Here is a 72,089-nt window from a genome sequence, read left to right as displayed (position 1 = left end):
TCCATATGTGAATCTTATGATCAATCCTTGTGAATCTTTAGATCTACCATAGTATTTTATTCTTGAGCCAACCTATCCACACAACTTACTAAACACCTCCAGATTGTAGAACCAGTTTCCCAAACTTATCAGACTCTGCCTTGGTTTTGGTTCTGCTGTCTCACCAGCCCCTCCAAAGTTCCTTCATGCCCCAGTGACCTCTGGCCACATCCGTTTTCTGTGAGTTCTTTGCAATTTTGCATGACTATCTAATTAGTATTATATACAAAATTACAATATGCATGATTGAATATATGTAATAGTATCCATCTTACTAATAGTGTTACTGCATAACACCTAAAGGTTCAGGGGTCACACTGTGTGGCATGTCTAGCACAATTCATTTGCCCCTATTCACCTTGACAGCTTCATTTCTCATACTCTCACTTAAGCCTTTGTTGCAGCCATGTAGAACCTCCTTTTCAATGCACTAAGGCCTTCTTTGTTTTATTCGGGAACAAGTTCTTCTGTCTGCTTGGATCTCTTGTGCCCCAAAATCCAATCCCACTTGTGTTCCCAGGGTCAGTGCATTTCTCTCACCCTGCAGTTTTTGACTTGTAACAGCTGCTTCTGAAGAAGATTCAAGGTGGTAAGTTGAAAATTATGCTTTATTCCAAAACATGAAAAGTGAAATTCAAGATGTGATGTAGGAGATGCATCTATCACAAAGGGAAGGGGGAAATCCTTCTGGTCCAGGGGCACACAGGGAAAGAGAGAGATCTAACGGAAACATGTAGAAAAACAGACATGTGGTGGCTCTCCTCTATGATGAAATCCACAATGAGAATAGCCTTTCAGATGTGGGATATATTAATCAGGTCCTTAGCAAGAAGATGTACACTCAAAGAAAGGCTTTGAGCAAAGAAAATTTGATAGAAGGACTATTAACAAAGAGGCATGGGCAGAGTTCAAGGAATCAGAATGAGATGGTGAGGCATCAAGAGCTATCAAAGGGAGTGTAGGACATGGAGGAGAAACTGGATTATTGGGGTTCCGCAACAGTGAGAGTTTGCACTATACACAAGAGGGTCATTCAACAGCTGCTGTGGTCATTGATAGAGGACACGGCCGCTGTGGAACTCTGGCCCATAGGGAGAGTATGGAGTGGAGACCTCACTTCTCTTTCGCCCTACCTTGTGATCTCCAACCAGGGCTACTTCCCTATTGAACAAATTCAAACCTGGAAGCCGCAAGGCAAATGAGACTGTGACATCCACTAACAAGGACAGTCCACCACGATAAAAGAACAGGGACAAATGAAGAATCGGTAACCTAGAATGAGTCCCAAACATAGGAAATTATGGTTTGTGTGCCCAGACATAACTGGAGTGAAACTTCACATTTAGTTTGGCACGATGCCAACGAGGCACACGGATCCTTGTCTAAGGGTCTGCTTGTGGCGATTGTGGCCGGAAACAGGGGTGGGGCTGTCTCCCTATCCTAGCTTTGCTTGCTCCAAGGCCCCTGTTGTTATCTACTGCTTGATGCTGGCTCTTATCAGATACTCAGCCAAGAATCTGTTCAAGCAGCATTTATTTTTTCCTGGTCTGATCCCCAAATGATTGAATACCATTTAATTCTGGTAGAAAAACTTGAAGGTCTTTTTTTTTTTTTTTAATGGCTTTTCATCCAGTACATCAATTCAGTAGCAAAACACTATTGGAATGCATTTCTGGTATTTTTATAAAATGAATCAGAGACTAAAAGAATACTCCCTCACAGAATTGGTAAGTGCCAATGAGTTAGAAACCTTAATTCTTCTAAACTGCACTAACTAGGTTCAAATTCTCATCTTGCCTCTTACTATGCCTCTTACTGGAAAACTACTTGAATCCTTTGTACTTCATTTTTCACATCTGGGAGATTGGGCAAAATAAAATAGCTATTAGGATTAAATATTATAATACGTCTAAAGTACCTACAAAGCTCCTGGCATATATTAATGATTAAGGAATTAATAAATATTATTATTACATGTCTTAGCAAGAAATGCCTTCTTTTAGTCAACAAACTTTTAGTGATCACTCAGTTGATGGAAAGAACTGTTAAAACCTGGTTTCTGTACTTACCACTAAGATTGAGCATGAAACTCATACTAGGCAATATAAGCTAGTACGTGATAAGACAAGGAGTTATAGAGATTTGGGTTATATTAACCACCATTACTGGGGTTGTCACAAATTCATACTGGCCAGACATTGGCTGGGGTGTAAACCAGGCAAGAGAGGGGAAAGAAGGATTTGTAAACAGTGTGACCCAGGAATTCACTACTAAGGATTTACCCCAAAGATACAAATGTAGTGATCCCAAGGGACACCTGCACCCCAATGTTTATAGCAGTAATGTGCATAATAGCCAAACTTTGGAAAGAGTCTAGATGTCCATTAATAGACGAATGGAAAAAGAAGATGTGGTATATATATATATATACAATGGAATATTACTCAGCCGCCAAAAAGTGAAATATTACCGTTTGCAATAACATGGATGGAACTAGAGGGTATTATACTACTTGAAATAGTCAGAGAAAGACAATTATCACATGATCTCACTCATATGTGGAATTTAAGAAACCAAACAGGGGATCATAGGGGAGGAAAGGGAAAAATAAACAAGGTACAATCAGAGAGGGAGACAAACCATGAAGACTCTTAATCATAGGAAACAAACTGAAGGTCGCTGGAGGGGAGGGGGATCAGGAGATGGGGTAACTGAGTAATGGACATTCAGGAGGGCACGTGATGTGATGAGCACTGGGTGTTACATAAGATGAACCACTGACCTCTACCTCTGAAACTAATAATACACTATATGTTAATTAATTGAATTTGAATTAAAACATTTTTTAAAAAGAAAAAAATGGTATCTCCAGAATTTGTGGTTAATATGGCAATTGTTCCTTATTTAAGATTGATTAATCATGCTTTCAAATTTTTGTTTAAGGTTTTATTTGCCTTTTTTTGAGTTTTTTAAGGAAATAACTCTGGTTTTATGGATTTTTGCACTAGGACAGCTGCTAAAAGACACAGGTACAGTCTTACTGGCACTATGGATTGCTAGCTTTGGGACACTGGATCATCCTCTCCAGACACTGACTCTTCATCTATGAAACGAAGCTAGCATACACCCATTTTACTGCCCTCACAGAACATCTTGAGGACCAAATATACTAAATGGATGTGCCAGTAGGAGTTTTTTAAATGTACAACTTTGTTTGAATGTAACAAACAGAATTGTTACCCCACAGTGTATCTTCAGATAACATAGTATAGTGGCTAAGGACACAGGGTTTGGATTTCAGATATGCGTGGGTTTGAATCCTGGCTTTACCACTTACTAGTTTTGCAAACTTGGTTAATTAACCTTTCTGAGCCTTATTTGTTTCATTTGTGCAATGGATCTTATTGAGAATTGGTTGAGATTATTGGTATAAAATGCTTAGCACATTGTTTAGCTTGATAAGTTCTTTTTTAAAAAGCTATTTCTTGTGCTGCAATTTGAGAAGGAATGTATTAGAGTAATTGAATGAAGAACCAACCTTGCATTTTTATAACAGAATCGTAGCAGGGGTACCTGGCTGGCTCAGTCGGTAGAGCATGCAACTCCTTTATCTTGGGGCTTTAAGTTCAAGCCCCTTGTTGAGTATAGAGATTACTTTAAAAAAAGATAAAATTTTTCAAAAAAAAAAAAAAAAGAGAGAGAGATAGAGAGAGACAGAGACAGAGTCATAGCAAAAGGAGGAAACCACCCATGTTTGTACTTGTCTTCCTGACTCAGCAAGATTACTTGAGGAAGTTTTGAAATGTTAGACTTCAGACAAGCATTATAGAAAGACAAAATACTGCCCTAGATTGTACCTGTGACATATGCAGAAAGCAGATAAGGCTTATCGCTTATATTTTAAAAGGGGGGATTTATTAAACTAGATAAGAATCTAGAATTTATTATAGATTCTGTTTCTTATCCAACCACTTTTATGTTTTTAATAATTCACACCTCTAAAGTTACATGGGCCATGTAAAGCTCTTTTATCACCTACTTAGTCTTTCGTTTCAGTAGACACATAAAAGATAGCCAGGACTTGCAGACACCCAGAAACAATAGCAGGAAGCCAGAGAATTTGCCTAAAAATTGAAGGTGAGTCAAATAGGAAAAGCCTTCGTAACCAAGAGCAACCAGACAGCGTCTAATGTGACTTTGCCACATGAAAGACTTTGTATAACAAAAAAACCACCAGTATCCCAAGCTGTAGAGTTTTGCCAAAAACACACATGAAAAAACATTTCCTGTCTGTCACTGAACTACCAAGTTGCTATAACATTATGTCTCTAGGTGTGACTTTCAGTATAGATAAACAATTTTGCTTTCTTTTCAAAGATAATATTACCAACAGTATACTCCAGACTCAAAGTCTGGTTATTTTCTTATTTAATATTTATTGAAACTTTATATCATTTTTCATAATTGACCTCTATTTTTTATACATGCATATGGATATGTGTATGTGTATACAGGTATGTGTAGGCACACACATAAAAATACACATATATTAAGTGGAAATTTGGGGATCCCTGGGTGGCACAGCGGTTTAGCGCCTGCCTTTGGCCCGGGGCGCGATCCTGGAGACCCGGGATTGAATCCCACGTCGGGCTCCCAGTGCATGGAGCCTGCTTCTCCCTCTGCCTATGTCTCTGCCCCTCTCTCTCTCTCTGTGTGACTATCATAAATAAATAAAAATTAAAAAAAAAAGAAAAATATTAAGTGGAAATTTGGAGGGCAAATAAATCCCAGACCTTAGGGCTAGAAGAAAAGTTAATGATGACTTAGTCCGTCCATGTCTTTTAATTGGGGCAAATACTGATTTCAAGAGAGAACAATGATTTGCTGACAGTTTAACAGTTAGCAGTAAGGCTTGGACCACCAGATATTTATCTATTTCTTTTCATCTTTCCACTACATAATGCTGCCTTTCAAAATAAAAACAAAGCAAACCATCAAATACCTACAAATAGACAGAGACAAATGTCTGAATGTACAAGGAGCTTTTGAGTATTATGGATGTTGGAATCACTAATGTTAGGGAGATCACATATTCTAGTTTGCCAAGAATAATTCAAGTTTGCACCCTTATCCTTTAGTAATAATGAATAGCACCCCATCCACTCCCACAAATGTGTGATTTGGAAGATAATTTATATGATCTCCTTAATTAAAACACAAGTTTCATGTTGAATGTAAAGATTCACATTTTACTTGAAAAAAACCTGAAGATACATTCTAAAGAAATATACAAAAACCATCACAAGAGCTTGGGATTTAAAAAGGGGGTCAGGGGATACAATGTACTTGAAAATGATCACAATCATATGCAAAGGCCATAGCAGGGCTAACTCTTGCCAGGAAGACCCAAGCACATAAGTGTGGCTTTACAAGATGTCCTTAATGAGAACTTTAGTTCCTCTTTTCAATTCTGTTTATCTTTAAAACAAAATGAAAATACATGAAAGAGTAGTAAAGCCATGCTGTGACTTGAAGAAACCACAGCTGGGAGTTGAGACCCAAATACATGTCTTTAAGGCAAAGTATGACTTGGGGCTAGTTGCTCTATATCTCTGGGTATTATCATTTTAATCATCTGCAACATAAAGGGATTTAATGACACTATCTCTGGTTCTTTCCAGCTCCAATTTCAGGCCCCCATAGATTTGTATATTAATTTCCATAATTTTATCCTTTCCCAGGAAAATGTATCATCCACCACTCCCCCCACCACCAGTTTGCCCCAAGTTCTCTATGATACAAGTGTTTCCCAGAACTTTCAGGAGATAAGAGAATTTCTCCTTCTGGAATTTACCTTAGGCATCAATACAAGCTAAAGACATAAGGTTAATACAATGAAGAGTCCATCTCTCCATTCCAGTGTCCAGGCTGGTTCAATTGTTACTTGTTTGTCTCCCCCCCCCTTTTTTTTTTTTCTATTAGCTTCATGGCAAACCAAGACTCTATAGGTGTGGATGGATAAATGTGGCATGGCCAATTGGCTCAATTCTGTTTTTTTCCCTTAGTTGGTTCAGACTGCGGCCCAGCAACTTGTGTTGACAATAGAGAAAGCTGGAAACGACAGGATTAGATATGCTATAACCCTATTTGATGGCATGAATAGACCCAGCTTCATTTTTCCAGCCTCAATTGCTGAGTTTTAATGAGAAGTCCAAAGGTCAATTACTTTTTGACCGACTGTATGAAAAGAAAACTGATAGCTAGGGAAAGTTGATTGTATTATTCGCTCTGCGCACATACGGCAAATTGGTTTTTCTATTTATGGAGAATGTTTTTAATTAGTGCTCGAATTGTGCATTAAAATTGGGCATCTATAAATAGTTCACAGATGTGATATTTTATACCTTAAAATTCAAAACTTTTTCTTCCCCTCATTTGATGAATTCTAACCCATAGCTCTCTGTTTACATGTTTGCTATTTTGGTTCTGTGTAATTCTAGAAATAACTAGTTTCAGACAGTTATGGTTTAGTGAACGCAGGGAATTGCTTTAGCTAAAATTATTGTTGCTTGTTTCTAAAACTCCTACAGAATAAATCTACGGTCTTCGGAAAAGCAGAAGTTATTTCCAATGACACATACTATTTGCTGAAAATTTACGGTAGGTTGACTCATGCATCTTTGCATTGTACTTAGATTAAAATACTATAGCTTTGGTTGAGGGGTAGATGTGTCAGTGGCCTCACTGTGGCTTAACAGTTTGTTTTGATAGGACAGAGAAAGTTTACCTAATTATAGGAGACTCATTATTGGTTCTGAAGGAGGAAAAAAGTCACCTCAACATTGATTTCTTCTGGAAATGAATCATACAGTTGTATAACTTTTAGCACCACCGTCTGTCTCCATCTATAAACTTTTTTTTCTCTTTTACTTAATGTGAAGTTTGTCATTTCAAATAATGTCTGATGTCTGGCCCCAGGCTATTTGTAGATTTATCCTACCCAACATGTGTCACTCATCTCTGTTTAGAATCTGCAACCTTCATCCTAGCAACCTCTTTTTATTTTATCCTTTTCATTGGTGACTCTGTACAGATGATAATGGGCCCTCTCAGTAAAAGTATGATTAATGGTGGGTATCATAAGTCCATAGATGTACAGTAAATTGGAATTCCTGACATGAATTTATCATCCAGATAAATATTGGCTGCATCTTATTTTAGCAGTTGCTTTGCTCATACTTTATAATGGATAACCCATCCCCTTAGTGGCACCTTTTAAAGAAACAATAGAAAGTTCAAACAATTCACCCTACACATCCCTTCTCTAAATTGAAGGTGGAGATGTCAGACTTCTTCCAAATATGAAAAAGAAAGACTTGATTTTCAAACAGTTGTAATTTTTATCCTAGTCTTTCATGATTTTTATGTGATGTCTGCTTTGTTTACTTGCTTACAATTACACAAATAAAAAATGGCATGTTTTTGCCTATTTAGGAATCAAGTTTCTCTTCATTTCAGCCTGATCCTGAGCCATATACTATCTTCCTATGGCCTCATGTGCTAGTCAGTGGCCCCAAAACACATGGAACCATAGAATTTTCTACTTAACTTTTAGCTTTTAGTATGAAGTAACTGGCATGAACTTGTACATCAAGAACTCAGCTAAGAATGTGACAAGATGTTGGCAACAGTATTCCTTTGGGAAACCCCTACATGATGATTTAACTCTCCTAAGTAATCAAGCACTCCTACTTTGGACTTTATTCAAAAATGTATTTTTTTTGGCATATATGTTATTCCAAAAAACAACAGATGTTAATGGGTACCATCTCAAAAAAGATAGTACAGCATTTTCACAAAATAGCAACTACCTTCAAATAAAAGAGTCTATGGACCAGTGTACAAGGTAAACATTTTGGGTACATCTGAGCCTTGGTGAAAATGGTTTACCACTTTGGCTCTCTTGTCACATGGGTAATGGATCAGGCAGCCAGAAAATCATGGACTCATTTCAACTGTGGAAGTTCAGGGCGCAACTCCAAGCCAAAAGCGTGGCCATGGCCAGCCATCTCAAGCCTCTGTGTGTACTCAGTAACCAATAGATGTTACAACATACGCTGTGTCAAATCCAGCCATTAGCCATCTAGATCAAGTTAGGGAAGTCTTTTTTGCATTTGGTGCACCAGGAAGGTAGTTTCAACTGAGTTACAGGGATCAGGAAGTATAAAGGTGGAGAAACTAAAGAACACAATGCAATGTGGACTTTTACTTTCTGAAAAAAGACAAAAACCTATCCATGTTTGTCTTCTTATAGAACTAATCTATATGTATCAATAGATGCAGGCTTTCCAACACCTTCCCCCTTAGTTGGAATGCTGAAGAATTTCCTCTCTGAGAAATGTGGGGAAAAAAAGCACATGTGAACTCTATTAAGCATAAATTCCATTGGCTGATGGTTTGTATTCATTTTTGTATTAAAGATCTCCAGGTTGTTGGGTTTTTTAAAAAGATTTTATTTATTTATTCATGAGAGTCACAGAGAGAGAGGCAGAAACATAGGCAGAAAGAGAAGCAGGCTCCCTGTGGGGAGCCTGATGCAGGATTCAATCCCAGGACCCCGGGATCATAACCTGAGCCAAAGGCAGATTCTCAACTACTGATCCACCCTGGTGCCCCTAAAGCTCTCCAGTTTTCTACATTTTTTCTATAGGAATGTGATTGCCTACCATAAAGTAAAACTAAAAACTAATAGGATAAATCAAATGGCTTTGGTGCGCCTGGGTAGCTCAGCGGTTGAGCATCTGCCTTCAGCTCAGGGCGTGATCCCAGGGTCCCAGAATCGAGTCCCGCATCGGGCTGCCTGCGTGGAGCCTGCCTCTCCCTCTGCCTGTGTCTCTGCCTCTCTCTCTCTCCCTCTGTCTCTCATGAATAAATAAACAAAATCTTTTAAAAAAGTAAAATATATTAAAAATGGCTTTGAGTGTCCAATGTCAAGGGTATCATGCCAATTACAATAAAAAAGCAATTAATAAAAAGCACAGCTCTCAGCAATGATACAAATAAATGGGAAGTTTGAATTGCCTTCTTTTATTAAAAAAAAAAAGGGAGAGAAATGTCAGGCAAAAAGTTTATCTCATTGGTGTTAGAAAAAGATTATTTTTGAGGTAAATTCTAGAGTTTGAACAAATCTAATGTTATCTACATACAAAATATTCATCTACTATAAGTAAGGACCATCATTCCACATGACAGCCCCCAATCCTCAACGCTCAATTATCAAAGAGAGAAAGCATTTTTTAGCATACTTGTTTACCAAGGCACAAGAATAGCATAAGAATATTTTTGAAGTTTGGGCTTTTTTTTTTTAAATGAGATTGGTTTTTAACAAAAGGGGATTTTTAAGTTCAAAGACTAAATCTTATTCATTGTATTATCTCCGCTGACTAGGTGGCAGAATAGGTACTCATAAATTCCTGGTGAATCAAAGGAATCTTCTTTTAACATCAATTGCAGAAGCTGTATAATTGGCTCTGAAGAAGAAACATAAAGTCATCTCAGCACTGATTGAATCTGGAAGAGAGCCATGCTATAACTTCTAGCACTCCTGGCTATCTCCATCAAAGATCTGAGAGTTCAATTTTCTGATAATTAGATCTCATCCATTTTCCAGGGATTGTACTATTGGTATGGTTGAACCAGCTTTTGGTAGGCTTTTAAGGCTGAAGTTGATGACTTGGCTTTTTGTGAGAATCTAGATCATATATGTACAGACTTTGCAAAATAGGATGTTCCCCTAACACTCCATAAGTCTTAGCTATGTTATTTTTGATGAGATTTCTAAAAGTAAACATTTGATGTAAAGCACTTGTCATTGGTAATTTCTAACAATTTCCAGAGTAACCAGAGAATAGCGGAGTTTCCTTTTAATATATTCCTGGATGTCAAGGAAAAAAATAAATAAGAAAGTTCACTTTCCCTTTAAAATTTTAGTTATAAACTCACAGTTATCACTGGAAGTCATCGTATGGCAGTCTTAAAGTGACACAATTTTTCCGAAGTTGATCAGTAAAGAGATTTTCTATCCAAAAAAGTTGTATAAATTATTAGCTAGAGTCTGCAAGAAACAGTATATACACATTTATAGTCTGATTAAATATCTGAGTGGATATGTTTTTTTTTTAGGAACAAATTTTCATCATGTTTGGCTTGGTAATTTATTTTACTTTAGGGACATCTGGGTGGCTTAGTGGTTGAGCATCTGCCTTTGGCCGAGGGCGTGGTCCCGTGGTCCCGGGATCGAGTCCCACATCAGGCTCCCTGCCTGGAGCCTGCTTCTCCCTCTGCCTGTGTCTTTGCCTCTCTCTGTGTCTCTCATGAATAAATAAATAAAATCTTTAAAAGAAATTTTATTTTAATTTAATAAAGCTACTACCTTTTAAGACAATACAGAATTAAATAAATGACTGCATTATTCTAAGACCCATGTGAAAAAAATATATATATATACACACATTTTGGGAGATAAAAAGGCCAAGAAATCAGTCCACCATCAGTTGGAACAGTGACTAATGCAAAGGAATTCTCTGCCACTAAAGAGCACATCACAGTGGTTCTGTCCTGGGTTTACGGACTTGTTTATAGAATGGGAGCAACAAGGCCAAGCTTCTGAGAAGCTTCCTCACCAACAAGAAAGACTAAACTATCAATAAATACTTGGGCTAAGGATAAAATAGAGCAAAAGAGAAAACAAGGTGCTTTTTAAAAATATATAAACCTTTGCTTCCATCCTCTTTCTCCTGACCTAAGCATTTAAGGGAAACACATGTCTTTCAGAGCTATTGACTGAAGCTCGTTTCCAGCTTGGAGGTGTAAGAGCTCTAAAATTCAAAACATGCCTACCTATGGATATTAAGAGTCTCTAATAAAATGAAATTTAAAAAATTAACCGATTATGGGAATTAGTGTATCAATAAAAGCATAAGTTACAAGTAAAGTGCCCATTCTTGGCTCTTCCCAGGCAACTGTTGTAGGTTGAAGTTGGATGACTGCAACTTTTTTCCTTTTGAGTGCTGCAGTGAGAAAAGCACAACATAGCAAATTATGAGCCCATACATCTGGGCTCAAGTGCCTACTATTTCCTAGCCATCTGGTTGAAGGCAAGTCTCTTGCCCTTCCCGAGCCTGAGTTATTACATTTATAAAATCAGGTTTTTATGAGGAAGATGAAGGTCATGTCTCTAAAGAAAATGTTACCAGTGTTTTCAAACAGCAACAAAAACACTTTACTCAGGAAGTCTGGACCTGCATTGCAAACAAGAGTGCCTGGCACACAGATGGAGCCAAATAAATGTTCGCTGAATGTTCCTATCAATATATGAATGTACAATAGATGAAAGATTGTGACACTTATCTTAGCATGGGAAAAAAATTTAAAAATGCGTCTCATGTTAACAGAGGCAGAGACACTACCCTCACGTGGGGCAGAGAGTGCATTATTTAAGTTGTCAATTTCCCAAATGCACAACATACATATGGCTTAACATGTTGAAGCAGTCGGGTACACTGTGTAAAAGTAAAGACTCTCAGGCTCAGCCTAAGTACAGTATAGGGTTAAAACCCATCTCTGCACCTTAATTGCTGTGTGATATTAAGCCAGTAGCTCAAACACCGTCTCAGTTTTCTCTCATGTACAATGGGATAACTGTTTTATTTATTATATATTTTTAATATTGTATAGCATCAAAAGAGATAACTGAGGTACTCAGCCCTTAGCAAAATATGACCTTTTCTGAGGTCAGCCCCTGAAGAACTGATAGAAAGCCCATCAGGATGGCAAAATCGCCGTAATGATTCTCATCTACAAGATTATTGGAGTTTCTCATTCCTACATAGTCACATGGCTTGGTGACTGCAAAACATTTTATTCAATATGGTTCCACCAACATCTATCATTTTCGCTAGAGCTTGCAAAACACATGTATTTTTTTTTTTTTTAATAGCAGGTCAGATGTTAGCCAAGTCATGCAGAATGGTAACAATGCTGAGTCTGTGCAAATATTGATTGCTCACCAAGATCATGTTATCACCACCTAAGCATAACTCTAAGGGCTACTTACAAGTCTTGTTTACTAGGTAGGTGTTTTATGATAAAAATGACAGCTCCTTCCATTGTCCGAGGCATTGTCTCATTTAATTTTTGAGGCTACTACAGCTATCATTAGTGATCCCGATTTTTTTCTAACAGATTTTATTTTATTTTACTTTACTTATTATTTTTAATTGAAATACAGTTGATATACAATGTCATATTAGTTTTAGGTGTACAACACAGTGATTTAATAGTTCCATGCATTGTACAATTATCACTACAATAAGTGTACTTATCATTTTCCAGCACACATCATTATTATAATATTACTCACTATGTTCCCTATGCTATACTTTTCAACCTATGACTTATTTATTTTATAACTTATTTATTTTATAACTGGAAGTTTGAGTAAAAGGCTTCAGGATCTATGCATATTATCAGATAGACATTAATTTATGAGAATCTAAGAAATGAAGGATATTTGCTTAATTATTAAGTTTAGATCTTCTCAAAAATATTTCATGAAAATATGTTTTTGAGAATTATATATGATATAAATGACCAAGATTTGTGATGCAAAGTCTCTAAAACGAAAACAGACTGTTAAAAAAAAAAAACAGAGCATGTCATTTATTACATGTTTCCCGGCACAGCTGAAATAAATATTTATATCCATGATGCAGGAAATATTTTCCCAGGAATGGATTATATTCTGCATTTCTTCAGTTCAACAAATGCCTGATAGTCTCTCTTAATTCCTCTGTGTTGAGTGTCAAACAGATACAGGAGGTCAACCACATACTTTCTGTCTGTGTGGACACCCTGCTGCTCCAGGCTTTTCAGAAGCAAGGGGTAGGGCAAGAGTGCACGGTAGCGATTAGTCTGAAGAATATTCATCCCTGACCTCTGTTTACAGGAGGAGACAGGCAAAGTTGTCCTTTGTTCCTCAGTCTATATCTGTTTGGTGCCTATCTCCTAGAGCTCAGGTACCATAACCTTTATTTGACCCATCTGCACAAGCAGAGCAGGGATGCAGGTCTCCGCATTTGCAAAATAGAGAAGTAAGATGTAGAACAAATAAATAATCTTCCCAGAGGCAAATCTGTGATGGAATTGAAAGCTGGGCTCAGGCCTCTTAAATGTCAAGTCATGACTACTGTTTAACATAGTTTCCATTAAACGTATTCAATTTAATCATCTATTTGTCCTAGAGAGCATAAAGCAATTCAAAAGAGATCATGTATTTGAGCTGACTGCAAATAATAAAAATGCCTTGTCAAAAAAGGAAAAAAAATGCCGTAAAGAATAATTTCCTTTTTTGTGCTGCCAAAAGCATCCAAGCATCTCCCAGTTATAAAACGTGAACTTTCTTCATAGTTTTGACAACTTACCAAACTCTATCGATACTTCCTTGAAAATACCATAAGGTCTTTTCTTCTTGCTTTTTATTCTCTCAAGATCTTGTCTACTCCTATGGCTTTAATTGCAATCTATATGGGGATGACTTTCTAAACTGTACCCCTGGCTGAGATATCTTTTGGGCCATCGGATGCATCCTCTTGAATATTACAGAAGGATGTTGAACCACGTATTCAAAATCTAATTCAGCATCTTTTCTCTCAAATTTGCATTCCTTGTACCAGTAAATGGCACCACACCCAACAGTTCAAATTAGGAACCTGGGAATCTCCCAGACTCCCGTCTCACTCCTCCTTACCATTTCTAAACAGTCAATGAGTCTTGCTCCCTCCACTTTGTTTTAAAAATCCATTTGCTTCTCTGTATTTCCATTGCCACTGCTAACGTTCAGGGCCCTCAGAGAGTCAGGCACTATTGGTTACCTGCTTAAGATCCATTCTTATTTCCAAAGCCCTGGTTTACCTAACTGAAATAGTTGATCTCTTACCTTCCTTTGCTGCTAACCATAGGACCTAATCCTGCCCAAAGAGATGTAAGTTGATTTTACCCCAGAAATTTTCCAGGAAGATTCTTTAAAAAGGTGACTAAGTCAGCAGTTTTGTTGTCCTCACACTTTGTCTACAACCATTCTCTTCATCCTGCCTGTTAGTGAAATGTGTGAACTGTAGCAGCCCTTTTGTGACTATGAGGGGAAAAACCACACATAAAATACGGGGAAGGCAGAAAGTGGAAGTCATGGTTCCTGGTGATAGCCTGGTAATACTCTGTTAGATTCTCTACCTTTGGATTCCTTAATATGTGGAAAAAAACAAAAACAAAACAAAACAAAACAAAACAAAACAAAACAAAACAAAAAATAAACATGTCTTATTTAACTAAGCCAGTAAGTTACTGTTGCTGGGTTTCTATTACACGAGGCTGATGACATTTTATCTCTGACACATCTTTCATATTCTGATTATCAGTTCTAATAGTGACATCTCCTTTCTTAAAATCCTTCATGTGCTCCCACTGCCCTTAGGATATTTTTCAAACTCTTGAGCAGCACCTATAATGCCCTGTGGGATCTAGTTTTTAACATTAGCTCGAGCTTCATCTACCCTACAAGTTCCAAACTCTAGTCTCGGTGAACTGCTTTCACTTCTCCTAGATCAGTGTATGCTAGTCTATTTATGCGGAATATCTACCCTTTATTCCTTTTCAAGTTTATTTGGCTAATTCTGATAGGTTTTCCGAAACCTTGCTTAGGAAACATCTGATAAAGGAACCCTTTCCTGATCCACCAAGATTAGGCTAGGCCTCTCTCTTCTAGGGCTCCACAACAACTGGATACTTGGTATTTATCCACATGGGAAAAAAAAGTATAATGGCAACTACTTTAAACTTCTCTGTTTTGTCAACAAGACTATTATAAATTCCTTAAAGAAAGGACTGTGTCTTGCGGACTATTGTAACTCCAAATATTGTACCTCAATATCTGATAAGTAATATATATTGTTGAATGAGCAGGTGAATTAATGCATCTTCATCTCATATTTCTATGATTCAAATTCAAGCTCTCATCATTATGCGCCTGTATAATTATTCACTCATCCAACGTTATTCAAGAGATTACTATATATAATCAATCATAGAACAAAAATAATGAAAATTAAGAATTTGTCCCTTGCTCCATTAGGGCCAGAAGAAGATACTGATCCCTTAGTAAATGAAAAAGATTGGGGATACCTATTCTCTTTAATGTAATTTTGTAATGAATTTTATACGTAGAGGTATTTAAATAAAATAATTTAGTTGAGTTTCTATAGCAATATTTTTTTCTCTGGTAATTTTCTATTGGTGCTTCAACTGAGAAGATGTATCACATAAAGACACTCTTTAGGTGTGCTAAACCAATACACACTGAACTGGAAATGATCTTAAGATTGATGACTTACTGAATCTATAAGGGCTGCTTTCCAAAGTAGAGCAAAATTACATTTGTCTCATTCATGATTTCCAGGCTTATAAACACTTCTTGAGAATTAAAACATTCCAAGAGTTTTGAATGCAATTTTAATGTTATTTTTTCACAGTTTTATGGAGGTATAAATTATATACCATACAATTAACCAGTTGTAAGTAAAGAGTTGGATTCTTCAGTGTATTTATATAGTTGTGCAACTATCCCTGTAATTCAGTTTTACAATGTAGCTATCACTTGCAGAAGTTCCAATATGCAATCAATCCCTGTTTCCACTCCCAATTCTAAGCACTCACTCATCCATTTCCTACCTTTAAAATCTTGTTTTTTAAAGGGCGCTTGGATGGTGCAGTTGATTAAATGTCCAACTCTTGATTTTGGTTCAAGTCACGATCTCGGGGTCTCAGGTGAGATTGAGCCCTATGTCAGGCTCCAAGTTCAATGTGGAGTCTGAGCTCAGTGGGGAGTTTGGTTGAGAGTCTCTCTCCCTCTCCCTGTGCACCTCCATCCTGTACTCTCTCTCTCTCAAATAAATCTTTTTTAAAAATCTTGCTTTCTTAGAAATTTCGTGTAAAAAGAATCATATAATATGCAGTCATTTGTTTCTTATTTCCTTTATTTAGCACAATTTGAAGAGGAGGCATCATCCATGTTGCTACATCTATCAGTAGTTTGTTCCTTTACTATTGAATAGTATTCCATTGTATGGATATATTACTTGATAGAAAAAATAAATTCACTGCTGGATGGACATTTGTACTGTTTTCAATTTTTCACTATGATGAATAATATTGTGAACATTCATGTACAAATGTTTATGTGATGCATGTTTTAATTTCTCTTAGGTATATATCTAAGAGTTAAATTGCTGGGTATATATTAGTTTACATTTAACTTTTTAAGAAACTGCCAAACTGTTTTCCAAAGTGACTCTACCATTTTACATCCCTACTAACAATATATCAGAATTCCACTTTGTTACATCCCAGCCAACACTTACTCCTGTCACATTTTTTATTATTATGGCTAGTCTTGTCTGCGTATAGTGGTATCTCATTGTGATTTAATAAATAATGACATAGGGCATTTTTCATACCTATATTAGCTATTTGTCTTCTTTGTAGATATGTGTGTTCAAGTATTTAGCTCATGTTTTTTATTCAGTCATTAGTATTCTTTTACTGAGTTGGATACAAGTCCTTTATTAGATATATGAATTGCAAATATTTTCTTCCAGTCTGTGACTTGTCTGGTTTTTCTCTTAAAGATGTGTGTGCATGTGTATGTGTGTGTATGTGTGTGTGTTTGAAGCACAAATGTTTAAATTTTGAATAAGTATGGTTTATCAAATTTTTTTATGAACTATGGCATTGGTGCAATATCTAAGAAGTTTTTGCCTAACCCAAGGTCACAAAGGTCTTATCTTATGTTTTCTTCTAGAAGTTTTATACTTTAATTGCTTATGTTAATACAAGTATATATAAGTATACACATAGTATAATATATATATATGCACCTGCTTATATGTATATATAGTACTTATATGAAAATACTTTTTAAAAGTATTTACATTAATCTCATATTTGTCTTTGATCTCTTTTGAGTTAATTTTTGCTCGCTTTGTGAGGTATGGTTCTAAGTTCATTTCTTTTCATGTGGCTATCCAGTGTTCTATGTGGCACTGTTTGTTAACTATCATTTCCTTCACTGAATTGCCTTGGTACTTTTGTCTACCTTCAAGTAGCCATCGATGTTAGGATTTATTTCTGTACTCACTAGTTACTTACATTAATATGTAACTGTGTTTTCACACTCCATTTTGTATTGCATCTGTCTGTGGTAGCAAAGTTGCTGGATTTTTTGGCCATCCTTGTGCTAATAATACTGTTCTTCTCACCAGCAGAGGTGGGGAAAGGATGGAGTTGGCTCCATGCATGAAAGCCTCATACTTTCATTATATACAAAGCTATGGCATCTTTCCAAGAATAAATACTTCTGAATTTGTCTGCTTTGGTCAATGTTCAGAATCCCGAAATGGCTATTTAAAAAAAAAAAAGAAAGAAAGTCTAATTTCATACATGTTATATGGAAAAGCACGCTCTGGTCTCTTCACATGGTCAAACTGTAACTCCCTCTCCAAGACTGATTTTTAGGGGAGAAAATACCTTTGTTGAGTTGCTTGAAACTGTATTATAAGGTAATTGAAATATCTGAGTCTATTTAGCAGATTTAATCTACGTGTTTATGTCCTGATCCCTACAGAATGTCACCAAAATAGCAGTAATGGAATAAATAATAATCATAATCTATGATGACAGAACAGAAGAAGTAACAGAAAAGTGATTACAGATAATCCAGTGCAGTGAATGCAAAAAGGCCAGTATTAAGGACATATTACCAAAATTTCAAAGTATAGCGTATAAAGAAATGCTCCTAGAAGTTTTCAGAGAGAGGGAAGAAGTATTCTGTACAAAGTTTAGGGAATTTGAATGACATCAAACTTAACACCACAAGAAGCTAGAAGAAAATAGAACAATATTTTTATACCTCAGATTGAAAACTACTTTCACCCTGGGATTCTATACCCAGCCAAAATATTACATAATTTGGAGGTAGAATTATTATATTTTCAGATGTGCAATATCTTAGAAACATATCTACAGCTCCATGCTCTACAGGAAATTACTAGAAAACATGCTATAATAAATATAAAACATGCTATAATAAAATGAGAATTGAAAACCAAGGAAAAAACCAATGAAACCAAGAAAAAAAACATGTGGATACAGGAAAAGGAGTTATAACATAGCTTTCTAGAAAATGATGAAAGACACATACCAATTGAATAGCTCTACCAGAAGCCTAAAGAATATCCAATCCAGATGGAGCAAGAAGTATGAGGGTTCTAGAAGACATATTTCTCAGAAAAGCAATGAAGACTAATTGAACATTTTGTATTTTCTACTGAACTGACAAAACTCAAAGAATTAGTGGTTATTATGGATTGGTACATAGAAAGCTATACAAAAGAAAACAACCCAATTATTAAATCTTGTGAAAACAAAATTAGTACAAGAAACAAAACGTAATCATAATGCACCACATGATTCAGCTATGAATAGTTGTTACAGAGTCATTATGATATAAACATTGAATATTGTATTAAGTGATAATATTATTAAATTATAAAGAGAAAGAAAGGAAATGTGTGTCAAGGGGGACATAGGGCTAAGAATGAAAGAGAAAGAAACCTCCATCTTCCATATTAAGAAGACAACGAGTATCCAAATAAAAACAAATAAAAATCAAGAATATTAGCATAAATTTATTTTAAAATATGGAAGAGATAAAAGAAGAAACACTAAAATTATTAAAATAATTTCTTTCTAGAAATAAGAATCAAGAATGGGGCAGGAATAGCAGGAGGCTTCTATTTAATCTCAGAAGCTTGTGAAATCATTTTTTAAAAATATGTTTTTATAAATATGAAATTTAAAAAGCAAACAATAATAAAACAGTTTTATAAGTGTGTTTGTTAGCATGTTGCTTTCTAACCATATGTCATTTTAAAAGCTGTTCTACTAATTCCCATTTTTTACAAACTGCATTCAATTAAATTGACTCACAAGAGAGAACTTTAATCCAACATGATAGTTATGTGAATGGACAAATACAAAACCAAGTCCAAAGCTGAGGTTTATCAATTTGTCAGGAAATTCCTTCAGGAGAGGAGGTTGTCATTTTGTTGCTATCCTATTTTAACTAGTAAATCACTTCTGCCTTAGGATGTGCTCGTTTCATATCCTGTATTTTATCTTCCTCCAGATATCATATAAGCTGGATGCATGATAATTAAAATGCACAAGAGCAGATGTTGCTCAGTCTCTGTCGGGCATTGAGTAAATGTTTTCATGTGTCATTCCTTTCAGTAACTGTGGATGAATATCACAAGAATGGTGCATTAATTTTCTGCAGGGTTGCTGTAACAAATTACCACAATGTGGTGGCTTAAAACAAGAAAAATTTATTAACACAGTTCTGGAGGCCAGAAGTATGAAATTGAGGTGGCAGGAGAGCCGAGTTCCTTTTGAAGACTCTAGAAGAGGACCCTTCCTTGTCCCTTCTAGTTTCTGGCAGGTCCAGGTGTTCTTTAGCTGTGGCTGTGTAACTTTACCTCTGCCTTCACAGAGCCTTCTCCTTTTGTCCCTGTGTCTCTCCTTTGGGTGTCTCCTAAGGATACTTGTTCCTGTCACCCAGATAATCCAAGATTATTTAATCTCGAGATCCTCATCTTATTTATATCTGCAAAAGACCCTTTTGCCAAAGAAGATCACATTTACTGGCTCTGGGGATCAGGATGTGGACATATCTTTTAAGGGCCCACCATTCAGCCCATGAAAAATGGATAAAAGAATAACAGGGGGGAAATATCACATATTATTCACTTTAGTGGCATGTCATATTTAGACAAGCACAAAACCAAGCCTGAAATTTCAATGTCCGGGGAAATGGAAGAAAAAACGTTTATTCAGGAAAATGTGGAATTACAGAGACAGTTTCATAAGCCAGTCACTGATTTCTGTCTTGTTAGAATTACCATTAACTTCTTCCAATTTTGCTGAAAACATGATTGGCTTATTGTCTATTTCCAAAACATGGATTAAAGGAAAAGGCAGTGTTACTTGTAGTTCTCAAAGACTTCATTTTCTAAATAACTGAGAGTGGATGGTTTTAAGTCTCAGTAGAAATCTTTCAGGGCGTTAGGTATTACCACACATTAAGAATGCACTTACCATAATTTGAGCCCTTTCTTGCATTCATCCAATCATGTGTCCTATTTTAAAACTGACACCATTATTTATTCCATCCCATATGTATTGAGTTATCAGGGAACCTGTACGCAGTTCTTAAGTAATAGCATCAGGCTCATGATTTTCATGCACATACACCACCCTTCAATGATTCACAGATAGGGTTTGGTTTATACTTTCTTTACATTATTTTCATTTCTTCTATCAACAAGTTTTGGAAACTTAGTCTAGATTCCATTGCCTCACATGCCATGCCATTCAGTTTTAACCGCACTCTTGTTTAAAGACCGTTTAGAATCCTTGAGAAGAAAATACTATGTTCATAGGTGCAGAGAGTAAGAGAAACTTGAGTCAATAAAAGTAAGTGTTGTTACTATTATTGTTTTTATTATGATGACTGTTCAACAATGACATTCCCAGTGGTCGTGGGACTGTCACTCCTTTCCTTTCAACTTTATGACATCTCTCCACTGACTGAGCTATTTAATTTATAAGGTTCTATTGATGTATTATTGACTCCTAAATCCCATGGCTTGTTGTCAACCTTCATCTTACCCTTCCATGCATTAATTGTGATTAATTGTATGTTTACCTTTCTTGTCCTTAGGCTTCCATGACATTTTGCTCCCTCTCTGATTTGTTAGCTTTTTCTTCTCTTTCTGGCCCCTGAATATAGACTCTGACATTTATACTCTTGAACTTTTTTACTCAACATTCTACTTTCATCTATAATCTCCATACCTTGTGACTCTAAAGCTGAAATCTCAAATTCTAGATTTTCTCTTAGCATCAAGACCTGCATTCCAAACTGCCTGCCTATTATCTCCATCCTGTTATTTTCCTGACCCTTAAACTCACCCAGCTTCATTATTGTTTCTCAAAACTAGTTCTTTTCTTAACCAAGATTTCTTAGTGGCAATAGTGTTTTTCCAGTCACCCAGATTATAGCTGAAAAGAGATTTTTAAGATCACATATCTTAGTAAATCCTAGCTAAAAGTAGAGCAGTCCTCTCTGATTTATGGAAGCACTCTTCTTTGAATTTCCACCTAGTTATAAGCTCCCATATTTACCACTCAGGAAAAAAAGGAACTATAATTTCTAAATTAGATAAGAAAGAAATCAACTATGGAGTCCAGTTTCCAGAGAAAGAAGAACATAATATGACTACAATATAGGAGTTATTTTTTATTTTATTTTTACTATTTTTTAAAGATTTTTATTTATTTATTCATTCATGAGAGACACGGGGGTGGGGGGGGAGAGAGAGAGAGAGAGAGAGAGAGAGAGGCAGAGACACAGGCAGTGGGAGAAGCAGGCTCCATGCAGGGAGCCCAACATGGGACTCGATCCCAGGTCTCCAGGATCAGGCCCTGGGCTGAAGGCAGCGCTAAACCACTGAGCCACCCAGGCTGCCCATTTTAAAAAAATTTATCCTTATATGTTGCTCTCAACATTCAGTGAGTTACCAAGCTATATACATTTGTCTTCTTTAACGTTCAGATGGAATAGGTACATAGATTGCACTCTATGGGGTGCCTGGGTGGATCAGTTGGTTAAGCATCTCTCTTGATTTCACCTCAGGTCATTATCTCAGGGTCCTGAGATTGAACCTCACTTAATCTCAAGAGTCTGCTTGAAATGTCCTCTCCCTTTGTCCCTTTTCCTCCCACTCACACATTCACACTCTTTCTCTCTAAAATAATAAATAAAATCTTTAAAGATGTTCCTTACAGTGCTATTTGTATTAATAATATTAAAAATGTTAAATGTCCAACAATAGAATAAGTAGTATTTTACATACAAAATATGTGATGAATAATCTGCAGTAATTTAAATTTTGGTATAATAGTCTATTCATTTATACAGAAAGATATTTATATGCATTTTTAAAAGTTTTTATTTAAATTCCAGTTAGCTAACATTCAATGCAAGATTAGTTTTAGGTGTACAATATAATGATTCAACACTTCCGTACATCACCTGGTGCTCATCACAACAAGTGCACTCTTCAATTCCCATCACCTATTTAACCATCCCCCCCTTTTCTTCTCAGTTTGTTGTCTATGGTTAAGAGTCTGTTTCTTGTTTTGCCTCTCTTTTTTTCCCATTTGCTTATTTATTTCTTAAATTACACATATGAGTGAAATCATAATGTATTTGTCTTTCTCTGACTTATTTTCATGTAGCGTTATATCTTCTAGATCCATCCATGTTGTTGCAAATGTTTGTATTTTGATAGGGATTGCATTAAATCTGTAGATTGCTTTGGGTAGTATGGAAATTTGAACAATATTTGTTTTTCCAATCCATAAGCATGGAAAATCTTTCCATTTGTGTCCTCTTCAATTTCTTTCATCAGTGTTTTATAGTTTTCAGAGCACAGGTATTTTACTACCTTGGTTAAGTCTATTCCTATTTGATTATTTTTGGTGCAGTTGTAAATGAGATTATTTTCTTAATTTGTGTTTCTACTGCTTCATTATTAGTGTGTAGAAATGAAATAAATTTCTGTATATTGACTTTGTATCCTGTAACTTTACAGAAGTCATTTATCATTTCCAGTAGTTTTTGGTGGACTCTTTAGGGCTTTTAGCATATAATATCATGTCATCTTCAAATAGTGAAAGTTTTACTTTTTTCTTATTAATTTGGATGCCTTTTATTTCTTTTTGTTGCCTGATTGCTGTGGCTAGAACTTCCGGTATCATGTTAAATGAAATTTGTGAGAGTGGACATCTTTGTTCCTGATCTTAGAGGGAAAGCTCTCTGTTTTTCACCATTGAATATGTTAGCTGTGGGTTTTTCATATATGACTTTTATTATGTTGAAATATATTCCCTCTAAACCTATTTTGTTAAGGGCTTTTAATCATGAATAGACGTTATAATTTGTCAAATGCTTTCTTTGCATCTCTTGAAATAATCAGGGGATCCCTGGGTGGCGCAGCGGTTTGGCACCTGCCTTTGGCCCAGGGTGCGATCCTGGAGACCCGGGATCGAATCCCACGTCGGGCTCCCGGTGCATGAGCCTGCTTCTCCCTCTGCCTATGTCTCTGCCTCTCTCTCTCTCTCTCTGTGACTATCATAAGTAAATAAATAAAAAATAATAAAAGATTAAAAAAAAAAGAAATAATCATACGGTTTTCATCCTTTCTCTTGTTGATGTAATGTATCACATTGATTGATTTGCAAACATTGAACCACCTTGCATCCCAGAAATAAATCCCACCTGATCATAGTGAATGATTTTTTTTTTAAATGCATTGTTGGATTTGGTTTGCTACTATTTTGTGGAGGATTTTTGCATCCATGTTCCTCATACATATTGGCTTGTAGTTCTCTTTTTTTGTAGTATCTTTATCTGGTTTTGGTATCAGGGTAATGCTGGCCTCATAGAATGAGTTTGGAAGTTTTCTTTCCTCTTCAATATTCTGCAATAGTTTGAGAAGAAGCGATATTAATTCTTTAATTATTTAACAGAATACACCTATAAAGTCATATAGTTCAGGACTTTGGTGGGAGTTTTTTGAGTACTGGTTCAATTGCACTGCTGGTAGTCTGTTCAAATTTTCTATTTCTTTCTGATTCAGTTTTGGGAGGTTATATGTTTCTAAGAATTTATCCAGTTCTTCTAGTCCAGTCTGTCAACATATAATTTTTTCATAGTACTCTCTTATAATTTATATTATAAATTGTGGTGTTAGTTGTTAGATCTCCTCTTTCATTTCTGATTTTCCTCTCTTTTTTTTGATGACTCTAGTTGAAGATTTATCAATTTGTTGATCTTTTCGAAGTACCAACTCTTGGTTTCATTGATCTGGTCTTTGTTGTTTTTTTTTAGGTTTTAGTTTTCAAGTTTCTAGGTCATTTATTTCTTCTCTAAACCTTATTATTTCTTTCCTTACTGTTCTTCTTTTTCTAGCTCCTTTAAGTGAAAGGTTAATTTGTTTATTTGAGATTTTTATTGTTTCTGGAGGTAGGTCTGTATTGTTATAAACTTCTCTCTTGGAACAGCTTTTGCTGCACCCCACAGATTTTGGACCATTGTGTTTTTCTTTTCATTAGTTTCTGCGTATTTTTGGATGATCTCTCTCATTTCTTGGTTGACCCATCTGTTGGTTATGAGCATGTTATTTAACCTCCATGTATTTCCATTCTTTCCAGATTTTTTTGTGTGGCTATTACTAGTTTCATAGCATTGTGGTTGGAAAAGATGCTTGGTATGTTTCTTGTTGAAACTTGTTTTGTGGCCTAATATGTGATCTATTCTGGAGAATGTTCTATGTGCACTTGAAAGGAATATGTACTCTGTTATTTTAGGATGGAATATTCTGAATATATCTTTTAGATCTATCTGGTCCAATATGTTATTCAAAGCCATTATTTCTTGTTAATTTTCTGTTTGGATGATCTATCCGTTGATGTAAATGGAGTGTTACAATTTTCTACTGTTATTGCATTACTATCAGTTACTTCCTTTATGACTGTTATTAGCTGCTTTATTTCTTCGGGTTCTCCTGTGTTGGGTGTGCAAATATTTACAATTGTTGTATCTTCTTGTTGCATTGTTCCCTTTATGATTATGTAATGTCCTTGTCTCTTGTTACAGTCTCCGTTTTAAGGTCTATTTTGTCTGATAAAGGTATTGCTACCTCAGCCTTCTTTTCACTTCCATTTGTATGATAAATGCTTTTCCATCCCTTCACTTTCAATCTGTATGTGTATGTCTCTTGCAGACAGCATGTAGATAAAGCTTATTTCTTTGATCCATGTTATCATCCTGTCTTTTGATTTAGTCCATTTACATTCAAAGTAATTATTGATAGATATGTACTTATTGCCATTTTGTTACTTGTTTTATGATTGTTCTTGTAGTTCTTCTCTGTTTCTTTTTCTCTTGCTCTCTTTTCTCATGGTTTGCTGGTTTTCTTTAGTGATATACTTAGATTCCTTTCTCTTTATTTTTTTAGCATATGTATTATGGGTTTTGATTTGTGCTTACCGTTAGATTTGCATACAATATCTTATAGATAGCAGCATATATTGTTGATATATATATATATACACACACCATTATATATATGATATATATACATATTGTTGTTTATATATACCATTGTTGATGGTGGCTTAAGTTTATTTATTTATTTTTTGAAAGATTTTTATTTATTTATTCATGAGAGACACAGAGAGAGAGAGAGAGGCAGAGACTAGGCAGAGGGAGAAGAAGGCTCCTCACAGGGAGCTTGATGGGACTTGATACCTGAACCTGGGAATCACTCCCTGAGCCAAAAGCAGATGCTCAATCACTGAGCCACCCAGGTACCCTGATGGCTTAAATTTAAACCCTTTCTTTACCCCTCTTCCAGCCCCCACATTTTAGGTATATGGTGTCATACTTTACATCCTTTTATTTTGTGAATCCTTTGTCTGATTTTTATAGATACACTTAATTGTACTGCTTTTGTGTTTACTACTTTCCTTACTCTTGCTTATGGTCTTTTCCACTCATAGAGTCCCCTTTAACATTCCTCATGGGGCTGGTTTAGTGGTCATGAATTCCTTTAACTTTTATTTATCTTTGAAACTCTTTATCTCTCTATTCTGAATGATAGCCTTACTGAATAGAGTATTCTTGGTAGCAGGCTTTTTTTCTTGCAGTACTTTGAATATATCATGCCGCTCTCTTCAGGCCTGTGAAATTTCTGCTGAAAAATCAGCTGATAGCCTTTAGGGTATCCCTTGTATGTAATTTTGTTTTCTCTTTTGACTTTTAAAATTTTTCTTTATCACTACATTTTGCCATTTTTAATTATTGTGTGTCTCCTTGGGGTGATTTTGTTGGAGGCTCTCTGTGCCTCTTGGATCTGGGTTTCTATTTCCTTCCTCAGATTCAGGAAGTTTTCAGCTATTATTTTTTCAAATAAATTTTCTTTGCCCCCCTTCTCTCTCTTCTTCTGGGATCCCTATAGTGTGAATGTTATTATAATTCATGGTATTGTTGAATTCCCTAAGTCTATTTTCATTTTTTATTATTATTTTTACTCTCTCTTGTTTTGCTTGATTGCTTTCCATTACTCTGTCCTCCAGGTTGCTTATCTATTCTTTGGCTTCCTCTAGTCTGCTATTTATTCCATCTAGTGTATTTTTAATTTTAATTATTGTGTTCTTCACTGCTGATTGGTTCTTCACCTTTTCTGTTTGTTAAGGGTTTCACTGAAGTCCTCCATATTTTCCTCAAGTCCACTGAGTATCTTATGATTATTACTTTAAATTCTATATTTACATTTAGCTGGAAAGAGTCTGTTCTGCTAGTCTTTGGGTCATTTTCTGGGTTATTTTCACTGATGTTGTTGTTTTCTAGGTGTATCTGTGGGACAAGTGAGCTTAAGGTCCTCCTACTCTGCTGTCTTCCCTGGAAGTGTCTATGCTTTATTGAACTGGAATAAAAAGGAGGGAAAGGGGGAGGGAGAGGGAGAGGGAGGGAGAGAGAGAGCGAGCGAGAGAGAGAGAGAGAGAGAGTTAGAAATAATAGGCATAGGATACTCCAAGGAAAAATACCAAGGACTATTATTTGCTTCAAACTGTTACCAGGGATTTCTACATATAAATGTAATGAATGTATTTCACTATGTGTCAGGGAACGTTTGACAAAGAAATGAAAGAAACAAAATAAATTTAGAATAATCTAAACAACTTAAAGAACATCTAGTTTCAAAGAATCTTAGAATTCAGAAAGTACACTAAATATCAGGTCTAAACTCACTTTGTATGCCTTATGGCATTTGAAGTTGAGTGATTTTCTCTATATCATTTATCTGGTTATGATAGATATGGAATTTGAGTTTCTCACACCATTCTATGGATTCCCACTATTTTTCTATCACTGTTAATATGGCATATGCAATCATTTTGATGTTTTAAGAATGTGTGAAAATTAATGCATCTTCAAAGCTTGAGCCTATCCACCTTTATGGAAGGTAAATAGCATTTTAAAGCAGGAATTTTGGGAAATAATTTTTATTTGAATTTTTTATTCCTTTTTCAATTGGTGACTTTTAATCAGGATTCTCCAGGGAAATAAAACCATCAAGAAATATTTATATCAATATCTATATCTGTATATATCAATATATACATGTATCTATATCAAAAGAGAGAATGATCTGTTTGAAGAAATTGACTCACATGATTATGGAGGCTGAGAAATCCCATAATCTGCCATCTGCAAGCTGGAGGCCCAGAAAAACTGGTGGCATAATTTTGGTCCAAGCCTCAAGGCCTGAGAATCAGGAAAATAATGGTGTTAAGTTCAGTCCAGGTCCAAAAGCCCAAGAACCAGGGAAATGATGCTGTAAGCTCCCCAGTCTACGTTCAGGAGAAAGCCAAAATCTCAGCTCCACCAATGAGGCAGAGAGGAAATCCTTCCTTCTTCTACCTTTTTGTTATAGTAAGACTCTCAATGATTTGGATGAGGCTGACCTAAATTGAGGAGCAAAATCTGCTTTACACAGTCTTCAGATTCAAATGCTAATCTTGTCTGGAAACACTCTCATAAGCATGCCCACAAATAATGTTTTGGCAAATATTTGGGTACCTCTTAATCCGGTCTAATTGACACATAAAATTAACCTTCACAGTGATCTCAAACAATTTGCTGAATTTTTCTGAGCCTCAAGTACTTTGACTGCAAAATGGGGGAGTTACTATCCATTCCACCAGGTTATTTTAAGGCTTAAACAAGATGCACTTAAGAGATCAACCCTATTTTACACATAATGACTATTCAATTAATGACAGTTCTTTTTCCTCCCTCTCTCTGTATTGCTAATAAAAATATCCAGTTACATTATACTATAAGCCTGTTATGGGTTGAATTGTGTCTTCTCAGACAAAAGAAAATTCATATGTTGAAGTCCTAACTCTCAGTACCTCATAATTTAACTGCAGTTAGAGATAGATTGTTAAGAGATAATCAAGTTAAAATGAGATCACTGAGGGGAAGGGGCCCTAATCCATTATGAATGGTATGCTTATAAAAAGGGAAATATTTAACACAGAGAGACACACACAGATGCACACAGGGAGAATGTCACGTGAAGACTGGAACTGTGCTGTCAAAAGCCAAACAAATACCAGAAATTGGTAGGATAGGGGCCTGGAATAGATCCTTTCCTGGTGTCTTCAAAACAAGCATGGTTTTGCCAACACTTTTTCCAGCCTCCAGAACTATGAGACAATAAATTTTTGTTATTTAAGCCATTCAGTTTTTGGCACTTTGTTACAGAAGCCCTAGGAAACTAATACACCTGTATTTCTTAGATTGATGATTACTTATAATGACATCTCTTAGAAATAATTCTTCATTAGCCCTTATGAGGATATATAAGGTCCTTCTTTTCCAATTTCAAGAAAAGTAGATCTAAAACCCCTTCTCGCCTAACTCTTAGTTAACATGCCTCTCAAAAGTAGAGAAGGTAAGGCATCTCTTATTATATGTGATTCTAGTTCTAGTTTTTTAACATCCTACTAAACCTAGGCTATTCATACAGGTCATGGGTTGATGGAATAGATAGGTGGATGGATTGGATGGATGGATGGATGGATGGATGGATGAAGAAAGAGAGATGACAGATGATAGATAGAAGATAGAGAAAGGAAGAAAGATCTCTATTTCTATTCCTGTATATATGTCTATATCTGCATCTCTATTATCTATATCTATCCTGCTTTTTAAGAAACATAATAACATAAGCTTCTTCCCCCCATTTTATCAAAAACTTGCTACAAACATCATTTTAATAAAATGGTCATGTCATACTCTCTCATATGTTTGTATTTACTATGATTTGCCAATCCCAATGCATTGTTAGGTGATTGATGTCCCTTCCTCTTTTTACCATATTTTCTTAAATAAAACTTTGTTCACATTTCAAGATATTTTCTTAAAATAGTGTACTAGAAAAGCAATCACTAGACCAAAGGCTATAGACATTTTTTAATATTCTTGATACCTATTGCCAATTGCTTTGCAGAAAAACTGGTGTTCTTTCCTTTGGGATTTAATCCCAAGACAATTCTTTGTAACAAGAGAAGGAAATAAGGTCATGAAGAGCAATGGGAGCACTGGCATTCAGCTGCCACAAACAGGTAATGAAATTTCCTTATGAAGAGCTCAAAGCTCTGCATGGTGTATCTATAATATGCAGGTAATTCAAGCAATCTCTGGCTCAATCTTTCTGGAACCCAACATACAAATGCAATATGGGATATTAAATTGTCAGCTCACGTACTGGGCAGAAGTCATCTCTATCCTCTCCATTCTCTGGGTTGTTTCTTCTCGAGTGTTTAGTTCAGCGATAATTTGCAGTAAACTGTTGTCACTTGAAAATAAACAGTCTGGACAATGTATGGTCCATTTGGAATACTGAGAAAATAAACAACCTAGGATATGCTTCCTACTTGTCTATGTAGCCCTTTTTGGAATGTGTGCTCCAGATACTTTACTTTTTTTCCCTAAAGCAGAAGTTTTATTTAAAATAAAACTACTTATTTGGTACTTCTGGGCAATCCTCTTTTGAAGAACCACAGCAATGAGTGGCTTTGGAGCCCTACTTCGAAGAAACCAGTTCATCCTTCTGGTGCTCTTTCTTTTGCAAATTCAGAGTCTAGGTCTGGATATGGATAGTCGTCCTACCACTGAAGTCTGTGCCACACACACAATTGCACCAGGACCCAAAGGTGAGGAAAGAAACAAAATGTTCATAAGTGATAAGTGAACTCTCTTCTCTCCTCCTTCAACCCTATTGTAACTCTCGATGACTTTCTTTTCTCCCTAGCGTCCTTTCCTTCTATTTTGGAAAATCAATGGCCTGTTATCTATTTAAAAACCTTCCTTGATGTTATTAGGTAGGAGAATGCTGGGAGGGTGTAGAACTCACTCAGGTCAGGGGAAAATTCTCTTCTCCCTGCTGTTCCAGGGGAACATAACCTGAGACTTTAGCCTTTCAGGAATACTTTCCTTAAGACCATCTCTGTTCTTGGGCTGATTTTATTCCAATGCTTTTCTCAACACTGATTTTGGTAAAGTTGCCAGGCAAAAGCTCAGTAACAAGAAAATTAAATCTTTCATATATTTCATAAATTAGTGGGCTTCCCATGAAGAAGAGAAATTTTGTCAAGGATTGCAGGTAGCGTATAAATGAACAGTTATTTATTGAAAGTTGAGTCTTTGGGCCCAAGTGCCTTCAGCTGAAGGATGATAGAGTATTGCAGAATTTTTTCAAGTAGAGCCAAGGTCTAAATGTGCTTCAAGCAACTGGTTGATAAAAAATGCTGCTGTTTTCCTGGTTTCAGTTCTGACCCTTTTGTTCTAAAAGTGGTCACTGCAGTGCAAATTGGTGCTCCCTCATTAGTAATTCATGTTATGTTTCTCCAGGCTATAGGGTGGAAGAATTGCAGCTGCTTAAAATTTTAAGTAGAAAAAAAAGGGTCTTTCAGAAAAAGCAGAAATACATCGCCCTATGCTTGTCAGTTATTTAAATGTGTATTGCTTAAAGTGCATTTTTCTTAATCAGTGAATTAATTTCCTCCTAAGATTGCAATCCAAGCTTTAACCTTTGATACCATAAAATAAATGCAGGGAGGAACAATGAGACCTTGGGGCTTCCAAATAATTTCTTGGGTGAATAAATGAATAATGCAAGGGCAAATGTTCAGAAAAGAAAGTTTTGATTAGAAATAAAAGTATTTACTTAAAACTATTATTGGACTTTCCAATAATGTACAGATAACTTTGTGTTATTCCTGGGGTATCATGGAAAATGCTGAAAATTAAAGTTTTCCTTGTCCCTGCAAATGAGAGAGTCCATTTGGAAATAATACTGTTAAACAATTTTCCTTGCCGAGAAACTACAGCTTTCAAGCTAGAAGAATGCACAGAGTTTGTCAAAGTAACATCCAAAATATCATGCATTCCAGTACCACAATTCTATTTATTCCAATTTGGCCAAAATATATCGAGTACCTATTAAGTGCCAAGCATTATTTTAGGCATAAGAGATGCATAAAATAACATATATTAGTGCCATGAGCAATAAATAGAAAAACTTAGGAGGGAAGAGTGGGCAATTAATTTTTATTAGATACCAGCAGCCTGTTCGTCACGGTCTTCCTATTCCCATTTCTTTTTATTTTTTTTTTAAGATTTTATTTATTTATTCATGAGAGACACACACAGAGAAAGAGAGAGAGAGAGAGAGAGAGAGAGAGGCAGAGACACAGGTAGAGGGAGAGGGGTAGGCTTCTCGCAGGGAGCCCGACGTGGGACTCGATCCTGGGACTGGGATCACGCCCTGAGCCAAAGACAGACACTCAACCACTGAGGTACCCAGGCGTCCCAATTTTTTGATGTAAAATGTTCTCCTTCCCACTAGAAACCTTGCTAAGATTTCAAACAATGTAAGTCCTTCACTCTTCCTGAGCCTGTGTCCTCTAGAACCCTGGGGTTCCAGAACTACGTTCCTAACTAGGACCTAGCATGATTTTTTCTTCCCCCAGAACCTGAGGGCTTTGCATCAAAATGAATTCTAAGTTCCCTGCTTATTTTTTTTACGATGTTATTTATTTATTCATAAGAGACACACAGAGAGAGAGACACAGGCAGAGGGAGAAGCAGGCTCCATGCAGGGAGCCCGACGCAGGATTCAATCCCAGATCCCAGGATTACACCCTGAGCCGAAGGCAGGCGCTCAACTGCTGAGCCACCCAGGCATTCCTAGCTAACACTTCTCCTTGTCTCTGCCCTACTGGATCCTTTCCCATTAACCACAGTCTAAATTCTTGGTATGTGGCTTTAGATCAGTCTACTGTCTTCATTTTACTGAAATCAGGGAGGATGTTGTAGGTCCTCTGTGGACAGATACAAAGTTAGCTCAAAGAAGGAAACACTCAATTGAGAGTGGGAACTTGAGCACAGAAAAAGGCAGTTAAAACCTGAATGTCCGCTGTGTTGATCCTTTGTTAACTGAGACAGATCAGACGTGAGGAGAACCAGCTAGGAAAACCATTAAAAATGGGTTTTGTTCTCTCCCTGTATGTGGCCAAGGTCATTTTGGAAAATGCTTCCCTACTTACTCGGCCCAACCAACACATGCAGATCAAGGAATTCAAATCTTCAGGTTCAAGAACACCCGTGAAACTGCCTGAGTTATCAAGGCCATGCATATCTGTAAAGCCACCAAGTATTTAAGATGCTACTTTAAGCAACTTCCGCCATTTGGTCATATGATGGTAGAGTTGCCATTGCACAATTCCAAACAGGGGCACTGGACACAGGTTTGGTGGCGCAGAGTGCGAGCCAAAGGCAAATGCTCAACCACTGAGCCACCCAGGCATTCCTAAGTTCCCTCCTTATTAAAGACACTCTACAATTCTGGAATGTAATGTATGGAATCTCTTCTACATCTCAGGCCTCATCTTAGGTGCTAAAGGTTTCAAATTAAAGCACTTATCCTAGAACATGTTTACATTTCAAGCTGAATATTAGATTGCAAGCTGTTGGACTCAGGGCTCGGTTGACTCAGTTTTTTCTTTGCAAATTGCCTATATTCATGTACATGGAGCAACCTGTATATCTCCATCACCGCCTCTCTGCCACCCTCCGCACTGCACCATGCTAGATGCTGTGCCTACAAATGAAAAAAAAAAAGAGTTAGTTTTTGTCATCTCTCAAGACACAAACAACCGTCTACCCTATTTCATTCCTGAACATAATAGCTCCTCCCTACCTCTGAACAAGGCAGATTTGCGTATTTATTTCTGCAAAAACCAAATACTAACAATAAAGAAAAACAAGCTTGTTGGCAAAGGAAACATTTTAAAGGACTGAATTATTGCTTCTGTTCAATATATTTTTCCTACAAGCAAGCTGGTCTATCATTTTTCTCTACAGCAAATCACGTCAATACTATAGTTACCAGTACTGTGCTCAGAAACTTCTAGATACTCTGAGAAACAATAAAAGGCGTTTTCTTTAAATGCATTTGGAAGTCTGGGAACTAAATAAACTATTTAGAGTTGCAAGAGGAAAACAAGTAATGCTAACCTGTCATATAATATATTGTCCAATATCGACTCACCATTTTTTACTGCATTATTTCCCAAGCATAAATTGGTGGGAAGAAAGACATTGAATTCAATCTGTTTGATCTCCAGTATGATATAACATATATTTGTGTTTAGTTCCTTTATTTGCAAAGTGCTTCATTAGAGAACTGTTTTAAGAATAATACAAGTTAATAAATGTATACTTTAAGCAGTGTAGACATCATAAATAGATAATTAAATTCTATTTATTTTTCCTTCTTCTCCTTGTTTATCTTAGTCTGTTGAGTAACAATGTTGGGGCTCAGTAATGTTCCAATTATCAAAACTTCTCTGTTGAAAGCCATCTTTATTTTCCTTTCTATGCCTAAATTTATTATTTTATGCTGTTTAGTAGAAAATGTCTTTCCCACCTTCCTGGTTTCTTTATTAAACAATTCGTGTAAAATTCTGACCTCTAGTGGTTTTACTTGAAAACAGCAGTGGCTAGAAATTTTAATAAGAAATGTTCAAAAGAAATGTAGAAATAATAAGAAATATTTGAGTGATGATTCATAATTTCCAAAGAATTTTCAAGTAGATTATCTTGTTTAATTTTCACAATTGCCCTATGTGACAGCAATTACTTTAAACTTAAAAGATAAGGAAACAATCTCAACGAGGCCAAGTAGAACTCTCAAGGTCTCTCACATACTTAAAGAACAGATACACAATTTTAACTTTAGCCCTGGCCTCCTGGCTCCAGGTCCAGTACCATTCCATGACATCTGCTGATTTCTATCAGAATCAAGTTTGAAAATATAGTCTACTGACCCCTTTGTGATAAGAAATGGATGCAACGATGCCTAAGAACATAATATTCATGCAACCTTACAGCTCAACATTGTACTGGATATTAAAATACGCTGAAAGTAATGATATCCCTCCTTTTTGATAATCAACTCCATTACTTCATTAGTTTGTTTGGAAATTAAAGATATTTTGCCTTATTGCTTATGTTGGATTCCATTAGCTTCTTTATTTAGGAGCTTTTTCCCCCCAATGACTTTTGTGTGTGTGTGGCCTAAAAGCTTTTTTGTAATCCATCTGGCTTCTCCCTACTTCTCCTACATCAAACTGCTTTTCCACTTGTAGTCTGAGTCAGGCATCTTTGCTTTGTCTCTCATTGTTAGCCCAATATCTTTGTCCTTGATGTTTCTTCTGTCTGGCTCAAACTTACCCCAGGCCAGATCTCCCCAGGGATCATTCCTTCTCCTCATTTACGTGTTAGCTCAAATGTCATTTGCATGGTAGGGCCCTATCTGATACCCCGTCATTCTCTGGATCCTAGCAACTGGCACAACTTGAGTTATTTCCAGGTAACTTCTCAGCCTCCAGTGCAAACAAGCCTTCTCCTGACTTTCCCAAACAGATGGCCAGATATGCCCGGGAATGTCTGGATCATTTTCACAGCCAAATTGTAAGTCTCACTACCCATAATGTAACTATCAGAGATAATTTGGTTTAATCCTAGTTGTTTTTACATTTGTTAAAGCTGAAGCCCAGAGAGGTAAAATAACTCGTTTAGGTCACACAGTGATTAACTGGTGGCAGGGCTAGAACTGGAACTCAGATTCTAATCGCCAGACCAGTCATTGTTCCATTCTGCCATTTAAATCATCATCCTCATGTTTTATCATTCTCATTAAGCTTGAAATGATTCTTCATTTAATTTTATAAATTAACATTAGAAAAGGAGTTCTGTGAGGTCAATGTATAAATATGGTACAGAATTGTTTTAGCTCGGTCACCTTGATATAAATTAAGTTGCTAATTTCTTCCTGGCAGCTTTATCAGAGAGGTTAAGCAAGTAGGTATTTTCCCAAGACCTTTATATTAACTGTATTAATTCACTACCTTCTTTCATTGAGAGTTTTAATATGTATTTTATGCATAAAGACAGACCAAAATTTTAAGTGGCTTGACCAGGGTGCTCTGGACCATTTTTCTTCTCCTTTTTCCTTTGGGTAGATGCCAAGAAAGCATCTCAAGGTTAGACCAGAAAGGGAAGAGTAAAACTCCAGTCAATCAAAGTGTGAGCAAAGATGAGTCAGGGGTACTGAATGATAATGATAAAAAATATTAGCTTGTTTCTTTTTAATAAGGATGTATTCTTTACCCAAGCTACCCCTTTCCTCAATTCCCTTGCACAATAACTTGGCTATCCATCAGTCACCACTAGGGCCATAGTAGTAAGTACTTGCATGCTGGCAAAGATCATGGACTTTGAATTTGAGCTCTGCCACTTACCTGTTCATGCGACCTTAAGCCTTAGTGTCTTCATTTTTTAAATGGAGATAATGCTTAATTTGAAAATTAAACATGTGTAGCATATGACTTAGGTCTCCTCATTTTTCCCATTAGCTTCCATTTTCTTTTCTTTTTTTTTTTAATATTTTATTTATTCATGAGAGACACAGAGAGAGAGAGGCAGAGAAATAGGCAAATGGAAGAAGCAGGCTCCATGCAGAGAGCCCGACGTGGGACTCGATCCCGGGACTCCAGGACATGCCCTGGACTGAAGGCAGGTGCTAAACCGCTGAGCCACTCAGGGATCCCCAGCTTCCATTTTCCATTACTATAAGCTCCCTCTCTTCCCACATGCATAATGAAATGCTCACAGACTGTAAAGTTGGCTCCTCAAGTAGAAATCCATCAGGGAAATACTCACCACCTTCTGCTCTTTGATGCAATTTCCTGCCTATTGTGATCCCACTGCGAAGTCAACTTTTATCAGTAGTTCACAAACCCGAGCCTCCTCTTTCTCTTCCCTCCTGTTGCCTTCTTCCCCTTGTTCTCCAACTGAGCCTGATGTTCTGTATCAGTTAAATAGGAATAATAACAGTATAAATACCCCCAGGGATGTAATGGGGTATGAGTTAAATGAGTTAAAACCCACAAAACCGAACTTTAGTTTTCTTTTCAGTAAGAAAAGATGGGATAGGTGTAACTACTTCATAGGGCCATGGTGAGAAGAAATGAGTTAAACCATACAAAGCACTTCGTATTGTCCTTGACATATTGCCAAGGACCCTTTAAGTATTCAAAAACCATGGATTAGCAAAGCTCAAGAGAAAGAATGTTTTCTCTACTTTTTGGTCTTTTTTTCTTCCTATAAGGAATATTTTCCTGTGCCGCAGAAAGGCAGTTTTGTTGGCCTTGGGTCATCGATCATATGTGTAGGCCAGACACCATTTAAGTCTCACGTTTTTTATTCATGAAATTCTACTTCTTTTAGAAATGGTGTTATTTGGCCTTTTTCATCTTTTCTGAATATTGCAATCCATAACCAGTCTGTCTGGTTTTTATACCACATATTTGATCTGCAATATTCTATAATTTTACAAAATTCTTTTTTTTTTACAAAATTCTTTAAATTATATTCTAGAGCATTCTCTGATCTTTTATAAATTGTAATTATAAATACATATAGTAAAAAACTGACACTCAAACCTCAACTGAAGTAGCATCTGAATAATTTAATTGTTTTCAAATTATTTATTGTGATTGTTCTTGATTTAAAAATTCTAGACCATCATTTCAGGTCTCTTGTGGCCACTTGACAATACTTGTATCTGTTAAATTATATGAGTCTTTAGAATTTACAAAGGGTTTATCAGTTATTTTTCTTTAGCTCCATTGACATACTATAGGAATCATTATTCCCATTTTAAAAAGGGAGATAAATAAGTAAATAAATAATAAAATAAAGGAACTAAAGCACACTACTCTTGCCTGTAACCCTTCTGAGGGTCATTTATTTGACATCAGCCAGGGATGAGTGTATATGTGAGACATTACAGCATTGAGTGCAGTCAAAAATAGTTTAAATGTTGATGTTCTACCTTGCTTGAGATAAACAAAAATCTAGAAGAGAATTTTGGACATTCAGAGCCAAAGTACCCCCCGCCCCCCCGCCCCACTTCATACTACATGCTGAGTGACCAAATAGCCCCTTACGTCCAACAGGAACTTGGGAGATGGAGTGATACAAGTGTGACAATATGCTGCAGACCAAAGTCAAAGTCCCCAAAGAGATGGAGGGACTTGGATATATTACAAAGGAAAGTCTCTAGAATGATTTATCCTAGCACTTGAAGAGCAAAGCTAGACCATGCTACCAGTGATCCTGGGGCCACGTCACTAGTGGCCCATAGACACAAACCAAATACACTGAAATAATGCTCATATGGAACATACAAAAGCAAGGGATATGACCTTCTTTCCTAACTTAGAGGACCCTGATGGGAGGCAATGCAATGGTAGTACTATTCTAAGGTGACCCGACCATGCTAATGTGGAACTCTCTCCTGCTCTCTCTTCCTGATGCTCTAACATTTTAGCTCTGCACAGATGAGAGTATGCAAAATTAAAATGCTCAGCATTCACTGATGCCAAGGTATTCCTGCACCTGCCTACAAGGCTTTCCCACTGAGAACTGAATCTCCCCCAAATCTATCATTTTACGGCCTGTTTTCCTGCATTCCTTCCTATCTTACTTTTTGGAATTAGAAATACATGCGGGTGTGGGAGGTTAGGGCACAGTACTGTGCTATGTCAAAATGCATCACTAATGCAACAAAATGATTGACATCACTTTTTAATCATAGAGACCTACTGTTGGAACACGGGTGTCCGATGGAGGAAAAACTGAGTGTTATTCTGCCTCCTTTTAGGTAAATAGAATCAATTTTTCAAGAACATAGAGCATAGAATGTTTTCCCTATTCTAGCCAATGGCTTCATTGTAAATGGAAACTCATTACACTTTGTTAATCTAATATTCCTTATACTGTGGATTTTCTTTCTTCTTTTTTTCTTTTTTTCAGTTTTCATAAGCATCCTGTAGAGGTTGTAAGATTGTATCAGGTCTGACTAGCCAAATGATAAACCAGAAATTCCAATGGAAGTCTGAGTAGGAGAATGAAGCAACTTAGACTTTTTTTCAAGTAGACAAATCTCTTGGCTGAGTCGAAGATAGGCTAGAGGACTGAAAGGACGTGAGAAGCTCCTGGTGGATCATGAACTAAAAACAGGAGATGAATTGGTGTTGTTGGGGTAGGGAGAAAGGGGTGGGATTAGAGAAAGATTTCAGAAGTAAAATTGGCAGATTACAATGAGTTCTGAACAGTTTGAACCACCTCTGGACATCCAGATGGAAAAGTCCAGCAGGCAGTTGAAAATAGATACCGTAAATATTTTTTAGGCATTTCTTCTCTACAAAAACAAATAACACTATTTGTCTTGACTCATGGTTTTTATAACTTGTCTCATTTAGTGGACTCATCAGGGACGACACTGCTATTCTCACAGATAGGTGGGATGTCCATGGATTGGGATGTTGGGATATAATCATAGTTATTACTTATAACGCTATTCATTTTCTTTACATTAATTTCTGCCTCACTTTGTACTGAAAGGAATTTTAGACAGAATATTGTGTGTTACATCTACAGAGTGTTGTAAACGTTTCAATGCCAGAGGCACAAATCTCTGGAAGCAAAAATACACATCGGCCAGGGAATTGCAAATCTGCACAGCCATGGTATGTGCTAAAAGGGGTATTGCCTGCCTTTGGCCTCTTCTTTATCCCTCTAATTTCTAGTGCCTAGAAATTCTGGGTGGCTGTTGGATGATAATTGTTATAACACAAATTTCACAAGCGCTCATGGCATTCCAGGCACCATTTGACGTTTCATATGCATTATCACATTTACTTCTCTCAACAACACTGTAAGGGAGATATTTCACTACTCTGATGTACTAATAGGGGACTTCGACTTATGGAATTTAAGGGGGTTGCCAGTGAGGTCTCAATGGAGCTTGGACTTGAACTAAGCCCTCAGATCCCAGATCTTCTGCTCTTAAAAATTGCATTGTATTGCAGAAGTACGCCACTTCGTCCTAGATGGATGGAGTTCCTCTTTGCATTTGTTACTACTGACTTGGCTGTGAATGCATTTTAATAATGAATGATATGTGCAGGAGGAAGAAAACCTGCCCAACAAATCTTAATATTGTATTTTTCATTAAGTACAATGTTAGGTTTTTTTTTCCTCCCTGTTGCTCAGACATGGAATGACAACAAAAGACTTACAGGTTCCATGTAGTAATTCTTCTTAAACCAAATAAACCTGCAAAGAGGAGGTCTTTGTAATTCAAGTAGGAAACACTGCAGGATCCTTGAAATCCACTTTTCTTTGCTAGGTTATTCAAAAAGTAGCTGCAAGGGGACTAAAGTTTATGGATCTCTGAAATTGATGGAGCACAATAAAGGGATTGGTTGATGTCATGGTCATACACATCAACAACCTGGACTGGATCATAGGAAGCACCCAGTAAACATAGTTGTTTCATTAGTATCGTTGATATTATTATTAGATAAAGTAATCACAATAGATGTCTTTACCTATTGTATTTCCTTGCCTTGTTTAGCATATTTATAGAGGAAAAAATTTTCTATTCTATTTCCTTATTTGATACATTATCTTGTCGTTTGAGGAAAGAGCAGTATAGATGAATAAAAGCCAAATCTCCTCACCAGGGAGAAGGAAAAAGAGCATTGATCTTTTCAAAAATCCCACCTTATTAGATGCCAACCACACACATGACAATTTCCTATTCATAATGCTCATAACATTTATAAGACCTTGTTTGGTGTCTCCTTCCCACCAAACTTTTAGGTTTAGATCATGTCTGGTCTGAGACAGTGCTGTATGCCCAGGACTGAACAGAGGACTTTGTAGCTAGTAGAGACTCAATAAATATTTGTTCAAGGAATGAATGAGTGAGTGAGCAAATTGTGAAGTTTTGAGTAGCTCTTGAGAACAAAGTGTAAAATATTTGCCCTCAAAACAAGAAACTTACACTATAATTAAGTAGTTGACATTAATACAAAAAGTTAAATAACAGTGCATTTTAAAATAATACTCCAAGGCAGCAATTAGAGAGTAGTAACAAGGAACCAGATGGTGAATTACCAAGGAAATAATTCTATCAATAAATTCAGAGAATTTAGAATTTGAGACAAGGCTAATTGGTAAAATTTACAAAAGGAGAGAAGCTCCACAGTTTCTTTACATTATTTATGATATATTTTTCAAATTGCAAGAGTATTTCATGATTGTTTAAACATATAGCATGTGTACTACACTAAGCAAAATAAGTCAGAGAAAGAAAAATACCATATGATTTCACTCACATGTGGAATTTAAGAAACAAAACAGATGAACATAGGGGAAGGGAAGGAAAAATAAAATAAAATTGAAACAGAAAGGGAGGCAAACCATAAGAGATGCCAAACTCTAGGAAACAAACTGAGGGTTGCTGGAGGGGAGGAGACGGGGAATGGAATGAGTTTCTGGGTGATGGGCTTTAAGGAGGGCATGAGATGGAATGAGCACTGGGTGTTACATGTAAGTGATGAATCACTAAATTCTACCCCTGAAACTAACACTACAATATTTGTTAAATAAATTTAATTTAAATAAAAAATTTAATTAAAAAAACATAACATGTGAAAATATGTGCTGAATAAAGATGTGTAAAGAAAATGCTAATAATCTCACTTTTTACTGTGACTCTTCCCTTTCCAGACCCACTTATCCCTTGTAACCATCATTAATAGCTTGGTATTAACACATTGCTCTATATTTTTGTTTGTTTATTCTTTCTTCTAAATAGTATCATATGCATATGACTCTCCAAGAGACTTTCTTTATATAATATGACATGGAGATCACGTCTTCTTCAGAGGTCTTTCTAAACACATTATTGCTGCACAATATTTCTACTGGTATTTTCATCAGTTTCATGATGATACACTTTCAGATTGTTTGTGGTTTTTGTTTTGCCACTACAAACATTCTCATATATATACATATGCACACACATATATCTGTTAGTCCTTTTTTTTTTTAAGATTTTATTTATTTATTCATGAGAGACACACAGAGAGAGGCAGAGACATACACAGAGGAAGAGCAGGCTCCCCACAGGGAGCCCGATGTGGGACTTGATCCTGAGATCCCGGGATCACGCCTTGAACTGAAGGCAGAGGCTCAACCACTGAGCCACCCAGGTGTCCCTATATGTTAGTTCTTAAAGTTATTCCCATGAAATAGATTCCCTAAGGTAAAATGGAAGGTGTGGATTCTTTATTTTAATCCTTATTGACAGACTAGCTTCCAGAAACACTGTAGGAATTCATGTTGCCAGAAGCAATGAGTGAGTACTCTCTGCATCTATGGCATCTTTGAATGCTATAGTCTTTTTAAATTGTTACTAAGTCTGATGGCAGAATATGATATAGATATTTCCATATATACTATTTTTCTGATGAGTAGTGAGTATGGGCATTGTTCATCTATTATTTATTATTTATATTTTTAGATCACCTTTTTATTTCACTTATTGTCTTTTTGCAAAAGCTTTTTGCATGTTAAGAATATTAATCATTTTTAATGTCTTAGTGTTTGATTTGTTCCTTGTCTGTCATATATTTGTTTACAAACTCTATATATTGATGTGACTCCTTTTATCATACAGAAACTTTTAATTTCTTATATGGTCAAAGATATCTTTCTTTTCTTTTATAACTTCTGCTTTTTTTCCTCCAAAGAGATGAGCTTCAAACAGAGAGAAAAGCCTTTCAATGGAGGCATGAATTGAAAGACATTTTAATGAAAAATGAATAAACAAGTTGAACAGGAATAGAAGATTATGAAAGTCAATGTCAGAAAATAATGCTAGAAAGTTCTACTGATGCCCAGTCTGTGAAAGTCAAAATGCTAGACTAACTTGATTGGATATGGCCTAGAAATACAGAGGAACCGCTGAAATGTTTTGAATAGGGCAGTTTTGTAATGAAAATGTGATTTTTATAAAGATGATTTGAAAAAGCGAAGCTCAGATGTAAGGAAATCAGTATTTCAACAGTTGTTCATTGAACAGACACTATTCTAGGGACTTGGAGTCACTAGTGAATAAAAAACCATGAAGACCATTTAGGGGCCACCTGCAAGGACTAGGGGCTGGAGTATGAGGACAGAGAGAGATAGAATAAGAGGAAAAAGAAAGGAGAAAAAGTAAGAATCAAGGTGGAAGTTAGGAAGGACGAATAGCCAAAACCAATTTGAGTACTGAGCCTGGGAGATTAGAGCATGGCAGCGATATTGGGAGACACCAGCAAATAAGAGGAGGAAGCAAAAATATGGGGCAGAAGGAACAGTAGAGCCAGTCTGGCTGCCCTCCTAGATCACAAGCCATCACACAGACTTCTCCACTGGCCAACTCAAGTCCATTCATTAATCAGCCATTTGTGAGAATGACATTTCAATCAATTACCAACTTATGTGACTGTATTGTCACTAAGCTCACATTTACCAATCTTCACTTTAAGATCATTCCTTTTCTTTTGAAAACCTTCATTGAGAAAGCACTTGTTGCATCTGAGCCTCTGTGCCAAGAACTAGGGACACAAAGGAAATAGTGTATCTTCCCTGACCTGTCCCATCATCTGATACAGTGTGGTGGATGCTGTGATGTACAGGGGTTGTTCCCTTCAGGGTAACTTAAAAAGATTAATCCTGATGGTTGAAGAGGGATATGGCAGCAGAAAAGTCTGCACTGAGCAGACTCCTGGGGAGAGGAGGTGACATGTGAGCCAAACACACGTGAGCATGGTTTGAATGGAAGATAAAAACCCACACAAACTTTTATTGATAAGAATGTTTTAGTATGAGCCTGCCTCATATATAAGGACAAATTTGTATTTTAGTTTTCACTTACCTGAAGCTACAAATTTATTTTGATGGAGTCCAGGGCAAGGGATCTCATTTACATTTTCCGGAGAAAGAATATAGAAGTTTCAGGTGTAAGCAGGTAGAGACAGGTGTTTCCTCCTTATGCTCCCGTAACAGCTGCTCTTCCAGCATTTATCACAACAATCACATACTTACCTGCCCATCTTCACCTAAGGTTTTCATCTCCTCAGAGGAAGGCTCTCATTTTCCTGATCTGTGTCTAGTAGTTCTATTAGTAAGGAAACTTGTGTTTGCAAGCGAAAGAAACCAAATACAAACCAAGCTTAAACTGGTTAGTTAGACCAACAAACAGAGGCAAGAAGGGGAATCTATAGTGTCACGTCACTGGGCAGGACTCAAGCTGTGCTACATCCTGTCTGGAGCAATGTGCTCAGGACTCAGCCTTCATACCATATTCCTCAATAATGACTTCATTTTAAAGAAGGTTCTCCCTTCATGGCAGTAAAATAGATTCAGACATTTCAATAATAGTCTGTCTTCACTGCAACCCCAAGAACAAGTCTCCATTTTTGCAAGTTGTAACTGCTTAAGTTATTGAGGAGGCTTATCTCCAAATTGAGACTCATTGGCTCTTACTATGGCACATGCCCACTGCTGTACCAATCACTGTGGGTTAGGTTCAAACCACATGGACAAAGAATAAATGAATATGGTTTCCTCTGGAAATGTTTGGGGCCATTATTGGAAGCACAAATTGAGGGTACCAGGAAGGTGAAAGCAGTAGATTCCCATGACACACGAGATAGTTAGCGGATCAATAAGGGCACATACGATGCACAGGGATCCTGTTAGCTCTGTCATCTATAATGTTATTCAATCTTTAAGCAACTGCATAAGAAAAGTGTAACTATCTCAATTTTCTAGTTTAGGAAACTGAAGCAGAGAGAGGACTTATTTACTATAATATTAAAGAGCTGTTAAGTAGAGATTTGAGCCCAGGTCTCTGACTATGAATTAGTTTGCTAGGGCTGCCATAATAAAAAAAAACACAAAGTGGGTGGTTTAAACAACAGGAAGTCATTGTCTTGCAGTTCTGAGGCTGGAAGTCCAAGCAAGGTCAAGGAGTCGACAGATTTGGTCTCTGTTAGCTAAGACCTCTCTCCTTGGCTTGCACATGGCTGCCTTCTCACTGTGTCCTCACATGGCCTTTTCAGGGGTAAGTGCATTCATCCTTTGTATCCTTTTGTGTGTCCAAATTTCCTTCTCTCATAAGGACACCAGTCAGATTGGATTAGGACTGTTCAAACAGCCAGAATTTAACTTAATCGCCTCTTTGAAGGCCTTATGTCTAAATACAGTTACATTCTGAAGTACCAGGATTAGGGCTTCAACATATGAATTTTGGGGGTGAGGAAACAATCCAGCCCATAACAGACTACAAAATTCCTGTTCTGCTCATAGGACCACGTTTCCAAAGACTTGTGGTTCTGAGGCTAAAACCCTTGGCAAATTGCATTTTAGTTAAGAGCTCCTTTCTCCCTTGGACAGCTTTTCTCCTTAGAGGCAGCAGTTTCCTACAGACTAACATGAACTTAGTTCTTTTGTAACCATATTCCTGCTGTAGGACTAAAATAAATAGTTTGCAAATGTTTTGAATGTATTAGGAAAGGTATTAATTGTTTTACAAGGATGGTCTTATTCCAAGCACATTCATCATAACTGAGTAAGGTAATGTTTGGGAAACGCCTTGGAAAATCTCTTAGAGGATGTCTGTCTTACTGTCATGGAAAGACTTTTTTCTATTCATGGAGTATAGTGTTTATTATTATTATTATTATTATTTTGTTGTTGCTCTTAAGCCAGGTTGGCCAAGGTCAGGTCTCAGATAAGTTGCCTCATGGTAATGAAGATACAAAGTAATGTCTACAAACCATTTTTCTTTTAGAAATTACGCTTGCTCATTTTTTATGCTTTCATTAAAAGAAATATGAAGAAAAACCCCTCAATGTCCCAAATGAGGAAAGAGAACTGCGATGAAATGTCACCATGGGTCTGTAATCTCTCCACAGTTTATGACCACTGCTATCTTTGAGGGTCAGTGAGCCATGCTTGCAGATGCTTGGTTTTAAATTACAGGTCACCTTCTCCTGTTGGCTCCTGTTAACCAAGTGCTTGGCACCAGTTCTAGAGTATAAGACCTTTGGAGAGCTGAAAAATCCCACCTTCAGGGAATGGGCAGGAGCAGTACAGGTAATACTACACATTACCTGCAACATATTTGACAGGGAAAAAAGGAAATAAGAAATCTTTTTATTGATTTCTTCCTCTACCAGCAATTTCCATCATAAAGCTATCAAAATGAATCAAAGTACCATGTGTCTCAGAGTAAGCAAACAGCCCTCAGTTTGGGAGACTAAACAGGTAGGCACTCTATTTATTTCTATTTATAGATAAAACAGAAACTTTGAAAGGTTAAATACCATACCTAAGTTCACAAAGCTGGAAAGGGATATAATTAGAAATTGAATTCAGGGTCTGTAAGAGCAAAGCCCACAGATTTCACCAAAACATCACTCCAGCTTCACAGGAACTGTAGTCTTCTGTGAATAACCAGTGGAAATGTGCCTTCTTCCAGCCACTCTGGTCATGGTCGTTTCTCAATTTATTAGTAGTCCTTTCAGAAGAAAAATGGAATTTTTGTCATGATTTGTTTTCACCAAACCTAGGTTTACTCCTCTGAATGTCTGCTCCTTTTTCTTTTTTATTAGTTTATATACAGCACAGTAGTATGGATCCAAGATAAACAAGGTCACAGAACTCTATAAAGATGACTTTAGTAAATCCCTGTAGCCAATTAAAACAAGATTGACATAGGAGGATGTTCTTATCTTTAGAGATTTGCTGAAGTATTTAAGGAAGATATGTCATGTCTGGAATTTACTTTTTTTTTTAAAAAAATCAATAAAAATACATAGATGGAGCAATGGCAATATGTTAATTGTTAAATCTCAGTAACGGGTATATATTTATATTTATTTATCTTTCTGTGAAAATTTACTTAGTATACATAATCAAGTAAAAAAGTAAGTGATGATTAAAAATAAGGATTGAGGTGGTGAATACCTCAAGATACCTCAAGGAAGATTTAAAAGAGATGTCATTTCTGGTGATGAGGATGATAATCATTCTTATACCTACCTTCTGACTTATTAAAAGAAGAACAGATGATTTTACCAAGCACCAGGCACTAGGCTAAACACTTCTCATGCATTGTCCCCATTAGGGACACAACAATCCTATGAAGTAATGATTGTTTTCTCCATTTAATGGATGAAACTGAGCCTCAGAAAAATGATAACTTGCTCCAGAGCCCTCTTCACCGAAGAAAGGCACTCCTTTTGCCTTAGGGAGAGTGATGTAGGAATGAGTGAGTTGAAAGAATTCAGGACACATGGGGAGATAAGTAAAGGCACAGAGAGACTGATGAACTAAGTGAATGGGGAAAAAGCAAACTTAGTAGGTCCCAAGAATGGCTGAATATTTCAGTGAAAGGGTAAGGTTGTGATCGAGGACGTCAAAGTACTGGGATATAGTCCATTGTATGACCATACTGATACACCTGGTGCACATGAGAGGTCCAGGGAATAATTGATATGACCACAGAGCTTTCCATGAATGAGAATGCAATCAGCAAGAAGGTGTAGGTAGAGATGGGGAGGATATATTCTAGAGAAAAGTCCTGGCTCAATTAATAAAGCACACCATAACATCTATTCTACTCAATTCTAAGGCTGATCAGGAGAAGGATTGCCAACAACTTTCCTCTAGCCCATAAGATTATTTTGGCTGTGGGAAAAGTACAGCTTCTAGTGAATTTTCTTTAGCCTTTTCAAAACCAATTCACTAATTTTTAATAATTGCTTCCTTTGAGCAGGGGGTACTGACCTAGGTTCAGCTATTTAATTTCAAACTAGAATTTAATTTTAAAAGACTTTTTTGCTTGTTGGGGAAAAAAACTTTACCTAAGAAAAATTGGTCAACTGTGTGCTCTGCTGGAATTCTGCTAGAGAGATTATCACAGCAAGCTGGTGGCCTAGGGGGCCCAAAACAAATCATTTTTGTAAAATTGAAATTGGTTCATTTCAATTGATAGCTTTTCATTTAATTTTAAAATGTAAGTAGCTATTTTTAAAAGAAAAAAGAAAGTCTAAATTGCACTACTAATCCAATGAAATATTGCCAAGAGGATGAAAGCAGACAACTGTGAGCCATGTGGGGGATCCTTTCCAAAGCTTGCTTTTATACCTCTCTTCTGTTCTCATTAAAGCAAGTCCCAAAGATCAAATGAACTCAGGATACAAGCTGAAGGCAAGGGCACAAGTTGTTTACTTCATCTCTGCCAGCAGCCTGCTCACCACCAGGCTGGAATACAGGCACACAGGTCAGAAGAATAATAATCCTATTTTCACCCTCCCAGGTCTCCATCAGGAGCCACCAGGGAGCAGTAGATGACTAAGTCACTCGTTTGGCTGCTTTCAGTTAGATATTTGCTTGAAAATCAAAGGGAAAGCTCACAGAAATGGGGAAGGGAAGAAGAATAGTAATAGCACCAATAGTTCACATTTGTGTGGTTTCATGATTCACAAAGTGCTTCACATACAAGCCTGCGTTTGATCTTGCCTTTTGGTGAACAGGACATGCAGTCTTTGGTCCCATTGCACAGAAGAACAATTCCAACCCCAGAAATGTTAACAAGAATTTGTCCCCAATCATTCAGCTTGATTAGAACATGGGCTTTGAAGGCAGATGCCCTGGTTTGAATCCTGGCTTTATCACTTGCAAGCTATGTGGCCCTGGGAAGTTATTAACCTTTCTTGACCCATTTCCTCATCTGAAAAATGGAGCTAAAAATAGTATCCATCTCAAAGGTTGTTATAGAGATCAAGTGATAGGATGTGTATCAAGGACTAGGAACCCCTTTGACCCATAGTATTCAGCAAACACTACCATTACACTTGTAAAATGTTTTATGACTAACAAAATATATCCAGTTCAACTATATTCATTAAGCACCAGAGTCAAACACTGTGTCAAATGATGGGGATGCTAGAATAAATCAACCATGACCCCAGCCATCCCACAGGTCCAGATGACTGTAAGGAACAGCACAGAAAAATAGGCTCACTCAGTACAAAGTTCATTATTTTCAACCATGAAGGTAATTAAAGGGAGAATTTAGCCCAGCCTGAAAGTGTTGGAGGGGGCTTCCTACAGGAAAATGCTTCTGCAATTTTATCTTTCCTAAAACTCTCTCAAGAAACTTGTATTTTGTCCATTCTACAAATGAGTGAATGAATCAAGGCTTAGAAAAGGTCAAGGACTTCCCAAGCTCCCTCAGATGGTGAGTGGCAAAGCCAAGTCTCAGCGATACTGAACTACCTCAAGGATACATTCCCTGTGAATTAAGTCATTGAGATACTAGGCTATTTTTTTTCCTTCCCCACTGTTTTCCATTTTTAAAAAGGAATAAAAGCAGTCATTCTTTCTGCATCTCCCTATTCTATCCTCAAAAAATTTGGCACAATGTCAAATTATCTAAACTCCCAAATCTGCTAAGGGTCACAGTATCCTAAATTGGAAGGGACAGTTGTTTATTGGTAGGGATCTCCAGGCACAGAGACACACATTTCGTTCCACCACCTACAAGCTCTATGACAAAGTGCAAGAAATTAACCTCTTTGAATCTGTTTTTCCATTCATAAAATGGCACCATAATAGTTTCCACCTCTTAGAATTGGTATGATGATTAACAGTGTTGGCATACATTATAATTACTCAATAAACATTTGCTATTAAGTTTATCTAAAATCTAAAGAAATACCGCTTAGTTCATCCACTTCACCTCTCTGTTCTGATCACACAAATCATCTGTGTGTTCTTTTTTGAAAACCTTCCCTGAAAGGAGATTTTAGAGCTTCACGTGTGAAGTGTTTTAATGTTTAACCAATCTCACGACCTGGAAATCCAACTATTCTATACTTGACTTATGCTTTCACTTAAAATATTAATATTCTTCTGTGAGAAAAAGAATAGAGAGGTTGATCGTGATTTTTCTGGATAAATAAGTAACATCTCAACTTTCTCTCTCCCAAACTGTCTAATGCAAGAAGCTTCACTTTTGTCGTTAGTAGTCTTTTATTTACTTCTTTCTACTTCTTTTTTGCTAGGCCTGGACAGGATTCCTTCCTATCTTGAGATTGGTGTGGTGATAATGCAGGTCATAATATTGTGTGTATGCTCTTTATTTTCAAAGCATATTCACATACTTACCTTGTTGGTCATAAAATAACTGAGAGAGATAGGGAGTGCAGGTATGAAGTTCATATTAAGGATGAGGAAACTCAAATATGAAGTAAAAAATAACAATAGCTACTGTTGCATGGATTATGTTCCATGTCTCTTATGCATTTTATCTTATTAAACTTCTTACAAGGACCCTCGTTTGGTAGATGTTATTAGTTCAATTTGCAGGAGGGGGAAATTAGACTCAGAAAGGGTTATCACATAACCAAATTTCTCCAGATAATGAGTGGTCAAGCTGAGAAAGGCCAGATCTTTCTTACTACAAAGCCAATAAGCTCTATCACTGATTTTGAAGGTCTGCTCAACTCATCAGTGACTAACATGATGTGAAAATCCAGGGCTCTTGATTTACTGTCCAGGACACATCTATTTTTTTTTTAAGATTTATTTGTTTTAGAGAGAGAGCATGAGCAGGAGGAGGGGCAGAGGGAGAATCTCCAACAGACTTCCCACTGAGCACGGAGCCCAAAGTGGGACTTGATCTCACAACTCAGGTCATGACCTGAGCCAAAATCAAGAGTCAGAGGCTTAATTGACTGTGCCCCCCAAGTGCTCCCCAGACACTTTTCATTAAAGCACTCATTCGGTCCTTGACTGGGCAAGGTACTAAAGCTAGACCCATCTATGACTAAGGTAGGTGTTGCTCACACAGAACCTCTGTGCATCCCCATTCCTAGCTGTCTTCTATTCTTAGCTTCCTGGTCTATGCCTATAATTTTGAGGCTCTCAAGCATTCAGTCACAGAGTAATAATTTACAGATATAAATTATAATTTATATATTTTTATAATTTTTGTATATTTAGATAATTATATATAAATATATGTAGTATATGTATATATCACACATCAGCTTACATGTTTGTACATGTACATGTTTCCAGAACTGGCCAAATTCTCCAGCAAAAACAAAGATTTTTCACACATATAAATATGTGCAATATGTATACATGCACATATTTATATACATATGTGTATAAACATACACACATATAATGTATATGTGTATGTATACACATAATGGAATATTATTTAGCCATAAAAAAGAATGAGATATCACCATTTGCAACAACATGGATGGACCTAGAGTGTATTTTTTTTTTTAAAAGACTCCATGAGAATCTTTTTTTTAAAAGATTTATTTATTTATTTATGATAGACAGAGAGAGAGAGAGAGAAAGAGACACAGGAAGAGGGAGAAGCAGGCTCCATGCTGGGAGCCCAACATGGGACTCGATCCCGGGACTCCAGGATCACGCCTTGGGCCAAAGGCAGGCGCCAAACTGCTGAGCCACCCAGGGATCCCCGAGAGTGTATTATGTTAAGTAAAATAAGTCAGACAGACAAAGACATATACCATATGATTTTACTTATATGTAGAATCTAAAAAACAAAGTAAGTGAACAAATAAACAAAAAGCAGAAACAGACCCATAAACACAGAGAAATAGCTGGTGGTTGTCAGAGGGGAAGGAGGTGGGAAGATGAACAAAGTGGGTGAAGGGGAGTAGGAAGTACAAGCTTCTAGTTATGAAATGAATAAATCACAGAGACGAAAGGCACAGCATAGGGAATATAGTCAATGGTATTGTAATAGTATTGCATGAGGACAGATGGCAGTCATACTTGTGGAGAGCATAGCAAAATCTATAGACTTGTCAGATCAGTATGTTGTACACCTGAAACTAATGTAATATTGTCGACTACATTTCAACTAAAAAAAAAAAAAAAGATTTGTCAAACCAAACCAAGTTCTCAGGAAATCACCACTAAAGATATTTCTTTGAGCATAAAATTAGTAGGTTTGCAAAAATGATAATTTCTTGCAGAAAATTTGAAACTGTTCCCTGACACCCTCCCTCAACATACACTGAGAGCAAGGGAGAACCAAGAAACAAAGCAGATCAATCCGGATTGGTAGGTGGTTGTGTTAATAAGCAAGGGAAGTTACATATGAGGCTTATCTTCAGTGGTGGTAAGAAAAGGTCTCCACATGTCTGCCAGTCTCAAAAGTTTATACAGAAGCCTTATCAGGGTTGAGTCACATATACCAGCCAGATGGTCTCAACAAGTCACTCTCTCAAGGCTGCCTCCTTGAAATGGCTCCCACTGTGGGAACAGTGGGTGGCTCATACATTTCAAGACAGGGGAAGAGGAGAAGCTTTTGATTGACTTCCCAGGTCCATTCTAGGTATACGCCAGTGGGTGATCACATCCCCTAATAACCTCCCCCAACAATGTGGAAAAAATAAAAGACAAAAGATACCAGAAGTGTCCTCCCTTCCCCTGAGTGTCCAGTCCATGTGGGCCAATACACATAGTCACATCGGAGTTATAAGGCAAGCACTGAGCTGAGGAATGGATTCCAACCATCTTCACCACCATAACCTGGAAAGGATGTGCTGTGTTATTATTTGAGCTGCTCTACTCATTCATTTTCCATTTCAAAAGGAGATGATGGTGAAAAAGGAGATCCAGGAGAGGAGGGGAAACATGGAAAAGTGGGACGCATGGGGCCGAAAGGTAAGTGCAATGACATGAATTTGACATTCTAATATTAGAATTGCTTTCTCTCTCTACTGGTGTTGCCCTGGAAATTGGCAGCTTTTGTAACACTCTCTGCTCCAAAGAAAGATGAAATGTATTTCAGATGGGAATTTACTCACCACCAGGGAGCTCCTATGACACTGTTGATAGGACTCAATGCATTTCTCAAGCTGCCTTCTTGGGGAGGGCAGTGGACACTCCAGGAGCTGTAGGGAATAGCAGTCTCCAGAAACATCTAAGAAACCCTGAGTTTTAGAAATATAGCTGGGTTGATAGCTATGTCTCTTCTCAGAAGCCACTGCTAAACAACTCTTTTTGGGTGGCCTAGAGCGTAAGGAGGAAGATAAGGAACTTCAGAAAGAGTTGTCCGATCCATTGACTTACTCACCTATTTTCAAGAGCTGTCAGCAAATGGTGGGGTATGGGAAGAGCAGAGCAAAGAAGATGAGAATGACACAAAGGCTATTAAGGAGTGTTTTTACTCACAAAGCAAGAGCAATCTCACCAAAATATAGCTTTAGACGTGATGTGTAAGTATGTGTCATCCAAGCATCGGACATATTTCCTGCCAACTGCTACAAGGCGGTGGTCATAGACCACTGATTTCAAAAATCTTCAGAAAGTTAAAGAGAAAAAAAAAAGAACTCACAGGCCTTTGAGATCTCAAATTGAGAAATACTGATTTAAACTCTTCTTATTCTATAAATATGTACAATATTTTATAATTATATACAAATAGTTCCAAAATTATCACAGAGATACAGTTTTATAGCTGTTAGGTATTTTTTAAGTCATCATAGAAAGAAACAAAATTGATAACTATATATATTTATGTTTATATATTTATATAATATAAATATATCATATTTATAATATAATATATTTTATTATATATAAATATATTTATATATTTATATTATATTTATATTTCATATATATATATATATATATATAGGAAAAATTGGTAGGACAATCACTGATGTCCCTTTGATCACTAGATTTTATGATTATACATTTCTTCCTGTTCTAAAAAATGGCTGGGATCCCTGGGTGGCGCAGCGGTTTAGCGCCTGCCTTTGGCCCAGGGCGCGATCCTGGAGACCCGGGATTGAATCCCACGTCGGGCTCCCGGTGCATGGAGCCTGCTTCTCCCTCTGCCTATGTCTCTGCCTCTCTCTCTCTCTCTCTCTCTCTGACTATCATAAATAAATAAAAATTAAAAAAAAAATAAAAAGGAGAAACTGTTACAGATTAAAAAAAAATAAAAAATGGCTAATATAGTCAAATCTTTTTTTTTTAAATATTTTATTTATTCATGAGAGAGTGAGAGAGAGAGGAAGAGGCAGAGACATAGGCAGAGGGAGAAGCAGGCTCTATGCAGGGAGCCCGACGTGGGACTCGATCCCGGGTCTCCAGGATGGCGCCCTGGGCCCAAGGCAGCGCTAAACCGCTGAGCCACCCGGGCTGCCCTAAGATAGTCAAATCTTAAAATAGGGAGGCAATAGGCTCTCAAAGTGAAGCCAAAAAGGGGCTGCAGAGGAATAGAATTAGAATGAAATATAAGAATTCTTCCGCTCAGCCCTTTATTTGACCTTTAGATTAAACATCCTCTACTATAGACCTTTAGAAGTATTGTGTTGGTAAGCAGTTTAATATTATTGGGTCCAGGATTTTCATACTTAACCACATTTAGTTTTAATACAAACACTATAATGCTATTAAGGTAGATAAAAAAAGCACAGGATATGTGTCGCATACCACAGATAGAAGAGTGCACTTTTGGTATTTCCTTCAAGTGCATATCATGTGTTAGCCACATCTTCAAAGGGAATATAAGACCTTAACATATAAAGGTCACATGCTTTGCTTTTCAGGAATTAAGGGGGAGCTGGGTGATGCAGGAGACCAGGGCAACATTGGCAAGACTGGGCCCATTGGCAATAAGGGTAAGTTATGTTTTCCTTTCCTCCAGTGGCAGTTTGAAGCAAATCAATCACACCCTTGATATATTCTGAAGGACTCTGTATCATGAAAATGATCTCTTTTCTTTGTTTTAAAACATGAGTTTTTCTTCATATCTTAGCTGTGCCTTTCATACATAAACAATGTGTCTAAAAAAATAAATAAAGGCCTTGAGCAAGATTAAACTGAAATTCAGAGACAGAATCAAACATAAAGTTCTGGTAGTTTCTGTATTGAAGTATCTCCTAGAATCTGCTGATTATAATACTTGATACAATTAAAATGGGTATCGTGACCATAAAGCATGTTCAGTAGTAGAAAGCAATTATTCGTAAGACTCAAGGCAGCACACAGCAGAAGAATTTTCTTTCTTTCTTCTCTTCTCTTCTCTTCTCTTCTTTCTTTCTTTTTCTTTCTTTCTTTCTTTCTTTCTTTCTTTTCTTTCAGATTTTTCTTATTTATTTGAGTGAGAGAGAGCAGGAAGAGGGGACAGAGAGAGAGAGGGAGAGAGAGAATTTCAAGAAGACTTCCTGCTGAGTGCAGAGACCAATGTGGGGCTGGATCTCATGACCCTGAGACTATGACCTGAGCTGAAAGCAAGAGCTGGACACCCAACTGACTGAGCCACTTAGACCCCCAGTATATTTTTTTTTCTTAAACTGAGTGAAATAATAATGATTCTGCATCTGGGATTTAACAGATTAGAAACTTTAAGTGTATATATTCATGCCATTTTTGTCTTGTCCCAATCCTGCAAAAAAATTACTACTTTCCTATTATAATACAGGGGTGGCCTCCTCTTTATTATCTAAGCACTCCTCCGTATTGTCTTCTCATTGAATGATAGCAGGTTCCAATAGCTTCTGCTGGCCAGCAGTTCATACTGAGATTGTTCTACTTGGTTTGAAGATACAAAGGCGAATGAGAATAACAATTTTATTGTAAGGAGCTCATAGACTATTTAGGGAATAGGACATAGGACTTTCTCAGAAAGAATTATAATAACTAAATGACTACTATAGGAACCATGTGGGAGACTAAGGCCAGATTGATATAAAGACTTGACCTAGGTCTTGAAAAACAGTGACATGTTTATGGAAATACAGGGAAAGGTATTTGAGGTGGGAGGCAAGAGATACTTGCGCAAAGGTACAGATCTGGGGAAACTCAATGCCACAGGTAACAGAATTCTTCAGCTTTGATGCATATCTGGCAGCCTTCCTTCCATATGTGTCTGAGCAGCTGCATAACCAATCATGTACCTCCTAGGCACCTGCGGTATGTTCTTGGGCAGGCTGATAAATGCATTGGAAGCTGAGGCTGTGGCCCCACTCCTCTTGTCCTATAGCTTGGTACCTCCTCTCTCCCTGTCCTTTTCCAACTCATTCCTTTGAGAATTTTCCTTCAGCCTGAATTTGAGAGCAGGGACAGAGTGTAGTGCCACTGAGAAGAAATTGCTACACTTATTTTTGATTCAGTGGCTTATAGTGTATGTTCACCTGTGATTGAAATTCTCATAGCTGGAACAAGCTAGAAGGACTCCTCATCGATTATGATTCTTTCTGTAGTATGTATTTCGGGTGGTTTTACCATGAAACTAATGAAACTTTGGTTCAGAGCCCCCACACTTTTTATATTCCTTCCTAAGTCCCTGAGAAGAGTCTTATCAATGGGTGCACATGGCCATATATCTTGGTAAAGTAAGGCATTTTGTCCTCAGCTGGTTAAAAGAATGTCTCTTAACATTTAAAAAAGCACAACTATTTCCTACTTAACCAGCCTTTTTTTTTTTTTTTTTTTTTTTTGCTTAACCAGCCTTTTTAGACATATTGCTCCCCAAACCAACCAGTTTATTAGACATTTTTTTTCTAATTGCCCTCCCAAATGAAATTTTAATACCGCCCTTGGACTATGTATCTGTTATGTATTGTGTGTATATTTTTGCTTTATGTAAAAACACAGATTTTTCACCCCTCTAGAACTGATCATTTAGCAGGTGATCCTCATTGAGAATGCATCACTGTCTCCTGCTTCAGCTTCCCTCCATTACATTTTTCTTTGTATCATCTGATCAAGGGAGTGGACACAAGTATTTTAGGAGCTCACCAAGAGGAGCTTGAGTGAGAGAAACATATAGTTTAGACTTTATGGGATATGCTTACATAGTCTGCAATTATTTCCACATACAGTTATAGCTAATATTTTCAATCTAGGAATAGCTTCCAAGAATATTCCTACCACTTACAGTGCAGATCTCTCCCAAGTCATGGTGAAAAAGTGCAGGAGTAGAGATTGGATCGTCATATGAATGTGTCTTGGCACATCTAGAACAAGGAATGTGTGAGTTGTGGAAAAGAAACAAAGTTTGAAATGTACAGGGCCAGGGCTGGGCTTTGGAAAATGTTTTCAAACCCAACAGCTCATATATGAAAAGGATTTTAGAGAGGTATCCTCAAATTTGACAATATTTTTAATTTACATAAATCATCAATCATAAGTGGCAAAGGTAAAGAAATTTCTTAATTTTACTATTAATAATAAAACAAAATTCAGATTTCTGCTATAAGCTATGAGAAATTCACTTGCATTAACCCATCTGTTAAGAATGACTACCTGAGTCAAAACAACAACAACAACAAAAAAAAATAAATTTGAATGTGTGGGAGAGCTACCAAACTGAATAGGACTTTAGGGGCCTAATCTGGAGGAGAAGAGAAACACACTAAGATGGCTGTGCATTCTGTACTATTTTTCCTTTCAAATCATTCACCAGTTCATAAGCAAGGCAGCACTAGAAGATTGAGAAGCTCATGCACAAAGTTGCTCAAACTGAACTGGCATTCAAGGCCTACCAAAAGAGAGTGGCCCAGGAAAATGTCACTCTTTTTCAATTCAAAAATAAACTCTTTCATTTAGAACTCCAGAAATTCTGAAAAATATTTATTAAACATACACCTATCCATGTTTCAAAATATATTTGAATTAAGGGTAACATTTAATTTGAAAGGTAATATCAACACCAGGAAGAGAAACCTATTAAAAATCACACTCAATAAGGGAATCTTGAACCCTTCTCTCCTGAGATTGGAAACGAGATGAGCCACAGCCCTCATCCCCAGTTCTAAGCAACATCATAGCAGAGGTCCTAGCTAGAGAAAAATGGTAAGAACAAGAGATAAGAATCACAATAATTGGAAACAAAAAATGAAAGTGTCATTATTTGCAGATGATGTGATTGCATATCCAAAAAATATAAGCAATCAATGTTACCCAGGGCAATTTACACGTTTAATGCAATCCCTATCAAAATACCATGGACTTTCTTCAGAGAGCTAGAACAAATTATATTAAGATTTGTGTGGAATCAAAAAAGACCCCGAATAGCCAGGGGAATTTTAAAAAAGAAAACCATAGCTGGGGGCATCACAATGCCAGATTTCAGGTTGTACTACAAAGCTGTGGTCATCAAGACAGTGTGGTACTGGCACAAAAACAGACACATAGATCAATGGAACAGAATAGAGAACCCAGAAGTGGACCCTCAACTTTATGGTCAACTAATATTTGATAAAGGAGGAAAGACTATCCATTGGAAGAAAGACAGTCTCTTCAATAAACGTGCTGGGAAAATTGGACATCCACATGCAGAAGAATGAAACTAGACCACTCTCTTGCACCATACACAAAGATAAACCCAAAATGGATGAAAGATCTAAATGTGAGACAAGATTCCATCAAAATCCTAGAGGAGAACACAGGCAACACCCTTTTTGAACTCGGCCACAGTAACTTCTTGCAAGATACATCCACGAAGGCAAGAGAAACAAAAGCAAAAATGAAGTATTGGGACTTCATCAAGATAAGAAGCTTTTGCACAGCAAAGGATACAGTCAACAAAACTAAAAGACAACCTACAGAATGGGAGAAGATATTTGCAAATGACGTATCAGATAAAGGGCTAGTTTCCAAGATCTATAAAGAACTTCTTAAACTCAACACCAAAGAAACAAACAATCCAATCATGAAATGGGCAAAAGACATGAAGAGAAATCTCACAGAGGAAGACATAGACATGGCCAACATGAACATGAGAAAATGCTCTGCATCACTTGCCATCAGGGAAATACAAATCAAAACCACAATGAGATACCACCTCACACCAGTGAGAATGGGGAAAATTAACAAGGCAGGAAACCACAAATGTTGGAGAGGATGCGGAGAAAAGGGAACCCTCTTACACCGTTGGTAGGAATGTGAACTGGTGCAGCTGCTCTGGAAAACTGTGTGGAGGTTCCTCAAAGAGTTAAAAATAGACCTGCCCTAGACCCAGCAATTGCACTGTTGGGGATTTACCCCAAAGATACAGATGCAATGAAACCCCGGGAGACCTGCACCCCGATGTTTCTAGCAGCAATGTCCACAATAGCTAAACTGTGGAAGGAGCCTCGGTGTCCATCGAAAGATGAATGGATAAAGAAGATGTGATCTATGTACACACTGGAATATTCCTCAGCCATTAGAAACGACAAATACCCACCATTTGCTTCAACGTGGATGGAACTGGAGGGTATTATGCTGAGTGAAATGAGTCAATCGGAGAAGGACAAACATTATATGTTCTCATTCATTTGGGGAATATAAATAATAGTGAAAGGGAATAGAAGGGAAGGGAGAAGAGATGGGCAGGAAATATCAGAAAGGGAGACAGAACATGAAGACTCCTAACTCTGGGAAACGAACTGGGGGTGGTGGAAGGGGAGGAGGGCAGGGGGTGGGGGTGAATGGGTGACGGGCACTGAGGGGGGCACTTGACGGGATGAGCACTGGGTGTTATTCTGTATGTTGGCAAATTGAACACCAATAAAAAATAATTTATTATTAAAAAAATAGAAACAAATCTACAGATTAACTATTTGTACTGACTTTTTACAGTTTAGCCATACAAAACTCAATTTTCTTTCTATATGATCAGAAATCAGTAATCAGAAACATGAAATGAAAAATATGCCACTTATTACAGCATCAAAATTATTAAATATCTAGGAATAAAATTACAAAGGTGTCTAAGACTTCTACAACAAACAGGACATCGTGATAACGAGAAAAATTAAAGAATGTTTAAGAAAATGGAAGTAAAACTACATTCATAGATTGGAAGACTCAATATAGTTAAGATGATCAATGTGAATAAGATGACCCTCAAATTTATGCATAGATCAATGCTATCTCAATAAACATCCCAGAAGTAGCTCTCTCAGAATTTAATAAGCCAATTCAAAATGTATATGGAAATGAAAGGAACCAAAAACAGCCAAAGAAAACCTTAAAAAAGAAAAACAAAACTGGAAGGCTGAATTTAAACATTTTTTTAAAAGCTACAAAATAGTGTTAATTTATGCAGAGGCAGATAAATACACCAATGAAAGTGAATGGAACATGCAGGAAGACTCCTAAGTTTGGTTTTTGCAAAGTTGATGCTATTTTGCAATGGGAAATGATGCACTTATGAAAAAGCAGTAGTAGGTCAGTTGCATATTCATGAATGCAGCCAAACATATGCAGCCTACAGGTGTGAAAAAAAGAACTATAGATTCGCAACTTTATTAATTAAAATCTTATGATTATTAGTGAATTTTCAATGTGGTGTCTACTTTTAAAATTTAGTGATTTGTTTTTATTTCTTTTCTTATAGGTATTCATTTTTATACCACTTTTCCATTTGTAATTGTGTATTATTTTTCTTAAAGAGGGCTCCTCAGATTGTATAATTTTCAGATAAAATGCATCATGGAGCTGCTCTTAGCTGTATCAGCTTCATTTAACTACTGGCTAAGAGATGGAAAGATATAGCCAGAAAATGGGATCTTGGACTTCAAGATTTCTGAAATGTCTCAATGTTCCGTGTGGTTGAGATCCCAAGTACTGCCCTGGAGATGAGTAGGAGTGGAGCGGAAAGAGGAGTCATTCTCATGAACATGTCCAGAATTTAAGAAGTTTGTTTTTCAGTGAGTTGTTCTAGCTGGTGCATTTGCCTAGATTTAGATGTGTCAAATACAGACGAGGCTCCAACTCAGAGAGTTGTTGTTCATGAACTTGAGTCAAGTCTTAAACCTTTCATAGAATAAGACAAGGTATTTTGGGGAGGGTGGTGCATGACAGAGATAGGAAGAGTAGAGTTCAGTATGATTTTCTGAGCCTCATAATGGATGAACTTCCACAAATATTGAAGAAGTAACAGTCTGGAAATGATAGAGTTAACTAACCTTATCTTCTTCAAGCCAATTCCATATTTGTACACTCCTATCATTTTACACATTGTCATGGCTTATTACCTTGTCTTTTTTCCCCTACAGACTTGTGAACATCTGGAGGAACAAATGAGTGAAGGCTGTATTGGGACTTTTAGTTAAATAAATATAAGCTCTGCGTGGGGACCATACTTTTTCATCATTTTATCATAATGCCTATTATACAGTGGAAACTTTCTAATTTACTGCATTAAGAATGAAAAAGTAAATGATAAAATATATCATTTCCTATGATGTAGCCTATTTCTACTCTTTATTTCTATAAGTACTACTGTTCCTTAACATCAGTTTCCACCATTCACTGAGATTTCTTTCTCCTCCAGAGATATGCCATCAAAATTTATGAGCATGTCCTGGAATTTCAAAAAAATGGAGGGTTAGTGTTCTGGCTCACCTGGATTAATTTCATTTTTAATCTGTACTTTGAAATTTATTGTCCTCGTTTCATCAGTGGGCCCTTCTAAATTTTTCACTGACTCAGATTAATCTCAACTTTCTGGGCTGACCTTAATGTTGTCACTCGCATGGACAAGGTAGCTTTCTGGATGTCAATATTTCATTTTAGGAATAAGAGAGAATGATTTAATATAGGCAAATTCAATCTCATAGCAAAATAAATGTTTTTACTTAAGGTCAATAATCCTTTTACAGTAAAAGTGCTATGATTTGTTTGTTTGTTTGTTTGTTTGTTTAAATACAACCTCTAATTCTTCAGCCTTAAGACAGTTATTACTGACACGTTCCTGCTCATGGGCCAAAGTAAGTTTTGTGTATGGCTTTAAGCCAGAATTCATTTTTGGGAATAGGCACTATAAACTCACATCCTCCATGAACCAGCTAAGGATGTGGCATGCTTTCTGGCTAAGTACTGGCAGAAGCTAACATTGGTTGACCATTCTCTATGACTTAAGCACAGAGTTAATTCCAGGATAAGATGACATTATCTAATTTATCTCCCTTCATAATCTACTGCTTCTTGCATCATTATTTCCACTTAAAGAAATAAAGAAATAGAGGCTTAAAAAATTATGTAACCGGTTCATGTTTATCTAGTAAGCGACAGAGCCAGAATTCAAGCGTTGGTTTTTTTGGACTGCCATGGTTGTTCACTCTACCATACTGCTTTGGCTTTCCCATCTGTTAAAAAAGGAAAGAAATTCATGTGCAAATACTGGAAAGTAGTCACAGTCCTTACATCTTGTCAGACAAGAAAGCCATCTATCAATTTAAAAATCTGTTTTCTGCACTATTAAGATCCAGCTGAGTACTGGGTGTTAAACTATATGTTGATAAATAGAACTTAAATAAAAACAAATGTAAAAATATAAAACAAAACAAAATAAAATAAAATAGCAAGCTAGGAAGATCCAGCTGAAGGCTCTTGCTTCAGTGAACATCTTCTCTACTCTGATCCATGCCATTTTTGCCAAATATCTGTGAGGCACTTCCTTTATTTCACTCTGTGAGTAGGTAATAGTAACAGTGTCCCATTTCTGTGGTCTCTGATGTATGTTTTGTTTTCCTTAAAACCCCCATTATTTTTATAAAACAAATACTACATGTTAGCCTTCTTTGATATCCACCATTGGGTTTAGCCCAGAACTAGGATCGTAGCAGGGCTAGAATAAACTTTCAGCCCACACTGAATTGAAAGGGATCCACATTTAAAGAAAACACACTATTTTCAAAAGATAAAATATTAAAGTATATTCATATGATCTTTTAAGTCCATATTGTTTCTGGTGGTGACAAGGACTTGGCATTCCTTTCAATTACTGATAATATTTTTTCAATACTTTATTTCATTAAGTCATTGGTTCACTCATTTGGGAGGCACCATGAACTGGGGAGCCAGAAATGGTTGGGTTTCAATAACAACACAGCCACTGAATTGCTTAGATGTCCTTGAACAAGTTATGTTTTCTCTATGATCTTCCATTCTTTTCATTGTAGAATAAAGATAATATTACTTAACTCATAGGATTTAATTTGATGGTATCTATAAATAATATGATAATATCTATATAAGGTATCTGGAACAATACTTAGCAAACGTAAGTTCTCTTTCTTCCATTAATATATTCTCAGAATCTATTTTTACCTTTTACAATTTACATATAAGAGAAATTGAGGAATTTGCAGGACACAACTTAGGTGTGAGCAGAGCAATCTTCATCTGGGTGTGTGGCATATTTCCATGCTTTTTTCCAACTATACCTCTGTTGTGCATTGTCCCCTACCTTGCTCCCGTCTTCATCTTTCATAACTTCATCTTTCATTCTCTTTTTCATAACTAAGCTCCAGAGCTATCTTCCCAGGAAAGCCTTTCTTCACCCTCCCAGTAGAAGTACTATGTCATCTACCTCCCTCCCAGAGTATATTATCTCTGTTCAACACCTCTTTTACAGAATTTACCACATTCCATTTTCATGAACTTCACTGTTGTTTTATTTCACCCAAGTGCAAGTTCTGGGGCTTCATCCTACATATTTAATTGTGTTCTGGATTTCAAGGACCCCTCCTTCTGTTTGGGGAGCTCATGAATATCCACCATCCCTATAAAGAGAAGTGTTCACGGGGGTCAATTTGGAAAGGCTCAGCAAATTCTTGGAGCCCTGGCATGCAGGCTTTCCTGGAAGATCAACAGTTAAGACATACAGGACTCTTAGTGAAAAGTACTCAGCAGACAGTGATGAAAAGAATAGATAATGAGCAGGCAATGTGGGCCACCTTATGGGTTTTAGAGTGGCTCCCATTTTTTCCCTTTTGCTGTTAAAGGATGAGGTTAGGCAGAACCTTAATTCTGATTCCATTTCCCCTCACATTGCTCCCTCGGGGAATATAACTAATTCCCTGGCCTCACTAAACTTCCATGAAAGTAAGCCCCTATACTCTTTTAGCATGGATGACCTTCATCCTATATTCATTCCTCTCAAATTCTTTCTTTTTCTTTTTCCAGTTCACCATTGAAGCATAAACTCTATTTTATTTCCATCAGGATCTTCTCTTTTGATTCTCAAGAACTTCAGCCAAACATTTCCTCTTGGAAATCAAAAGCTTTTGCTTTCAATTATTGTGTCTGATGTAGGCTTCAAGGGCTTATTTTGAAGCCGAAAAAAATCAACATTTTTTTTCTCTCTGCTTTAATAATCCTGATTCTCTGAGAATTATTTTGTGGATACCTCTGACTGAATAAGAAAATGGCCACATACAAAGAGTAGAAGGGAAAATTATCAAGGTTGATATTTCAGTATAATATATTTGACACAACTTTATATTACAGATATTTGCATATATCACATCTTTTCAAAAAGTGTAAAATCCTTCAAGTCAGAAGTTTAATCTTGTCTCTCTTTATATCCTGTCAAAGTACCAAGCTTTTTGTCTTGCATAGGGTAAGTAATAAATAGTAAATATTTGAATTAAATTGAAAAAGCACAACATATCTTTGAAAATCCAAGGACAAAGCCATATGGAAGGACTTAGAGACGTAATAAATACATAGACACTGCAATGTGCTAACCAAGTGATTCAGATACACAAAACAATGGCACTTTTGAAGTTAAAAACATGTGGAGAATTGTATTAGCCTTTCTCAGAAGGCTATGTTAGTAGGGCAGGTGACACAAATTTCAATCTTTCTTTGCCATCCCATCAGAATGCTGCATTCAATCTAAATAAATTATGACTTGTTTGATTAGTTTTGTACTTGAGCAATTAACTCAAAATCAAATTATATATATATAACCAAAGGATATTAGTTGGAGATATGGCAAATGAAATTTAAAAACTGTTTCCCGTGTTTTTAGGTATATAAGATATTTTCTGCCAGAAATGATTCACCATTTTAGTTCATTGTTCATATCCTGGCTTTTCTTTTTATTCAGGAGACAAAGGGGAAAAAGGTTTGCCTGGAATACCAGGAGGAAAAGGCAAAGCAGGTACAACATGCTCATTTTTCTCTTAAATTTTAGCATTATCCCAAGTGTATTCATTTTTTAAAAGATTTTATTTATTTATTTGAGAGAGGGAGCATGAGTGGGGGGTGGGGAACAGAGGGAGAAGGAGAAGCAGACCCCACATTGAGCAGGGAGCATGACGTGGGGCTCGATCCCAGGACTCCAAGATCATGACCTGAACTCAGGGGCACATGCTTAACTGACTGAATCCCCAGGTACCTCTAAATGTACTCATCTTTAAAAATAATGTATTTTAATGAAAAAACAATTGTCCTCTCTGTGTTTAACCTTATTTTACTTGGGCTAGGAGAAAGGAAAGAAGGAAACTTTCCTCTCTATCTGCTGGTGACTTTCCAAGCCCTGGGGAAGGGAATGATGGCACATTCCATCTTAGTCATGCTTAGTGGGAGGAAACAAACCCAGCACATTAGGAAGTAGCCCTCATTGTCCTAGAGCCCTAGGAAAATCCACCATGGCCTTAGCAGTAAGTAGGACTGCACCGGCGTGCCTTACATTCCACCAGCATCTCAACCAAACAGGGGCCAGCAGTTTGCCCACAGCAAACTGGCCTGATCCAGAAAGACCCCATGGATGCACAACATCCCTTCAATGGTCAGGGAGAGTCTCCATAAGTTGTAAAAGAGTTTTATTTCCAGTGATATGTGCAGGGAAAGAAAGCAGATTGCTCTGGGGGAGGTCACAGAGGTGTAGTGAAGACTAATTCTAAGACCTGTTTTAAATTCCTTATATTTAACTGTGAATGTGGATAAATAAAGCCACAGATTTTTTTTCCCCTTTAGCTAATAAAATTCTTTCTGCTTTTCAACTGCCAAAGAAGAAAGCAAAAGGAACTGATTACATGAGGCAGTCATTAAATAGAAAAAGGGAGTCATTTGAATTTCATATCATTTTCCTTACACTTTTTTCTCTGTCACAGTATCAGCAGGTAGTTGAAAAAGTAAATGAGCAAGGAGGGAATGAATGGCAGAAATTAAAATCAGAGTTAATCCACAAATGGGACAACTGGTTCTTGAAATTATAAGTTGAATCTATTCACAAGAATTAAACTTAGTCCTTGAAACATTCAAGGATCATTCAAGCTGTACTTGAAATGGATAATTAGAATTATCATTTGGTTTCATCATGAAAGTTTTCTCCTGTCTTGGGAGAGTTGTGTGAGCCAGTGAGCAATGCAGTTAACAGAAGAGAATATTGACTAGAAATTTAAGAAAGCTGTAAAGATTTTATTTTGAGATTGGACAGGCACATTTTGTGTTCAACAAAAATGCCAAACGGTCCACAGTATGTGTGCAGGGGTTTGCCATATTTACTCTTCTCTTTAAAAATCTGGCTTAGAATTATGTTTCGACTCATTTAAAATACTCAAAAAGATATTTTGTAAATCCCTGAAGACAGTGTAAAGTAGAAGCCTTGTTTTAAATAAAAGACTAAAAGTATAGCCATGCACAGAAAGATAAAGCCAGACTAGGAAAAGATAGTAAAGATGGAGAAGAGAGCAATTGCTCTTTCCGACTGGTCTCTATGTGCTTTCACATGAATTCATAGTTTTTGTCATTTAAAAGGCACTGTCTGTGATTGTGGAAGGTATCGGAAAGTAGTTGGACAACTGGATATTAGTGTTGCTCGCCTCAAGACATCTATGAAGTTTGTCAAGAATGGTGAGTATATCCTCTTTGCTTTGTGCTATCTACTGATTTAATCTCTTTCAACATTACAATTCCAGTATTCCTAGTGGGAAATACCTTGGGTCAGGAAAAGGCCTACTGAGATAATGTCACCACTTTATAGGTCTCTTAAAATGCTAATTATCCTCTCAGACTCCAGGACACTCCGAGACCACTGTCTACATATATTCACATATATTGCATTACCTATGGATAGAAAAAGGTACTTTCTGGAGAGAGGTGAATGGAGAAAAGGGCAAAGTTTGGCAAGTCATGCCTTAAGAATCAAAAGGGCCAGGAAAAGTCAGAGCCAGCATCTCAGAAAAGAGAAGTAAAAACAATAGCTATTTTCTTGAGTACTTGAAATAATACTTAGGGTGCAGGTATTACGATTACCCTGAAGCTTACAGAAATTACCTTGCCCGTAGATACAGAGTCAACAGAGTATCAGGGATTCAAATACAGGTTTCACTGATTCCTCTACCCTCAGTACAAATCAACAGAATATTATGTGTTTTCCTGAATTGTGCAACTTCCCACATCAGCCATTTCCCCATTGTAATTAGTAGTGAATTCAGCCCTTTAAGTGGGACTTACATGTTCTCTTCCGAGACAGTGTGAATGGGAATCTATTGTAGTTACAGTTGAAATTGGTTTAATTTTGTTTTACTTTTATTTATTATAATCCAGCTATGTTTTTTGTACATTATTAGAAACACACATATGCCATCTTGTGTTCATCTTCATTTCAGAATACTCTTAATTTTAAATCTGGTTATAATACTGAGATGCTGTCTCTGACATGACTTGGATTCTAATGAAAGAAAAAAAAAACAGATACTAGACGTTCAACATAGAACAATAATTTTCAGCATTTATTGGCGTGATCATAGATTTCTTGGTAAATTTTAATTTACAGACCCAAAGAAATACATGTAGAAGCCCCCAAAGCCTAAAATGCATTTAATATATTATGAACTCAGGATGATTCAGAGTCCCCAATTCTGTCCTGAAGCTTATTCAGTAGCTCAGTACTTCATGTACGTGGAGTGAGCATGGACAATCTCAATCTATGTACGGGTTCATAGCCCAGGAAAAGTGGACAATCTTTTGTATTATTCCTATATCCATTCAATAAGCTTTTACCTTCTCATGCACTCTTGTAGGTTCTGAGTGATAAGACATGGTTATTGTCCTCAAGACGTTTGTAGTTTAGTACATGAGGCATGCAGACAAACAGATTAGAATGTGTTGAGTGATAGAAAAGGGGAAGAGGAAGGAGCTATGGAAATATGGAGGAGAGTGCTCAAGAGCCCATGCCTATCCAGAGATACTGGAAAAGTTCTTATAGGAGAAAATTCTTCCACGGGGATCTAAATGGCAAGTAGGAGTTTTCCAGGTAAAGCAATGAGTAGACTTTCCAGGCATGCAAGTCCTAGAAGTGGGATAGAGAAAGGCATGCTCTTGGAACTCTATGTGTGGCAAAGCATAATATAGGATAGGAAAATAGTCTGAGAGGAGGTGAATGGCAATTCATATAACAAGCCTTTGTCAAAATAGTCTCTTCTTCATAGTTGTGTGGGGAGTTAAGGAGGAAGGACAGGGAGGACAATTGGCAGGACTTTGTTCTCCATTTGATAACTACAAAGATGATAAAAAAAAATTAACCAGTGCCTACCTCATAATAGGGACTTGCTTGTTGAACAATAAATAAATGAATTTAAGTCCAGCAATATTACATATTTGCCGTTTCTCCTTCTGTGATGCATAATCATGCTCATCTTTTCCTCTCTGCAAAGTCATAGCAGGGATTAGGGAAACTGAGGAGAAATTCTACTACATCGTGCAGGAAGAGAAGAACTACAGGGAGTCCCTGACACACTGCCGGATCCGGGGTGGGATGCTGGCCATGCCAAAGGATGAAGCTGCCAACACACTCATCGCTGACTATGTCGCTAAGAGTGGCTTCTTCCGGGTGTTCATTGGGGTGAATGACCTGGAGAAGGAGGGACAGTATGTGTTCACGGACAACACTCCACTGCAGAACTACAGCAACTGGAAGGAGGGAGAGCCCAGTGATCCCTATGGTCATGAGGACTGTGTGGAAATGCTGAGCTCAGGCAGATGGAATGACACGGAGTGCCATCTTACCATGTACTTTGTCTGTGAGTTTGTCAAGAAGAAAAAGTAACTCTGCTCCTGCCACCCATTTGTTATTTCTCTGTGTCTACCATTGCAGTTATTTTTATACATCTTTTTCTTTCTAATTACACCAAATTCATTCTGATTCAAGACAAGTAGAAAATGCTAAACTGAGGTTTGGAATCCCCATTGCCATGGTCTTCTTTGAACATTTTCATTTTGAACATTTTCATACATGGTATATCGTTGAGCCAATAGCTCACCAAGTTACATGGATCCTGAGAGAGAGTTTGAATTACTAATTGTGTAGAATGTTGTCTACGTGTCAAATGAAATGTTCTCTTGGTATTTGCTCTGCTCCCTCTCCCTAGACCCCTAAACCACTGTCTAGTTAGCCCAGTGGATAATTGGACAGTTGGTTGGTGAAGATTAGGCTAACTTGCCCTTGTTCAAAGCCAGACATATGGGAAGGCCTTCTGTTAGGAATGTAGAGATGTTATCTAACATCTTTAAAGCCAAGATCCTCTATTCTTTGACTATTCAGTTACCATTTCTATAGCCAACTCAAAAGGGCCTCTTGTTTGCCCAGACATAAAAATACTTCAATCCCAAACCTCTCTATATGAGAACGTTTTAGCCTGTGACCTGTTCCAGACTGTATAGAATCACACAGAGAACTTCCATGTTTCCGATTGACAGCCTTCACTGAGGTCTACCAAGTAGTTACCTTGGTCTCTTTCTATAGGACCACAGCTTAATTCCTGAGCTCCAAGTTTTAATTTTGATTTGAGGAAAGGTGAACTTCAGACACTGAAAAAAAAAGAGAGAGAGAGAGAGAGAGGATTTTTTCCAAAAATATAATCCTCCTATTAAATTGCCCCTTGCTACTAATATGACTACATTTTTCCTTATCTTATATTTAGCCATATCAACTTTTCTCCCCTTCGGCATGGAGAATGAAGGAAGAAGTTTGTGAAGCCTTCAGAAAACTCTAGAAGCCTCAGGTGCTACCAATGTTAAGTTGATAAGTCTTCTCCTCTTTGCCTCTAATATATCACTTATGGTGACATTTCATGAGAGACCTTTTACTTTCCATAACTATATGCTGTAAAAACCTCACCAGAGATGCCCTTTGTAGTATTCTGAAATCATAGGAATGTGGCAGGTGGGGAGTTTGGAACATGCCTAGGACTCACATTTATTGAGCTGGAAAAACTCTACTTTGAACTGCCAATCAAAACCCAAAGCAGCTTTCCTTTCAAATTTGAAAATAATATAGCTCAACAAAACTCTAGATTTTCCCCCTTATAAACTGTTTCTCCAGTTATAGTTTGTGACATATGATTAGACTGTTTAAAATGCTGGCAAAATGGTTAATGAAATAAGAGAAACAGATCAACAACATATGTTCACCTTAAACCATCTGTCCATGATTTCACCCGTGACTAACTGGTTATGAGATAAGATTTAATTAGGTTATTTCTGTCGGTTTATCGAGAGTCACAAACTCAGGTCCTATAGGGGCCATACAAAATGACATAAATAAATCAAGTGAAATGGGTGGGGATCCTAGTACTGAACATAGCTTATTCTTCTAAAGAAACCAGCTCCGCTGCTCCCCTGCCTCTGTCACCACCATGCTTGCTATGGAGGATGCAATATCACCATATGTTCTGATATTTCAAGATAGTCAGACGGAACTTCATGATATATATTCATTTAAAAATATTGGCAACTAGTCAATTTTTAGACCAAGTTTTAAGTCACACAAAACAGTCTGCTAGCCAAAAAAGGTGAACTTTTCATTTCTCACCTCTGGGGAAAAGTTCTGAAGGTTCTATCCATGAAGAAGGTCATTAGGATACACTGACATCAAAGTCAAGGTCTTCCATTTACACTTCAATCGATTCAGCTCAATTACAGGAATTTGTTCAATGTTTGCCATTCATCAGGTTAATAAACTACATATTTAGGCTTTTGAAAATGTGGCATATGATATTTTGAAGGCAAGGCAGTTTAATAAAAATTACAAAGCAAGATACTGTATCAAAGCCAATAATCTTGAATGGAATGCCAGCCAGTCCAGGGCATGACAAACAAGAACTGAGGAATGGCTGGAGGAAAAGAAAGAGATAAGAGGAAAGCAGAGGGAATACAGAGCAAGCATTGCTTAGAGGCAAGTGGCAGTGGGATCCATATTCTGATCTATCCTAGGTATTAGTATTTATTGTGTGTACTCTAAGTACTATTATTATTATCCTCATTTTATTAAAACATTTTTTTCAATGACTCATCTTCACTGCCAATGCTTCCAAGAGATGACAGAGAGTCTAAGGCACCATGCACTTAATTAGATTTAATATAAAACTTACTTAAATTTTGTCAAGTTCTTTGTGCTTTACAAAATAAACACCCTCACACATTATGTCTCATTTGATCCTGATAAACTGTGCTGTAGAAAGGGAAGACATTTTTACTGCCATTTTCCTAATGAGAATACTAGGCCTGAGGAAGCTAAGTAATTTATCAAAGTCCACTCATTTGGGAGAAAAGCAGGACTCCAGCCAGTGTTCTTTCCAGCCTGTTTTCTGTTCATTTTAAATGGTAGCTCATCCATGATTCTCTCATAGCAGGAACTCAACTAATCTCTCTTGATTAGTTTCCAAAGCTAAACATTAGAGTAAAGAAACAGAGATGCTGGGGATTCAGAAACTTACCTTACAAATTTGGTGTTCACCAGTTTATTTTTTAATTCATAAATTGTCCATATATGGCATTAGTGTTGGGGAGGTGACTTAGTAGAGCCTCACTATAGTTCTGTAGATAGCTCCGATAAAGGGAAAGCAAATCAGATATATGATAATCAAGATTTGCTCAAAATAAAAATGAAATAATTTATTTGCCCCATAAAATTAATGAGAATTCCCTTAAAAAGCATTTAAAATCAATTTTATTCTCAAAGCGTTAAGTTCATACTCAACTTTTCAGGGATACATCTGTGTACATCATAAGGACTACATAAAAGTTCCAAGAGAAGAAAATTTAAAAAAATACATTTACAACCTCATAGTACTGTCTTTTCAAAGGAACACATTCCACAGCAACTAAGTAAGAAGAAATATCTTATGTCCAGAATTATTTTCCAAACACTGTGGAAAGGTGTATATCCAATGTTGAGACAAATATAATAGACATTGATTATATTTTGGACAAATTACCCTTAAAAAAATATATACATATATAAAAAATATATATATACATATATATTGTTCTTCTTAGATCTATGTTAACCATATATGGGCTGATTTGTTATTAACCAACTAATTTTCACTTTTCTGGATTGCATAATTTGAGACAATAAGATATTTATTGAAGAGGAAAGATTAATTAAATAGCAGCACCCAGTGCATCATTAATAGATTAAAGCTGAACATCTGTAGGTTTCTCTTTAATAAGAAAATCATGACGGGATTCCATGTAGTACACTGCAGCTTTAAGTGTATCACTTTAAAAGTAAAAAAAAAATCTAGATCCGGTGCATGATGTCATAAATTCCAATGCCAACTGTGCCACTTATTAGCCCTATTAGGGGAAAATTTCTATGCTTTAAATCTTGTTTTCTTAATCTGTATAGTTCCTCCTCACAGAGTACTGTGACAATTAAGGAGGTAATGTGCAATGAGGTAAGAAACAGGGTACCAGCCAGACACCTTACATGAGTGCAATAAAACTTAACCATTACTACCAACTACATGTTGAAAAGAAACAAGTCCGATTTTAAGATACAGGTTTCACCCTACTACACGAAAGTAGAGCTTTCCTGTGAACCTTTTGTAAACTGGAATGGTGGGAATTGAAGAAACAATTGCTATTAACTTATATGTAATATTTCTGAGTG

At 36.8% G+C, this 72,089-nt stretch overlaps 1 protein-coding gene across 1 annotated transcript; it reads left to right on the top strand.

Annotated features, from left to right (window-relative positions):
• Window positions 1-29,739: 29,739 nt before the first annotated feature.
• COLEC10 (collectin subfamily member 10) lies at window positions 29,740-70,616 on the top strand. The gene is made up of 6 exons (XM_025993507.2): window positions 29,740-30,063; window positions 52,040-52,111; window positions 54,010-54,081; window positions 64,293-64,346; window positions 65,948-66,043; window positions 67,849-70,616. The coding sequence occupies exons 1-6, from the start codon at window positions 29,916-29,918 to the stop codon at window positions 68,238-68,240; spliced, it is 834 nt and encodes a 277-aa protein (XP_025849292.1). The 5' UTR covers window positions 29,740-29,915; the 3' UTR covers window positions 68,241-70,616.
• The last annotated feature ends 1,473 nt before the right edge of the window (window positions 70,617-72,089 follow it).

Source organism: Vulpes vulpes, chromosome 13 (assembly GCF_048418805.1).
Source record: "Vulpes vulpes isolate BD-2025 chromosome 13, VulVul3, whole genome shotgun sequence".
NCBI classification, from domain to species: domain Eukaryota; kingdom Metazoa; phylum Chordata; class Mammalia; order Carnivora; family Canidae; genus Vulpes; species Vulpes vulpes.
This window is presented reverse-complemented; position numbering and strand designations above follow the sequence as displayed.

What these genes read in the sequence shown, in the direction of transcription:
- COLEC10 (XM_025993507.2), top strand. Translation starts at nt 29,916, where the DNA reads ATGAGTGGCTTTGGAGCCCTACTTCGAAGAAACCAGTTCATCCTTCTG. An exon ending in GGGACGCATGGGGCCGAAAG is followed by an intron (nt 52,112 to 54,009) that starts GTAAGTGCAATG and finishes TTTGCTTTTCAG; the next exon opens with GAATTAAGGGGGAGCTGGGT. An exon ending in AGGAGGAAAAGGCAAAGCAG is followed by an intron (nt 64,347 to 65,947) that starts GTACAACATGCT and finishes GTCATTTAAAAG; the next exon opens with GCACTGTCTGTGATTGTGGA.